This window comes from Cervus canadensis, chromosome 1, assembly GCF_019320065.1.
Source record: "Cervus canadensis isolate Bull #8, Minnesota chromosome 1, ASM1932006v1, whole genome shotgun sequence".
NCBI classification, from domain to species: domain Eukaryota; kingdom Metazoa; phylum Chordata; class Mammalia; order Artiodactyla; family Cervidae; genus Cervus; species Cervus canadensis.
Window position 1 is genome coordinate 87,292,345 of NC_057386.1, and position 64,134 is coordinate 87,356,478.

Here is a 64,134-nt window from a genome sequence, read left to right on the forward strand (position 1 = left end):
AAAACGCCGCAGTAATTGCTTCTTAAAACTAGGAGAATCAAAATAAGCACATAGTAAATAAGACCAAAAATATGCAAACGCATTTTTGTTTAAGTGACAAATGACTCACAGGCCAGGAAGGCTTTGCTTGAATGTAGTAACAAATCTCAAGAAAACAGATCCCTCAGGAGACTATGAAGTAGCAGCAAAGGTAAAAGAGCCTGAGAAAAGTCATCAAAGACCATTAAGCACTCTTCAAGGAGAGTCCTAGCTGGTTGTTCTAACCCTTAATAAAGAGAGATGCCTAAAACCTGTTAAATCCAAGAAGCTCAAAAGCCTTGAGGGAAAGACCAACAGATTTGAGCACAAACCAATTAAACTAAAGGATGCCTTGAAAAGGCGAATGAACCAAGAGGAGAAAATATTTGAACATATGTCAGAAAAAGGGTTAATATTACTACTACTATAAATATGCTCCATCCCCCTAAAATGATCAAAGACAAACAATCCAACAGAAAATATGAACCCGAGAGGAAATTGATAGACAAAGCATGGAACAGGAAATGCAAATATCTCAAAACATAGAGAAAAATTCTCAAATTCATCTATAGTCAGGAAACTTGCAAATCAAAACAAATGTCCACTGTTCCTACTATCCAAAGAGCCCCTCTGCCAAAAAAAAATCAAACCTAAAAATATCAGTATCATCAGAACTAGTAAGGAACAGACACTACTATCCCATGATTTTGGGGAATATAAAAATGCTACACAATCCCTGGAAAATAATTTGGCCATGTACTGATTTAAAAATAAGTATGACCTCTGACCTCAAATCCCACTTTGGAGAATTACATATTGAGGCATTTTAAGTGGCAAAAAACAGCCTCAACATTCATCAACAGAAGAATAATTGAAAAAATTCTGGGCCTCCATAATTATATAGTCACTGAAATGAACAAAAATAGCATTATTTGGAAGATAACAAAAAGCAGTGGACTTGAGAGCCACATTGCTCAAGTTCAAATTGCTGCTCCCATTATCTTTGCAACCTAGGGCAAATTAATTACATCTCATTTCCTTGTCTACCCATTGGGGATAACAGCACCTACCTTATATGGCAGTTGTGGCATAAATAAGATAAAGCATAGGGCCTGGCATTCAGCAAACACTGGATATCCTGTTGGCAGAGCAGGAGAGAACTATCCAAATTTTATAGCATAGATATATTTTAGTTGAAAGTATATATATTTCAAAGCACACTATGTATGTATGTGTGGTACTGAAAGAAAAAGTTTTTGTGCAAAGTCTTTCCTTGCACATCTCTGGGTTGTCTGTCTTATTGCAAAGAACATATATTGCTTTTACAGTTTGGAGGACTAATCCAACAACATTTTTTGAAAATGGTGTGAGTGACAGTGATAGCAGGAGACAGGCATACAAAAGCATAATTAAAGACTGGGAAGTGAGTCTGGAATCTGAGAAGTCTGGTGTGTCTGGATCACAGTGAGCAATGGAAGCAGCAGGCTGGGTAAACGAAGGATCATGTGTTCTCAGAAAAGGAGAGCAGACTTTCTCCAGATATTCATAGAAAGTTCTCTGGAAAAAAAAGGAATGCAAAGTATCAGCTGTACTTTGGCAGGGTTAAAGATGTACTCTACCCCTCCACCAAAACAAAAACTTTCTGTGGCTCCTTTTATAGGGATAAACTTCAGACCTACTTAGGTCTGTGCGGAGCTCCCCCCGTGGCTCAGCGGTAAAGGATCCACTTGCAAAGCAGGTGATGCAGGAGACACGGGTTTGACCCCTGGATGAGAACGATCCCCTGAAGAAGAAAATGGAAACCCACTCCAGTGTTCTTGCCTGGAGAATCCCATGGTCAGAGGAGCCTGGTGGGCTGCAGTCCATGGGATCACAAAGAGCACATAGGCACACACTTAGGTCTGTGAGTCTGAAAGCCAGGCTTCTCATCCCACCTCCCTGAACTACTTGTAATTCTTAGAAAGTTGTGCTCTCTCCAGCTTCCAGATCTTTGCTCAGGCTGGAGTTTCTGCCTGCAGGGCCCTTCCCCACATCCACCCCGGCCCCTCCTGCCTTGTTCTGCCTGACTGACTTCTCAGAGCTCAGTTCAAATAACCCTACCTCCTGAGAAGCTCCAAGGCTTGATCCCCCAAGGTTCAGTTTCCCTTCAAGGTCCTCCTATGTCACCCTGGCATTAACCTAAAAAGAGAAGTTTTGACATTGGTTTTTAATTGTCGGTTTGCTGTCTGCCTCTCCAACTAAACTGCAAATCCAAAAGGGCTGGTGCTTAATAGTATTCCTTGTTGATTCTTCAGTGAAGAGCGCAGAACACAAACTGAAGTCAGAATAGATAAATGCTTGTTAGATGAACATCTTGAAACACATAAGCCATCTTTCTCCTTTTTTGTATTCTATGTTTTCCCCAAAAGTTTCTCATTTAATGCCCTATCCTATGTATGTCAGTCCATAGCCAAGTCTTGGTCCAACTGACAGTTATACTGCTCACTGAAAACTAATAAATTGGCATATGGATTTTATATGTCAATCTTATACTTTGGGCTAACGTAAGTTCTGCCCTTGAGGAAAAAAACTCCATGTGCTGGCAAAAGCTGACATCTGAGCATTTAAAACAAAGGGCCACAACCCTGAACTATGGTAAATTACTAACGCAAAGGCCCCTTGGGAGGCCCCCTCGGGCTACATCTGGACTTGAGTCTTTCATTCATCCAGCAAATATTCAACAAACTTCCACTAAATGACAACCTTCATTGCAAGCTCTGAGAGTATAACAGGGAACAAGACAGATGAGCTCTACCCATCATGGAGTCACATTCTACTGGAAGTTAGCAGAGAGATAGATAAAAAAACATGTGAAAAACAAGATACTTTCAGGCAGAATCAAATACTGTGAAAACAACTAAGCAGAATAGGAAATGAAAGTTTGGGAGAAGGGGTGACAGGCTCTTTAGTGTGGTCAGGATAAGGCTTCTCTGAGAGATGGATATTTTGTGCTAAGTCGCTTCAGTCGTGTCCAACTCTGTGACCCCATGGACTATAGGCCACCAGGCTCCTCTGCCCATGTGATTCTCCAGGCAAGAATACTGGAGTGGGTTGACATTTCCTTCGTCAGGGGATGGACATTTTAGCTGAGCCCTAAGCAATGAGAATGAATCAGCCATGAGAAAATCTGGGAGCAGATAATTCCAGGCCTGAAAAATAGCAAATGCAAAATCTCAAAGATAGGAATGAGCTTGGAGCACTCAAAGACAGAAAACCAAATCTGACTGGAGAACAAAGAGCAAGGAATGTGACTCAAGAGCAATCAGAGGGTAGGTGTAGAACAGATCATAAAGGCTGTGATTATGAATTCGGATTTTATTTTAATTGCAATGTAAAAACATCAGTGAAGTATAGGTAAGGAAGTGACAATCTGATTTATATTGTTAAATGGCTAATGACTGAAAGTAAACTCTATGAAGGTAAGAGTTGCAACCCCGGAGCCAGACAAGAGGCTGCTGTCACGGTCTAAATGAGAGCTGCTGATTGCTTGTACCAAGATGGTAGCAGTAGACATGGTGAGAAGTGGTCAGTCAAAACTGGAATAATATTTTGGAGGTGGGATCAACAGGACTTGATCTTTGATCAGATGTTGCAGACAAGAGAAAAAAAAGAATCAAAGCAGTGATCTTTTGGTTCATCTCTTCAGAAATTCCTATACCTGCTTGCCAATGAAAATCTGTGTTCTGCTGGAGAACCTCCTTTCAGTAACCATAACAAAGTCAAAGCCAGTCAAAATTTCCACTAGCATATGACAATATTTGAATTATGCATGCCAATTTATGACAGAAGATTCAAGAACAGTTTATTCTGTATTAAACTAAAGCTTTAATCTCTTTTTTTTTCTATCTAAAAAGCAGCTCATTTTCTAAAGATGCAAGTTACTTACAAAGCAAAGACTGGGTCCCTTTAAAAAATGTTATTTCCCCTGAAATATTAGAGATCTATAGGCTTAGAGCTTCTATTATAGTTATCAGATATTTATTTTGTCTTATATTGTCTCATATGAGGGCCATCTTTTATATTATGACTTTATGAATATTAAAAGGCATAGCAGGCCAAGTAACTTACAGCACAGGAAGAATGGCAAGACTGTTCTCCTTAGAGTCAACCCCTTAAAGTATTCATTCACCTTCTATGAAACTCTGGCAATAGTGTGTCTTGAAAAAACAACTGTTTAAGGCTTTCGAGCAACTGTCTTTCTCCTGAACTTAACTCTTCTGATGTTTTATATACCGCCAATAACAGTCCTTTTGAAAACAAACTACACTCATTAGTATGTACAGACCCATGAACACATACAAAAGATTATTAGAAAAAAAAAGGCTGAATTGAACATAATTTCATGACTTTTTCTAGGAAAATTCACAGTAGTATTTGCTGTGTTAATATGAAAAGCTCTGATAAAGACTGAGAACCTTTAGGGGACTCTTCCTACCAAGTTGTGAGCCAACCGAAAAACAGGAAAAAGAGTAGACAGCTGAGAAACCACTCATACTGATAAAATTGATCTGGAGGCAAGATGGCACCAGTGGGCCTTCCAACACTGATCCCTAGGACAAGGCAGATTTACAGTGGAGTTGCTGACTGGTAGAGCAGAATGAGAGAAACTCTCCTCCCCACCTACTCCAAAGATCTGTCTTTATAAATTCTGCAGCAAAAAGGAACATACTAGAAGTCATGATTCCTGGTAGCCTGGCCCCAAGATTAAGACTAGCCAAAGGGCTGACCTTTCTCACCCAGTTCCTCACTAGCATCTTACTCAATAGGAAAGAGGAAGGGCTGGCCCAAGATGCCAGGATGTTAATAAAACCCACAACTTACACCACACTCCCCCATAATTTTATTCTCTTAACTTGCTGCTGCTAAGTCGCTTCAGTCGTGTCCGACTTTGTGCGACCCCATAGACGGCAGCCTATCAGGCTCCCCCATCCCTGGGATTCTCCAGGCAAGAACACTGAAGTGGGTTGCCATTTCCTTCTCCAATGCATGAAAGTGAAAAGTGAAAGTGAAGTCATTTAGTCGTGTCCAACTCTTCTTGACTCCATGGACTGCAGCCTACCAGGCTCCTTCATCCAGGCCATTTTCCAGGCAAGAGTACTGGAGTGGGTTGCCATTGCCTTCTCCATTCTCTTAACCTAGTAATCTACAAATTGGAATAAGTCTACCCTGGGATTCTACTTTCCAAGGGGAATACAAGCACAGATAATATTATCAACTTTCACCTACTCTTTCCTAAAATTGAGTTGTCTAAAACATTAGTGAGGTTGAGATGTCATTTCAATTCAGTTTTTCTAGTTCCATTTTAAAATCATTCTTTCCTCACTTATAAAAGACAGGCATCCTCTCACCCACCCCAGGTCCTACTATGACAAATTGCTCCCATGTGCAAAAAGCTTCAAAGGCACCAAACAAAGGAATAATTCTGAATACTGATGTCAATGTTTACTTTAATCAATGCATCATAAGCAGCAAGGAGATTTCTTGACTTTCTTTTCCTTATCTTAAATACATTTCTATTAAGAAAAAAGCATGGCACTAGAAACTGAATATTTTGGTCTGGGCTGGAATGTTCTGAGTTCAGATATATGAGTAGCAGAAGTTATGGTCATTTTTGTCTAATGCCATTTCCTCTTCCATTCCCTGATAGTGTTAAAGAAAACTGTTGAGATAACAAAAAGGAATACTGAAGGAGCCCTATGGGTAACAAACTCACAGTAAAGTTTCATGCTCCATATATCTCTCTCAGAATTCAAAAATGAAAGATATGTGGAAAACATTCTGGGATATATCAATCAGTTACAAGGGACATCTACTCAATAATGAGAGAGAACTCTGTGTCTTTCTCCTGTGTCTCAACTGCATATTTCAGATAATTTCAAGGAAAAGGATGTTAAAAAATTCCAAATTTCCTTCCAACAGATCAACATTACATATAAAAGGAACATATATCACAGATACATTAATGTTTTGCAGTGCTTTTTGAACAATTATTCAGACTCATGGGAGAAAATATTTTCACTAGTTTTCATCTGAAGATTATTGAATACAGTAAGTCTATACTCATTTTTTTACCCAAACACTGTTGTAAATAATGCACTGAACAACAATAATTTATTTATCTTTTGTAATAGTCCCCCAATATGTTTTCATATTCTGTGTCCTAGCAGAAAATCGGGTTTCCCAAGTGGCTCAGCAGTAAAGAATCTGCTTGCAATGCAGGAGACAAAAGTTCGATCTCTGGGTCTGGAAGATCGCCTGGAGGTGGAAATGGCAACCCACTCCAGTATTCCTGCCTGGAGAATCCCCATAGACAGAGGAGCCTGGCAGGCTACAATTCATAGGGTCACAAAGAGTCAGACACAACTGAGCACACAGCACATCAGAAAATTACATTCAGGAACTAACCGGAAAAGTGGAGCTACATCCATTTCATTGGGAGATATATTTCCAACAAAATTTTAGCTCTTTAATAATTATTTGGAAAAATCTGTAATGTAATTAAGTATTACTAATTACATATTACTGAAACATATTACAATTATGTATTACTAATAATTATAATAATAACTCAATCCAAAACAAATTTTAGAAACTTTTGAAACTTTTACAAAATTATAAACAACTTTGTAATCACCTAAAAAAATGACAGGGTAGGCAATAAAATACATTTGAGCATAAAATATATTTTTAAGACTTCTGTGGGGAAGTAAAATAAACATACAAATTAAAAGAGAAAAAAGAAAGGATAATGTAGGGACTTCTCTGGCAGTCCAGTACTTAAGACTCTGTACTCCCAATGCAGGGGGCACTGGTTCAATCCTTGGTGGGGAAATTAAGATCCCATAGCAAAGCACTACCCCCAAAAACAGAGAATGCAAAATTTCTGTAAAAATGGAGATGTGTGTATTCAATTTCTATTGGATTTAATTTCACTAAATGCATTTTTAAATAACATAAAGCTTTTTACTTTAAAATAGTCATATTTACATTATACCAGAAATTACATTTTTTGCCACTTAGGACAAAACTTACATGTTAAGCTAAAAATTATTTTGGGTGGTATGTTAGTATAAATGTACGAAGATCATTCACTTAACCCTTTCAGCTTACCCACTGAGATTACCTTGGGATATGGTTAGCTCCCTTGGGTAAGAAGTCAGCAGTCAGTTGGGGTAGTCCTGCTCCCATCTTCATAAGACCACTTCAGTACTAAATTTCACTTCTTTTGTGGAATCTCATGGGGCCACTGATAAAGTGTAGGTTTTGTTGTCAGAACGCCCTGACTGGGTCAGAACAATACACCAATTAAATGAGCTCCCATGTTATTCTGTACATGGGAGCTGTAATTCACAACCTGTTCTATTGCCACCTCAAATTATGTCCCACCATCTTGTTCAACATTGCTGGAACAAGATCAAACAGTAACATAAAAACAGTCTAAAAATTAAGAGCCAAAAAGATGCCTTCAATCTGATTATGATCTCCTCCCAATATGAATTTTCCAGCAAGAAATGAAAAGCTCAGAAATTACATTATCTTGTTCTGCTGAATTATAGCCCAAAGTAATCAGGACTGACTTCATGTTAAAGTCCAAAATTATTAATGTCCAACTTGTTAACTCTCTTGCTCTTGTGAACTAAAGTTCAAATAACAGATTTTATCACTTCTTGCCAGTGAACTTAGCTCCAGCCTGAAGTTTCCCTTCCCCCAGAGCACTTAAACTATTAAGCTTATCCCAAGCCTCCCTTGGCCTGGGCAGGCCACCCTCGGCATGGACAAACCACTGTAAAACTTGTGGTACGAAGCAGCAGGGTAGGAAGCATACTTTCTGTGGGCGGCCTGGCTCCCATGAGAAAAGAGACAGGAAGGTGCGCTGCACATGCCAAACTTACACATCAGGAAACTTGCTAGAAGTGCTGGAATAAAGTATCAAGTGTTATGTTAGTGGCACCCCCTCCATACTTCAAGAAACATCTGATGTGGGAAAGAAGTGTTTTCTCCTAAAATAGAGAAATAGAACAGAATTATAAGAAACAGTCTCTCTTATTTAAGAAATATTTATTCAGCTCAAATTTCTAAGCTACGTTTGCTGAGAGATTCCTTAGTGCATCAGAGCTGGATGCTGCCTAACAACCAACCACCAACATTTGTAACATATTCATATATGTCAATGCCATATATTTTAGGTTTTTGTAACAGCAGTGCTCTACATCCAGTACCAATTTTTGTATTAGATCAGTCTTCATTTGCTACCAAACAACCCCAAATATCTCAGTGACTTAGAATAGCAGAAACATATTTCTCACTCATACAACCATGTGTGTTAACTAAGGACTCTTTTCCACTTTGTTCTGACTCTCAGACCCTAGCTGACGAAAGCAGCCACCATGTGGAACACTGTTAGGGTGGTAGACTAAATAAGGCTACAAATTCTTTGTCACTCTTCTCCCAAGTCCCCATCAAGAAGTGGACTTTATTTCCCCTCCCCTTGAAACTAAGTTGGCCCTGTGACAACCTTAACCAACAGAATGAGTTATTTCCACACCTAAGTTTTAGAAATAGACTGGAAGAATCTGAAAGCTTTTGCAGTTTTGAAGAGCCTTGAGCCACCATGTAAGAAGTCTACTCTGCAGGAGAAGCCATGTGAAGTGAGGCCCTGGAATAACACTGGGAAAAGAAAGGCTCAGTCATTCGAGCATCCCTGTCACGCCTCCAAATTACTCCAGCCCAACAATACCTGGCTGGAACCACATGAGAGACCCCAAGCAAGATGAGACAACTGCCCATGAGCCCATTCAACCCACAAAACCAAGAGAGATTATGAAATGGTTATGGTTTTAAGTCACTAAGATTTGGGATGGTTTGTTATGCATCAATACATAACTAAAACATTCCATCACTATGCCAAAAGGAGACATGGGAAACTGTGCACAGGTTCCTATATTAATCACTTTTGCTTGCAAGTGACACAGATCACTTCAATCACGTTTCAGTGGCCATGCTGAGTTCAAAGGAGTAGGGAGATGCAAGTTGGCTATGTGTCTGAGAAAAGAAACAGAAACATTTGTTGGTTAGTACTAATACCTCACAGAGAGGGGTCAAGCTTAAAGAGATACATCTTCCATAGAGATGACAAGTTAATCAGTAAGCAGTGGATTATATCTGTAAGGGAAAGGCAGGGAAGCCATTTGTGGATTTACAGTGTGCCAACAGAATTTCTGAGTTAGGTTGAGCAGCACTGGAGATAAAGGAGTAAAGGAAAATCCGTATACATGACTAGTCCATGTAGGAATGGAGGGAAAGACAGAGCAGGCCTCCAGTCTGAAAGCTATTGCAGTATTCAAAACAAGAGTATCCTACTGGGAGAGATATTTTCCTGCGGGGGCGGGGTGGGGGGGAGACCTAAAAATGAAAAGAAAAAAGAGAAAGGTTTCAAGTGTAAAACTGAGGTATTTATCAAGAATATAAAAGAAAATGTTTAATTCTCATGGCAGACAATGTTACTTAGCTATTCAACATTCCCTCTCCCTGCCATTTCCTTGACAATGTAACTTCAATACCGTTTGACTCCTCTCTTCCCTCCAAACCAATCGAAAACAAACAAACAAAAAAAATCTATACACACATAACTCAGTTCCAAAATAAATTCCGATTGGTCTAAGCCAGTGGTTCTTAACCAGTATCATCTCTTGAGGGGGTGTGTGGGGGATGGAGGAAAAGAGTTTTTTGGTTTGGATTGGTTGCTTTTTTTTTTCGTGTCACAATGTCTGGGGTTGCTACTGACATTCAGTAGGAAGGAACCAGAGATGCTAAATGTCTACAGTTCTGTGTAAGAACAGTGAAAAGCCAAAAAAACACTAATAAATCATGGTAATCCTATGCTCCTTATCAGTAACTGGTATAGAAACTAGCTAATACCCTAATTTTGGAAAAATAAGATAATAAGGAATGACCTGCTATGAAGCCTCTGGGGAGATTTCTGTCCGGGCTGATGTTGTATGAACCATGTAATGTAACACCTGGGACTGCTACAGTCATCTTCCTCCAAAAACCAGTTTCTTCCCAAGTTCCCTGTTTCCATCATTGGCACCACATCCTTTTTACCAGGTTCTAAGGTGGCTTTGATTTCGCTTAACCTCTAACCTTATGATGACTACATGAGGACAGGTTTACTCCTATTCTCCCAGTGTGGTTAGTGAGAAGCTGCGACATAGTTTTAACCGCTTCGCGCCCCGAAAAGGGGTGTCTTTTCTCCCATGGGCGCCGTCACGCCTGTCCAGACGCCCGGAGCGTGGGCGCGCAGGCAAAGCTACGGCCCAGAAGTTTTGGCGACGAGCTGGAGTCGCCTGGCGCCGAGAGTGTGCACGGAACTCGCACTGGGATTGTTTGGCGAAAGGAATCTACCTGCTGTCTTCGAGGACACCGAGTAGCCACTCCCCAGTGGTTTTGGCCAAGGCTGCTCCTGTAGAATTTTCTTTCACATTTTCATTGGGGCAGTAGGGAAGTGCATAGGGTGAGGTGGACCTTCGGTTCGCTTGTTTAACTTAATCTACAGTTTCTTTTCATCTACCTAGGCCTTGTAGTCTTTTAACCTTTCGAGTCCTTAAAACTTCGGCGTAAATGTCACCTCTGAACCCTTACAGTGAGCGCCTCACCTCACGCTCTGAACTCCTTTGTTGTGCTCCCTCTCGCTCTAGCTTGTTTTGTGTCACTAGTTCCCCCACCCCTACCGCCTCGCTGTAAACTGCCCTCGTGGTGAATGAGGTGTGTCAAGGGAGTAACAGTTTTCATTTAATCTGGAGGAACTTGCGGAGTGGAGGAGAGATGCGGGCAAACTGGAGCGTATGGTATGCTAATTAGGGAAACAGCAAGTGGTCCATTTTGGCTTTAAGGACCGCAGAGGAGCGAAGCCTGGAAAACTAAGCTTGTAATCGTAGTATCATGGGATTGGCTTGGACTTTATAGGAGGAGTTTCAGCTGAAGGGAAAGTGACAGGATCAAAACTCTTCTGTAGAGCGATTATCTACTAGGATAGGTGTGAAGGGTTGGAGTGGGGAAAAGAGTGGGAAATCAGTTACTAGGCTAAGGTATTTGTGCAGGAAGTGGCAGGAAGTGCGGGAATGTAAAGGGCCAGTCATTAACATTTCAGGTGTTCGGTCGTAGGTACTCAATTTTGCCTCATAGCGACTTCACTTCCGAGTTATAAAAGCAGTCCATGGGCTGAACCCCTGCTTGAGAGGTATTTTCTTGAGGCAGAGTGAACAAGGGGGAGTAATCCTCCAATCTAGACTGTTTTTTAAAGCGAAAGTGGGCACTATTAACTACACTGGGAGAATGAAGACGTGAAGTCGCTTCAGTCTTGTCCGACTCTTTGCGACCCCATGGACTGTAGCCTGCCAGGCTCCTCTGTCCATGGGATTTTCCAGGCAAGAATACTGGGGTGGGTTGCCATTCTCCAGGGAATCTTCCTGACCCAGGGATAGAACCTGGTTCTCCCGCATTGCGGGCAGACTCTTTACCTTCTGAGCCGCCAGGGAATTAAAATTTACACCTCTGGAAGGTTTTAAGAAACAGTTTTTTACACTTTTAAGTGATTGAAAACTTATTTCATGGTATCTAAAATTGTATCAAATGAAAATTTCAGTGTCCATAAAGTTTCATTGTAATACAGCCAGTCATTCCTTTAAGAATTTTCTATGGCTGGTTTCCTCTACGAGGAAACTTCCCGGGTCAAGAAGATCTTTTTCCCCACTCCAACCCTTCACACCTATCCTAGTAGATAATCGCTCTACAGAAGAGTTTTGATCCTGTCACTTTCCCTTCAGCATCTGCTGAAACTCCTCCTATAAAGTCCAAGCCAATCCCATGATACTACGATTACAAGCTTAGTTTTCCAGACTTCGCTCCTCTGCGGTCCTTAAAGCCAAAATGGACCTCTTGCTGTTTCCCTAATTAGCATACCATACGCTCCAGTTTGCCCGCATCTCTCCTCCACTCCGCAAGTTCCTCCAGATTAAATGAAAACTGTTACTCCCTTGACACACCTCATTCACCACGAGGGCAGTTTACAGCGAGGCGGTAGGGGTGGGGGAACTAGTGACACAAAACAAGCTAGAGCGAGAGGGAGCACAACAAAGGAGTTCAGAGCGTGAGGTGAGGCGCTCACTGTAAGGGTTCAGAGGTGACATTTACGCCGAAGTTTTAAGGACTCGAAAGGTTAAAAGACTACAAGACCTAGGTAGATGAAAAGAAACTGTAGATTAAGTTAAACAAGCGAACCGAAGGCCCACCTCACCCTATGCACTTCCCTACTGCCCCAATGAAAATGTGAAAGAAAATTCTACAGGAGCAGCCTTGGCCAAAACCACTGGGGAGTGGCTACTCGGTGTCCTCGAAGACAGCAGGTAGATTCCTTTCGCCAAACAATCCCAGTGCGAGTTCCGTGCACACTCTCGGCGCCAGGCGACTCCAGCTCGTCGCCAAAACTTCTGGGCCGTAGCTTTGCCTGCGCGCCCACGCTCCGGGCGTCTGGACAGGCGTGACGGCGCCCATGGGAGAAAAGACACCCCTTTTCGGGGCGCGAAGCGGTTAAAACTATGTCGCAGCTTCTCTCTAACCACTAGTCCGCACCCTCGGAAAGGTGTCCGAGAGGCCGCCTCAGCAGCCGCCTCAGCGCACATGAGGCTCTGAAGCGCAGCGTGGGCGAAGAAGCGGGAGCGGGCGGACGCAAACCGATACCAGGGAAGGGGCGGGGTCCGTGAGCGCATGCGCACAGCCAGAGGACTGGGCAGGCCGTGCCTCCCAGAGGGTTTGCGGAGGAAAGTAGAGCTCGTGGCGCCCCGGAACCCGCGCACGCGCCGTAGCCTCGCCCCGCCTGTGCGCGCGCGCGGCCGGCGCAGCCTCTTCTCTTCAGACCCGCCCCCCTCTTGTACTTCAACTAGAGAAGGAGACAGGCGAGAGCAGGGAAGTGTGGGGCGAGGTGGGCGGGGCGTCGCACGCGAGCGCGGCCAGCAAAAGGACGGCTGAGGGAGAGATCCAAGAATACGTTACCGCGTAAACACCCAATCAGGAGCCGGCCTGACCCCGCCCCCTACCCTCACGTTATTGGCTAGGAAGCCCCATATGGGCGGGGCCGGCCGTGGGGTTGGGGAGGGCAGGGGGCGGGGAGGAGGAGGAAGGCGCTGGCGGGCAGTGATGGCGGCGGGTGATGGGGACGTGAATTTAGGCACCCTGGGGAGTGGCAGCGAGAGCAGCAGCGACGGTAGCAGCGAGAGCCCGGGAGGCGCGGGAGCGGCAGCAGAAGGGGGCGGTTGGTCGGCAACGGCGTTGGCGCTTCTGACGGTGGGCGGGGAGATGCTGCTGAACGTGGCGCTGGTGGCGCTGGTGCTGCTGGGGGCCTACCGGCTGTGGGTGCGCTGGGGGCGGCGGGGTCTGGGCGCCGGGGCCGGAGCGGGCGAAGAGAGCCCCGCTGCCTGTTTGCCTCGTATGAAGAAGCGGGACTTCAGCTTGGAGCAGCTGCGCCAGTACGACGGGTCTCGCAACCCGCGCATCCTGCTTGCGGTCAATGGGAAAGTCTTCGACGTGACCAAAGGCAGCAAGTTCTACGGCCCGGGTGAGGAGGAGTTGGAAGGGGAGGGGGAGGACCCCCTGCAGCTCAAGCACGACCCCCTTCTGATGGGGAGGCCCCTGGGCACCGGGTTAGTTTGCCAGCCTTCTCGACATCTGGACCCCCGAGCCGTATCTGCCGCACCTGAGATGGCCCGCCCCCCACACGCCCCAGCCGCGGGCCCCACCGGTGTTTACTCCTCGAATTCGGATCCCAGTGTCGCCCCAGCAATGAGCTCTGAATATTCATCTTTTTCCTATTCCATTTCTCTTCTCAGCCTTTTCTTGGGCTGAATTTTTCAAAATCCTTTTAGTTGTCGCCAGTCACGCTGGCCCTCAGCCTTTACTGAGCTTTCTGGTTTCTGGAATCGTTGGGGGCAGGAAAGAAGGAAGATTTCTGAAGTAGGGACCTAAAATTTTAGGCCCTGTAATTCACAACTTTCTTTACTTTTGTGTGTGTGTGTGTGCGCGCGCCACAGAGCGCTTATCTACTACTCCCCATAAGGCCACGTTTAAGTACACGTAGTTCCAAGTCCCAACCTTCTAGAATCCGGTCCCATATGCAGCACCGTGACTTTTTTTTAAAACCGGTTTTGATACAGAGATGTTTTCCAAGATTAACAGTCTATGTGGGATGAGGCTGATCATAATGCAGATCCTAATAAATACTGGCAAGGTTATTCGCCCTGAGTTTTGGAGGTGGAACTCATATACCCAGCAGGCGTGCTTGTACAGATTCTTCTTTTTTTTTTTTTTTTTTGTAGCAGGAAGGCAAGTATGAAAATACACGTTGATTATCACTTTGTTTTCACTGAGAAGAAAGAACTTTATAAACAGCTATAAATTCATATCACCATGCACCAGTTCTGCAAGTTAAATGTTTCTAAAGCTTTGCTTTCAGAGAACTATGTAAGGTGGTTGGTTTAGAAACCCTTCTTTAACAATGTAGTTATAGCAGACATTTCAGTTCAGACTCATGAAACCTGTTGGCATACCATAAAATGGAGCAACATTGTACATTCTGGTTGTGTAGTTATTCTGAGCTTTTAAGGAGTTACTACAATAAAAGTAAATAAAATTAGAGACCTATAGTGACCTGTTAATTTGGAAGAGGACATCCAAGTCTTAAGGGGTTGGCAAATCTAAAAACAAGTTGGTTTCCTCTTTAATCTGTTAGTTCATGATGTTTATTGACACCTGCAACTGTACACTTACGATTTCTGTGCTTAGTGTCTGGAAGATATTTTAGAAGTGTTTTTGGTTTGTTGTTTGTTAATTGGATTAAAGAAGAGAAATGGGAGATTCTACACCCGATAACAACGAGCATGTTGAACTATTTCTTAGTTGTTTGTGTTTTGTGTATATATTTACATTCAATCCAACCAAGTCACAGATAGCTTATAAAGTACTTGCTGCTTGTATAAAAATGAAAACCAGATGTCTACCCATTCATATCAGCTGACATAGTTAATACATTTTTGTTTACTTAGCGAATGTGGGTAGGGGCAAAGGACAATATTTAAACGAACAGACCAAATTAAATTTTTTTTTTAGTCAAGAATTTACACAGTATTATGTATTCAGTGATTAGAAATTGTGTACAGGTCTAGGTTTTTAATACAGAACTTACCCAAACTAAAAACTCTGCTTTTGTAGCCCCTATCTAAACGGACAGTGAAGCAACCAAGTGTTTAGTGCAAAGAAGCATATCAGTCCTCACACATTAATGCCTTGCCACTATCTGAAAATAGCTAAGAGAGACAGCCATGGACACAGTTTGGCAGCACCCAGTGGCAAATGTTCTGCAACAGAAATTTTTAAATTAAGATGACAGTCATCGTTATAATATAGATAGTCTTTGTGTGGCTCGAGCCAGTGAGGGGGTTCCCCTCAGATGACAACAGAGGACTCAGTTTTAGGTTAGCTTTCACTGATTTCCAGGTTCTTCATGATGAACAGGCAGAGTGACACTCCATTATTTCATTCTAAGTAGTTTTGAACAACCTAAACAGATACTTGGAATACTTTTTTATTGAAAGGAACCTTAAAGTTAGCCAGATCAGCTTATGGATTTGGAATATATTTCACATTAAGAGGAGATCTAACATTTCCCAGAAGTCTTGAAGCAAGATTTCGGGCTATAAAACAAATTCAGTTTTTATTTTAATTTTTTTATCCTCAAATCAATTAAGGGATTTTGTAGCAGAGTAATTCAGAAGTAAAAATCCTTCTATGAGACTTTGTAGCTTGAAAGAATGAGTTTAGGGAGTCTAGCCAATATCCACTCCCAGTTCTCAATAATGGTTTTAGAGTTAAAAGATTGTTTGTGAGGCTTTTCTGTGTTGAAGTTATTTTTATTTTTAGTCATAATTTTTAAAGTTTGAGTTCTTAAAAAATTAAATGTTGGCAGTTTAATTTAGTGGAGTAAACAGACATTGGGAAACAATTGGCATTAACTACATTTGTCAATATTAAGTTTAGTAACAGTTCAGGCACTTGGCCAGTTTGTGAGGAAAGTGATCATGTAAGAAACAAAAAATATGGGAGGAGAAAGGAAACAGATTTGTTAAGCAGCTACTACATCACATCTATTATTTTGTCATCTCCACAATGCTTCAGTGAGGTTAGTGAACATCCCTATCTTTAAGAGAGAGAGCTTGAGGTTTAGGAATTTGGAGTAAATTGGTTGGGTCACACAGACATGATATTCAAATCCGGATATATTTGACCACAAAGCCTGTCTACTCTATTTCAGATAAACTGCATTCTGAGATAAACTTACATAGAGAATCTGTTATTTTTATACCCTCTCCTGGTTCCCATAAGGATTTAAAGCCTCAGAGAAACATACTTCGATGGCTTTATGTTGTGATGTTCAATATGGTAGCCACAAGCCACATGAATTGAGTTTCTCAGTCACTTGAGCCATATTTCAAGTTCCCAAACAGTGCACTTTATAGAGCATTTCCATCTTCCCATCGAGTTCTGATTCTAGAGGTTAGGGTAGAAGGAGGAGGAAACTCCCATTTGGGGCTTATTATCTCGTTTAATTTCCAGACAGCTCTAGGAGATAGGTGATGTTCCCATTTTACAAATGTGGAAACTGAATTCAGAGATTTTGCCCAAAATTACATATCTGGTAAATGGCCAAGCTAGAAATCAAACACAGTCTAACTGGCTTCACAGGCTATGCTTACTACTATATTACAAATAATATAATTTCATGTTTCCAGCATCATAATAGATGAGGAAGACTCATCTATCATTTTAACTATTAATATTAATAATTTGGAGTAATATTTCTGCAGTGGGATTCTAGCAAAACTTTTTGCTTTTATTCTTTATAACGGCAGGAAATATACAGTTATACAACTGACCTTTCTAACAGTTTATTCACATTTCTGGTATTAAGATACATAGCTTCCCCTTTATTCCATGTAGAGTTTTTTTTGACATATAACAAAGCTGTAATTTCTCCAATATACCATTTAAATTCCACTGGAAAGAAAAAAGTTTCTAAGAAGTACCCCCATGACATGCCTAATATTTAGGAGATGGGGAAAAGGAGTTCATACACCTTTTATGTGTTCTTCCTCCTTTTTTAACTTGATATCCACATGTTAATTTTATTTGTAGTTTGCAAAATTGCAGCTGAAGCAAGAGTTGCAGCATATGGACAAACATATTCTTTCATGAATGTCCTATTGACACTATCCAGCTTTCATCCTAGACTTTTGTTTTGAAGCCAACTGGGTCTGTGTTAGGTCTAATGCCCATGCACATTCATTACCTACCAATCAGGTAAAAGGACCAGCTAAGTTTTCTGATGAATTTTGATACTCTGCTCAAATTTATACTAATTTCTTTTTTTTTTTTTTGGCTGTGCCATGTGGTTTATAGGATCTTAGTTCCTCAACCAGGGATCAGACCCACCCCTGTATTGGAAGTTCAAAGTCATAACCGCCGGCTTGGCAGGGAATTCCCTTTACTAGTAAATTTCTACAGTACCTAGTTGGTTGGCTCCTCTGAGTTCAACATCATTCCATTGTTTTTAGTCAAAGAGGGAATTGTGTTAAATACTAACACAAAGTATAAAAGGATAGCTTAAACCATGTATGAGACCAGAAGATGTTATTCAGGTTGAAGGAAAGGAGTAGATTAACATCTGGAGGTAGCCCTTTTTACGTTCTTTTCATAGTTCTTTCAACCATGTGGCATAGATCACTCAACCCCCGTATACTTGTGAGATACATCACTAAACAACTGCTGTGCAAGAGCCAGCATTTTGTTTCAAGAGCAACTCTGAGAAGGAATAACCTGGATTTCATCACACTGTTGCCTAGATAAATGTTTTGAGTAATTCTCTGAGTCTTCAAAACTTGTGCTTCCCAGCCCTCATGGAGTTTATGTTCTGTTAAGAAAGACAGATAATAAACTATTACTCAATATGTGATTATAATAAAGGACTTTATTTATTAGGAATAGATGGTAAAAAGAAGTACTTATTTATGTTGGTTTGTCAAGAAAGTGGGGATTGATAATTAAGCAAAAACCTGAAGGAACCAGCCTTACAAAGATTGGGTGTATCATTGTTTTAAAGCTATCTAAGCACCAGACCTAGGACTGATAACAACAGAGGAAGAAACATCCTTATCACCCTTACTGATTTTCAGATTTGACTTCAGGCTTCATTTGATAAGTATCACCTCAGCAGTTCTTTCTCCATCCTTTTAAGCAATGTGTTTTATTTTTTCTTTATAAACAACATAGCTGGATTTTTAAAAATTAAATTTAATGCCAGTACTGTCTTTTAACAACTTAATCAGTTTATATTTTTTGTCCCTACTAGCATATTTAGATTTATTTCTACTGTCCTATTTAGTAATTTCTCTGACCACTTTTCTTTGCCTTCTTTCCCACCATTTTTTCTTAGATGGATTTTTTTATTCCACTTTTTCTGCCCTACTGATTTGTTGTTTCATTTTAGTATTGTTGATTTACAGTTGTATTAATTTCTACTGTACAGCACGGTGTTCCAGTTATACACATACATACATTCTTTTTCATATTCTTTTCCTTTGTGATTTCTCACAGGGTATCAAATATAGTTCCCAGTGCTATATAGCAGTACCTTTTGTTTATCCATTCTCTATATACTAATTTGTATCTGCTCATCCCAAACTCCCGACCTTTGCCACCCCCATTCCACCCATCCCTTACAAGCCAGAAGTCTGTTGTCTATGTTTGGTAGTCTTGTTTCTATTTCATATCTACCTGCTAATTTGGATGCATTCTATTTGTATTCTTTTGGTGGCAAGAGTCTTTTCCTTAAATTTTTTCCATAGGCATTGTCACTCTGAACAATATATGAATGTTAACCAAACATTTTTGTACAAATTAGAAAGAACTGTCACTTTAAAACACTTTACTGCCATTGGACAGAGTATTTCTTAATATTAAATATACAAAACAATAGTGTAGACAGATGTGAATGGTGTCCCCTGGAGTTGTATGGTACACAGCCATATGTTGTGGTCTTGGGTTAGAAGGCTTTAACTCTAATCCCTCCCCACTCCATTTTCTATGTTATTTCTATTAGACTTACAGTTTTACTGTAGTTTTTTAAACACTACCCTCAAACTGAATAATAAACTTTTTTTAAATAGGCAATTTTCATTTACATTTACCAATAGAGTTACCATTTTCTTCTTTCACTGTCATTTCTTGCATCTCATACTTTTGTTCAGAGTTCAGTTTTCATTTTAGTGAGGTATGTCCTATAGTTTTGTCATTGATAGAAAAAAAATCACTTTCTGCCCTCATTCAGGAATTATAGTACAGATCCAGTTCCAGTTCAGTCGATAAGTCATGTCCGACTCTTTGTGACCCCATGAACTACAGCACGCCAGGCCTCCCTGTCCATCACCAACTCCCAGAGTCTACCCAAACCCATGTCCATTGAGTTGGTGATGCCATCCAGCCGTCATATCCTCTGTCGTTCCCTTCTCCTCCTGCCTTTCCCAGCATCAGGGTCTTTTCCAGTGAGTCAACTCTTCGCATCAGGTGGCCAAAGTATTGGAGTTTCAGCTTCAACATCAGTCCTTCCAATGAACACCCAGGACTGATCTCCTTTAGGATGGACTGATTGGATCTCGTTGCAGTCCAAGGGACTCTCGAGAGTCTTCTCCAACACCACAGTTCAAAAGCATCAATTCTTCGGTGCTCAGCTGTATAGTCCAACTCTCACATCCATACATGACCACTGTAAAAACCGTAGCCTTGACCAGACAGACCTTTGTTGACAAGGTAATGTCTATGCTTTTTAATATGCTGTCTAGGTTGGTCATAACTTTCCTTCCAAGGAGCAAACATCTATTATTTCATGGCTTCAGTGGCCATCTGCAGTGATTTTAGAGCCCAAAAAAATAGTCTGTCACTGTTTCCATTGTTTCCCCATCTATTTCCCATGAAGTGATAGGACTGGATGCCATGAACGTAGTTTTTAACAATGCAAACCTTTAACAATATTTTAATATATTGAGCGCCTTTTGTATCAGTTTAGAAAGAACTCTTTCAGTTTTTGGAATGTGTGTGTAATTCTGTTATGAATATATCATTTAATAGTCCACTTTTAATGAATATTTGTTTCCAGTCTCTTGTTATTGCATACATGCATGCATGCTCAGTTGCTTTAGTCATGTCCAGCTCTTTGTGATCCTATGGACTGTAGCCCACCAGGCCTCTCTGTCCATGGGATTCTCCAGGCAAGAATACTAGAGTGGGTTGCTATTTCCTCCTCCAGGGGAACTTTCCTACCCAGGGATCGAACCCATGTCTGCCAGTGCCTTCTGCATTACAGGCAGATTCTTTACCTACTGAGCCACCTGGGAAGCATGGTATCATGTACGTATCATTTCAAAATGTTACTAAAATCATCTATTAAATAAATTCCTAGAAGTAAAACTACTGAGTCTTAGGTTATGGACATTTTAAATTTGGATACTTCTTTCTAAATTGCCCTCCAGAGATGTTGGACCAATTTACACTCACATGAAAATGCCTATTTCTCACTCTCTTGCCAAAAATTGATATAAAATTTTTTTATCTTTGTCAATCTAAGAAGTTAAAATAGTATTTCAATATTATTTTAATTTACATTTCTCTTTTTCTCAGTGAATTTTGGTTAGTTACATTTGGAATTTATTTAAGATGTGAAGTAAGCATCAACTTTTGTTTTTGTTTTCTTACAGGGGGCTATTCAGTTATTGCAACACCATTTATAGAATAGTTTTTTTCCCTAATACTTGTAGTTAAGAGATTATCTAGTTTGACCTCTACAATTTTAGGCATGTAAAATTTGCCTCAAATGTAGGGTGTGGCCACAAACCCAAGTATCTTGGCTTGGAAGAGGTATTCTTCCAGTTTTACCATGCTGCCTTCCCTCTAAAAGTCCTGGGAGTTCCTAGAACCAAGCATAAAAAAGATGTATTAGTTGGATTTCATTTAATCACTTTTATATATGGTTTGATTTGTCCTAGGTCCATAAATAATAAGTTACTCAGTGTGCGTACGTGCTCAGTTGTGTCCGACTCTTTGCGACCCCACGGGATGTAGCCTTCAGCTCTTCTGTCTGTGGGATTTTCCAGGCAAGAATACTGGAGTGGTTTGCCATTCCCTTCTCCAAGGATCTTCCTGACCCTGGGATCAAACCTGCATCTCCTACATTGGCAGGTGGATACTTTACCACTGAGCCACCTGGGAAGCCCTATACCAAGTATTATTAGATTTTTTTTTTTAACTTGCTTTAATAATCACAGAAGACTATTGTCAAAATACGCCAGAAAACTAGGCTGTTTAACTTTTAGTGAATTAAAGTTTATCTCTCAGCGCTATGGTTTTTATACCATGAAAATAACTAAAATATTCATTCTGGAATTTTCTTCATAAATACTAATGTATTAATAGATACATAATCACCCTAGTAGAAAATTATTTATTACATATTTTAGATGTTTACTTTTTCCTGGAATTTTTTGCTCATTAAATTAGTGTTTTACAATAACCATATGTTGTTCCCTTATCAAAAATATGTCACTCCATTATATTTGACTGTATGATAGTAAGCAGTTTCAGGATGCAATAACTGGTAGATTTATTGATTTTTGAACTTCAAAAAAATCTGTATCGTAAGTTGTGTTAACTCTTAAAACTTAATGAAATCTGGATTCTAACTAGTATGTCATTTTGGTATATTTAACAGTATCATAGAAGTAAGATTTATCTATAAAATGATGTCCTAGAATATTTGTTTTATAAATACATTTTAAAGAATCTGTCTTGGCTAAATAATTGGGTTCATTTTTTGTAGCAAGAATATTCTTGAAATAGTAAACCTAGTTTTGTATCAGCATTATATTTTAGTTTTTTGGAAGGCAAGAGTATAATTCTCCTATTGTTACTGAAATGTTAATGTTTAAATGAACCTTAATAGTTAAAACAATCTGATTAGTTTATATGAGCTAGCCTTTTAAATTTTTTTTTATAAATTATACCATACCAAAAGACCTAAGAGCTTTTAAAATGTGCTTTCCTTGGGTAGCTCTCTGTTGTTATAGTATTATGGATAGCCAAGAGTAGTCACCAAAATATTAGAGTCATAACATATATGTCAGTTAAATAAGGGGGTAGTGGAAAGGGGAGGTATTACTGAACTCTCAGGTATGATTCTGATTGTGTTAGGGATGCAGAGGAATATACTTTAACTGGACCTCAAATCCTCCTTTCTCAGCAGGTCATCCTTTTCCATCTCTAGTTCTTAGTCTTAATATTACATTCTTTATGCTATTACAGGAAAAAGAAAACTATTTTCAAAAAGACCTTTTCAGAAGTTAAATGCTTCATGTGGGAAATTCGAAATATGTGGAGAGGTCATTCTTTTCAATAGTTAACAGAACATCATTTTGTTTAGGATTAGGCTTGCATTATTAACTGTTGCCTCTAGTTCACTCTTAAGTTATCCAAACCAAAAAACAGCATTCCCTCTTAGGGAAGTTGGCAGGAAATTTTACTAAAGAATACACTGGTATGTTATCCATATACTTAAAGATGGAGGTTCTTATGACTTCTGTTTTTATAGTGATCATCTTTTCGTCTCCTTTTTACCATTTGGATGTTTTTAAGGTTGGTGAAGTATCCTCAAGTAGATTGAATTTTGTAGACCAGGAAGGTAAATATTATATAACATAATGCTAAGAAAAGCTATTGATTTCTACAGCTTTTTTTGGTTAATGTTCTTCCATTTTAAGAGGTATTTTAAAATAGCCATTCCCCTGAAATTTTGTGATGAGTGAAATGCTCCAGTTTTCAGGGTTGTCATTTCATCTTTGGGTTTGTGGGTCCTCTGTGTTTTCTCAAGATGTACTGTGTTTGGTGTAGTTAGAAAAGTGGTTGGTTCTGTTAATAATTTTAGGCAAGTCATTGAATACCTCTACATCTTTTCATCTGCCAAGAAGGGAGGGCAAAACTATCCCTTCTACTTTGTGATACTATGAGAAGGAAGTGAGATTGCTAGGAAATTCTTCAAAAAGTTGAAATTCTCATTTTCTATTTGTAGTTTTTTATAGCCTTAATCAGTTTTATTTTTTCTTTTGTGTTTGACTCATCACTGTTTTAAGTTTGTAAGCATTGGTCCAGTCAGCATTAAGATTTTTTTGGTCATTATTGTTTCTTAAGAAAATATTAGTGTTTTATATGTATATATATATATATATTTTCCGTCTCTTGAAAACAGCCATTGCCACGTGGAGTTATACCACAGAAAAACTAAACTGCTTTAAGGTGGACCACTTTTCTTTCCCTCGGGGCTGTTCTTGCTTAATTTTAGTGTTGGGTTTTTTGTTGTTTTTTTTTAACTTGCTTAGTTTTAAAAGTTAATGTTGGGAATTCCCTGGCAGTCCAGTGGTTAGGACTCAGTACTCTCACTGCTGGCACTGGGGTTCAGTCCCTGGTTGGGGTCTTGCAAGCCACATGGCTTGGTCAAAAACAGCAATGTTTCTCATTTTAAAAAAGAAGAAGAAATAATGTCATTTGCAGCAACATGATTGGGCCTGGGGATTATCATAAATGAAGTAAGTCAGACAGAAATATCATATGATATCACTTATGTGTGAAATCTTTAAAAATGATACAGATGACTTACTTATGAAACAAATACAGACATAGAAAACAAATTTATGGTTACCCAAGGGGATGAGGGGAGAATAAATTAGGAGTTTGGGCTTAATGTATATACACTACTGTATAAAAGCTTTCCTGGTAGCTCACTGCCTGCAATAAGGAGACCTGGGTTCAATCCCTGGGTCCTGAAGATCCCTTGGAGAGGGAAATGGCAACCCACTCCAGGATTCTTGCCTGGAGAACCCCATGGACAGAGGAGCCTGGCGAGCTACGGTCCACGGGCTCGCAGAGAGTCGGACAGACTGAGCGACTAAGCGCAGCACGATATAGAGAAAGGACAGGGAAACAAGGACCCGGGGCGGGACTCGGCGTCTCGTGCTGGCCGTCATGGAAACGAGTCTAAAACACAGATACTTTTTAAAACCACATTTTTTTTAGAATTACTTTGCTGTACACTTGAAACTAACAGAGCATTGTAAATTAACTATAAATTTAAAAAAAGAAAAAAAGTTAATGTTTCTCCAAAACAATTAACTCCAATTAAAGAACTTCAGATTTTACTTTGTAAGTAGAAATTTACTACTATTTACTGTAACTAGTACTAAATTTCTTTATCTTAAACATTTAAATAAATACCGTTTTGAATGTCAGTTTAGATGATGGGCAATGTTTGAAAGTTACAAATATTGACCAGTTTTAAGTCAAATTTTTATATATAAAATGTATTTTGTAAATCTTATTTATTAGCGCATAGTTCTTAAAACATTTTAAACAGGAAAATTTACATGGCCTGCTCTACAAACTAAGATGAAGAAACACTTAACTCTTAAGAGATTTATATTATAAAAATTGTTTTTTAAATAGCCAGACTTGGGAATCCTCTGGCTGTCCAGTGGCTAGGACTCTTAACTGCTGAGGGCCCAGGTTCAATCCCTGCTCAGGGAACCTAAGTTTTAAGAAGTGTCCCATTTTCTTCTATAGAAGACATATTTAGAAATAGTTGTGATAGTCACCTAATATTAAGGAGCAAGGTAGAAAGTACTTAAGAATGGGAAAGCAGAATAAAAAAGTACTGGAAGTATTACCTTTATTTTTGTGTTAATATATTATTGTCTAATAATGGTCCTGAAATTTATTGCTAAGGCTCTTTTTTTGTTCCATGCAATAAACTTTTAGAGAATGAATTTTCCTAACTCATTTCTAAAACTCATTAGTTTTCCTAAGTAACCCAGTGAGCTTTATGGTGCAGTGCTTACTGTAGTTCAAACTAAGGTTCATAAATGTTTAGAAATTTTTGAATTTTCTTCTTAAAGGTATAGATGCTTTTCTGACATAACCATCAATTTCCTAAATGCTTTCAAATATGAATATGGGTATAATCATTATTTTACTCATTTAAAAATCAGGGAATTTCCTTTCTTTGTACTGTGTACTTCTCATTAGAAAATACTTCACTCTGTTAAATGGACAGTAAGCTTTTTCACTGCCCACTGATAATAGTTGCTGGTTCATAATAGTTAAGCCAGCAAATTTGATTTTTAAACTGTTTTCTCTAGATTTATTTTGTCATGTATTGATAACTTTTCAGACTCAGGAAAGAAATTTTTATATATAAAATCATGTATTTTGTAAATCTTATTTATTAGCGCATGGTTCTTAAAACGTTTTAAACAGGAAAATTTACATGGCCTGTTCTACAAACTAAGATGAAGAAAAACTTAACTCTTAAGAGATTTATATTATAAAAATTGTTTTTTAAATAGCCAGACTTGGGAATCCTCTGGCCGTCCAGTGGCTAGGACTCTTAACTGCTGAGGGCCCAGGTTCAATCCCTGCTCAGGGAACCTAAGATCCCACAAGCCGTGTGGCATGGCCAAAAATAAATAAGTAGGCAGGCTTAACCAATTAAATGAAGTAAAACTTTCCTCTCCATTCCCCAGAAACATTGCTACTGTTAAGTACTTGGTTTGTATTCTTCCTGGTGCTTTTTTCATGCATATACAAATACGGGTTAAATGTGCATATATGTGTATCTTTTTTAGTTCAGAGGAGGTCATACTATGGGCTTCTGTGATGGCCCAGTGGTTAAGACTATGCTGCAGAGGGCACGGATTGGATCTCTGGTCCAGGAACTTAAGTTCCCACATGCCATACAGTGCAGCCAAAAAAGAAAAAAAAATAAAAATAACTAAATGAATCATACTGTGTAATCTAATTGCTTTTTTCAGTTACTGTATCATGGACTTCTTTGTGCATCTGTACATACAGAGTTACCTCATTCTTTTTGATAGCTTTGTACTGTTTCCTTAAAGTAATGTACTATAATTTCTGTAAGCAAATTCTTGATATAGAAAATTCCGTGGTTTGGATTTTTGTCTGTTAGTATGTGTTTATTTTGTTCCTACTTTATGCCAGGCATGTGGTAAGCATTGACGATCCAGAGATGTGCAGGAGAGTTGCTGCTCTCAAGGACACACTTTGGGAATGACTTGCTTCTGGTAGCCATTCCTCCCTAGACAAAGTGGTTCCTGATTCTATACACTAATTATTTTGTGTCCTTATAGCCATATATATATCCAGCCAATGTTCTGTTGATTATTTTTAGATGCCACAACTAATTAACAGTAATCAATAAGGCATCATTTCCCCTCAAGAAAACTGGCTTCCAAACCTAACTCTTCTAAGCTTCCTCTTCTTTCTAATCTTTAATCACAGTCTTCATCTTTAAATTAAGTTTTTTTTAGTATCTAAAGTAATTGAAATCTAAATTTTCAGTGAAAAACTTTACTTTGGTCAAAAGGTGGATTTCTAAGAAATTTCTTCTTCTTATCCTGTTTAGTGTCTGAGCATGTTTTGAAATTTAAGACTGAGTACCAGATAAGAGTCATGAGGTTTCTTTTATTTGACATTTTCCTTTGAGACATTCTAAAATATTTTTAGATAATCTAAATAATTTCTTTTTTTTCCCCAGCGGGTCCATATGGAATATTTGCTGGTAGGGACGCCTCCAGAGGACTGGCAACATTTTGCCTAGATAAAGATGCACTTAAAGATGAATATGATGATCTCTCAGATTTGAATGCTGTACAAATGGAGAGTGTTCGAGAATGGGAAATGCAGTTTAAAGGTACCTTCATTTTATTGGGTTCTTTACAAATACTAAATTTATGGCCAAAGAAAGTACATGCCATTTTATTACTCTTTAAGAGCGTAAGGATGCTATCTGTTTTCATTGCCATCATTATTTGATGATAAGCATGGGTAACTATCAAAATGATTGTTACATGTGCTTAATGTTAATAAAATCCATATTTAAAAATTCACTTGTTACAAACTGTAAAATTTACAAAAGTTGTAACACCTTTAGTCTTATAAGGCTTGTTCATTAAGATAGAGTTTTTTAAACATAGGCTTATATTTAAAACTGAATTGATTACTGATACTGTAATTTTAGTTTATTTTTAAATGATTTAATTGATCTTACCTTCAAACCATAAAGGAAAAATGTCATTCTCCTTCATTATATGCTTGTGACATCAGTTTTTACTGCCTCAGTGAACACTCTGGACTGCTACCATGTGACTTATGGATCCCTTGAAATATCTCTTCTGGCTTCTTGGCACTTGTACTGGTTCTGCTGGACCAAGCAGTCCTCCTATTTCATCCTCTTGATTTGTCAGTTAATTCACTTAAACTCAGTTCAGAATCCTGACCAAGAAATGACTAAATATTACCATGAACATAACAGTGGACATAACAGTGTTCTAAATTAAACACATGGTAACATAAAAACAAGTGATGTCACATCTAAGAAGAGAGTTTAATAGGAGAAAGAAAAATAATTTACTGAGAGTCACATAGCAGGACCTCAGAGAACACAAGATAATAAGTAACAAGTGAATTTTCATCTGTTCGTTTGGTTTGTTTTCTTAGGGACTACTACATGTGTCACATTTTCTCCCCAAGAATATTTCCTGGTTGGATTTACTTTCCATGTGATTTTCCACCTCATATTTTTCTCCCTACTTTTTCAACCCCAGAAAAGTCACCATTAACTTTTTTAAGATCTTCTCACTGTTGGAAATGCCCTGTGTTGCTACCTTGTTTATTTAATTAAAATTACTTTGGGTTATTAAGTTTAAAGATCTGCTCTGAGACTCGGTGCACAGTAGACGTAAACCAGTTTCAAAGTACATGTCATCAGACCTATTCCAAGAGCCTGGCATGGGTCCTGGACTCACATATATTTTTAAAATGTCTCCAAGTGATTCTGAGACAGTGTCCTTGATTAAGAACTGGTTGTATGGAATACTCTCCTCCAAAGCACAAGTCCGAATCTTTATAAGTTCCCTGATCCTGTTTTCTTTTGTTCAAGCCTTACATGAGTATAAAAAGACTGGACAAGGTAAACGATAGGGAAAACATACCTTATTCTCTATGACTAAAAGAAGCATACACCTTCCCTGCTGTATAATGGAATCGTGAAATAAATTTGATTGCTACTGATTTTCTTTTGATGTATCTTTCAGAAAAATATGATTATGTAGGCAGACTCCTAAAACCAGGGGAAGAACCATCAGAATATACAGATGAAGAAGATACCAAGGATCACAATAAACAGGATTGAACTTTGTAAACAACCAAAGTCAGGGGCCTTCAGAACTGCAATTCTTACTCCCTTTCACAGAATGTCCAGCATCTTTGGGTTTGGTTCACCTGCTGCAAAAAACATTCAACAGATTGTACAAGCTACATGAGTCTCACTATGAAGATTCGAATACTAGACATTATGTATGCTGCCAGACTTGTTTGTTGCAGTTATTTGTAATGTCTGGTGGGGCTTCATCCTGAAAAGGAGGAGACAGGGATATTTTTAAAGAGCAAGAGAGTCACAAGATTACTTTCTCCTTTTTTTCCTTCCTTTTTTTTTTTTTAATCAAAGACAACCTGATATGTATTTGCTACTTGAGTGTACAAGAGATTTTTTTGAAATCTCTTCAAAAAAAAAAAAAAAACAACAGCAAGGAATTGCTGTTTCATGTGCTGTGTTTTGTTTTAGCAGTGAGGTAGAGAGGAGACCTGGGCAGGAGAGGTGAGGGTGCACACCAAATTCAAGTAGTTAAGGCTACTGACACATTAAAATGGTAAATGTGAGTCCCAAGCTTTTCTTTTTGGGTTTTGTCAGGGAAAAGAAGAAAACCTTTATTTCTAAGAAATCTTTGGAAATTAGAAGAATGAATTTCAGGTGGATTTAAGTCAAAGCTAATTCCCCAACAGCAAGATCATTTGAAACTAGTTTTTATCCCTTTCCTTCCCCTAGATCAATCAATATTAATTGTGCCTTATTTCACTTACATAGACTTGAATTATTTTTAGGGAAAGCCCCTATGTGAATTCCGAAGTCACTACAAGCAGCATTGAGACTGAAGTTGGAATATTCTGTTGACTGCAAAACCTTGATGTCATTCTGTGTATATAGAATGTAAAAGGAATATTCAGTGTTACTGCCATATATATGTTAATATACACAAACTTCATTAGCATTATAATGGCCAAATGCATTCCCCCATGCTTCTCTCTTTTCAAAAAAAAAAAAAATTGAAAAACAAATCAACAACTCTGTCCCCTAACAGCTGCCTAATTTCAGGAGTCTTGACTCTCACATCTCACTGGTGTGGGTGCATGGGGCTGTAGTGTGGGTGTCGCGTGGGTGTGTCTGAGTGCGTGTGAGAGCGCCTTGGAAGGGACTCTGCAGATACTGTAAATACCCGTACCATTTTAATAAAGCATGTACAATAAACCAAAATAAGCTTGAGTTGGACTTTATATACAAACTGTAAACCAGTGCATTATAATATGGTAGTCAAGATTGTGTATTTGATTCAAGATAAGGAAAAATCTTGGAATGAGAGGCAGGCACTGGTTAACCAAGTTGTACACATTGTACCACGTTCACTGTAACTTTAGGAAGAAATTCCACTTTGTGGAACATTCTCAAGAGATCTGAGATTATTCAGGTAAGAATTGATATATTAAAATGTACATATTTTTACTTTATATTTTGATGCCAGCTGATTATACTAGAGGTAATAGCACTTCCAATGGTAGTTACTGAACACAAAACAATAAAGGATATTATACTGTTAGGTTTTAAATTCTGTTCGAAAATGCTCTTACTAAAAAGCCCTATGTATGTCCATTATTTGATTTCATCATATCATGACTGTTTAGGTTCTTAATTGGAGACAAGTTATACCAAAAAAGACAATTTTATTTAATAAGTCACCAGTTAGAAGAATTCTCCTGCGGTATGAGTATAATATATGCGGAAGCCATCAAAGAAAAAGGAAGTTTTAATTGTAATAATAAGCTAAAGTATGTAAAATACTACATTCTATTGTATTCAGTCTTGGAATGTTTTGTAGAAAATGAGTTTCAGCCAAATCTTTGCTGAAGGCTGGTTGCAACAACTGAAGAATGTTGGTAAATGCTTTTTGTGTGTTTTTATGTAAAATATTTTCTAAACAGATTTGTTAAAGTACGTGTCCTCTGGAGTAAATTGATATTGAGAGAGAGAGATATATATATATAATGAATCATTTCAGCCTAAAGTAGTAAATCTACACTTGTGAATAGAGAAACCCTAAATATTCATGCAGTAAAAATTATGCAGTCTGTTAAGAAAAATGAGTAATTTTGTGTTTTGGACTTGAAATAAACAGTGTTCTATGGACAGTTCCTCAATTCCAGTTGAGTGTTCTCATTCTTAGGTAGTTTGATGGGCAGTCACTGAGTGTGGGGGTGGGAGCTGTGGTGACTGGCATTGCTGCTGTCCACCCCCTGCCCCACCCTTAACCACTGTTTCCCCAACCTTCCTGGTTATTAGAACCACTCGAGGTGCTTGAAATACAAATTCTTGGTCCCCAGTCCAAACCTGCCACCCAGTGAGCCAGAGTGGAAAAAGAGTGAGTCTCAGACTGTAAGGAGTCCCTTGGGTAATGCTTATGATCAGGCACAGTTGGGAAACACCACACTGGTCTTTTCAAGTTATACAATTGACCTTTGAACAAGGGTTTGAACTGTGTGAATCCACTTTTATGCAGTATTACTATATGCAATAAATACTACAGGACTTCATGGTCCACATTTGGTTGAATTTGTGGACGTGGAGCTGTAGATTTCAGAGGGCTGTAAGGGCACAGGTTAGTACCTTAAACCCCCACATAATGTTCAAAGTTCAGCTGAATTGTCTGTTTTTGTCTTCTACTTGAAATAGACTTAACCTTTGGACAGTTTTGGTCTGATGCCCTGTATTCGTTTTTTTGTTTCATTCCCTAAACGTCCATAGTGTTTCTGAGTAAAATGAGATTTCACATAAAAATGTAGTGTGTGATCTTTTTAAATAGTTTTATTCTCTTAACTTTTTAAAATTTTTTTGATAGCATCTTCAAGTTGGCATTATGTTTCCCAAATAAAGACTATACTGTGAGTACTAGCACAGTTTCTCTTCATTAGAAAGTGAACCCATTCAGATTACAGATCAAGTTTTTTAAAACTTTGACTATGGTGCTAATGGTTACTTAGGTTTTCCTGACAGTGATTCTACCTGCCTTCTTTGAAATCTGCAGAGTCTAACGCATTACTCCCACCTATGATCTAGAAAGCAAAAGTTAATATATTGAACTGGTACTGGGGGAAATTATTCTGTTGAAAACTTGAGGTAAATCAGACTCTCCTCACCCAAGTAGCCCATTTACATTTTGATAACTGAGAAGTGCAACACAGTGCTAGAAATAGATGTCACTGGCATGTTAGTGTATGCAAGGCTATATACACTGTGCATTTATGGATTAGAATAAGCTGGTAAGGAGGAAACTTTAATTTGCAAAGATACCTGTACCCCAGTACTCTCAGCAGCATTGTTTACGATAGCCAAGACATGGAAGCAAACTAAATGATTTATCAATAGATGAATGAATAAAGATGTGATATATATACATGGAATACTACTCAGCCATAAAAAGAATGAAATAATGCCGTTTGCAGCAACATGGATGGACCTAGAAATTATCCTATTAGGTAAATATGTGGAATCTGAAAAGATGATATAAATGAACTTATTTGCAAAACAGACCCACAGACATACAAAACAAACATGGTTACCAAAGGGGAAGGGAGGAGGGAATAAATTAGGTGTCTGGAATTAACATATATAGAAGAGAGAAATAACAAGGACCTGTAAAGCACCAGGAAGTATATTCAATAGGTTATAATAACCTATAATGGAAAATAATTTGAAAAATATATACATAATGTGTATATATAACTGAATCTATTGTACACTTGAAACTAACACAACATTGTAAATTATACTTCAATTTTCTTAATGGTTTAAAAAATAAAAAGCTGGTAATACTAAATATTAAATGTGTAAGTTGCTTTGAGCATAATGAAAATAAGTTACTGAAATGAGCATGGTTCTTTTCCTCTAATGAATTAAAAGTAGCAGATGTTCAATGATAGCTTTTGAGTATGTATGTTCCATTAAGGTCAGCTATCAATCTGCTAGATGATAGTAATCACAGGGTATGATCTATTTGTTGTGGCAAGGAAGTTCAAATGAAACCCACCCAACTTTTCCTGACTGTTTTTAGGCAAAATTCATCATTCCCAGGTAATGTCAGAAAGGCCTGAAACTTCTCAGACACACTTGTGAGTCACATTTCTGAGGAGACACTGGGCTAGATATTCAGGTTTGCATTTGTTCTACCATCAATTGTGACAACATTAGGAGGGCCTATGATTACTCCATTCAAGAGAGCACGTAACATGCTGTGAACACTTTATTCACAAGAAATTTTTCTGTCTTACTGTATCTAGAGAGAGTCCAACTAAACCAAATTGTAAAGTTTAGTGTAAGAAAACTGGTAAATTGTTGAATTTTTCTTTTGCAATCATTTTTAGTGGTGGCATAGTATATTAGTGAAAACGCAGGATATGTCATGGTATGCTGCCAGCTGGGTTAAAGAGCAAAGTTTGGAAGATAAATCAACAGACTTTATGCATTTTCCCATTTATAAAAGTAATATATGTTATAGTGTACAGAAAAAGATAAAATGATGATTAAACAAAATTAGTTTAAACAATCTCTTAAACTAATTTAAACTAATCTCTTAAACTAATCTTCCCACGTCTCTTTTTTTATTTTTATTTTTTGGCTGCAGTAAGTGGCTTTCAGGGTCTTAGTTCCCTGACCAGAGATTAAACCTGCACCCTCAGCAGTAAGAGCTTGGAGTCCTAACCACTTAGGCTTTTCCATTTAGATACCCATCTGATCATGCTGAACATCTGTACCTGGAACCTCAACGTGAATGCATCCTTTTCCTCACAGACTTGCCTCTGCACTCATGTTCTCTATCAGAGAGCTCCTGCTATTTACTCTCCTGGCTTGTCTTCCTACCTCTCTACTAGTTCTCATCAAGTTCATTGTCCCTATCGGCAGTCTGAAATAAATTTGACCTGTTTCCCTACCTCAAGGCCTTAAGTGATGACAACTTACTTCCAATTTCAAGACAGGGAGGGCTTAGGCCTCTTCATTAGTTCCCACTGAACTATTACATAAAATGACTAGTAGCTTCCAGAATATACCTCTAGCTACTTACCCACTCCATTCTTCAGTCTATATTATACTCTTGCCCACACCTTGCCAAGTTTAACTGCCCTTCTAGCTAATTGGCCCAGTCATAGAGACTCAGGCTCACACTCATTGCCCCCAGACTGAATTAGAGAGCCCCAGTTCCATGGCTCCAAGGATCACAGGTAATTCTGTATCACTGGATTCACTATTGTGCTGTAATCATCTGTCTTCCCTGATAAGCCAGGGACCAGAGCATACCCATATTTTAGGCCCAGTGTTTTCCCTAAGGGCTTCCCTGGTAGCTCAGCTGGTCAAGAATCCACCTGCAATGCAGGAGATCCTGGTTTGATTCCTGGGTTGGGGAAATCCCCTGGAGAATGGATAGATTACCCCCTCCAGTATTCTTGGGCTTCCCTAGTGGCAGAGACAGTAAAGAATTTGCCTGCAATGTGGGAGACCTGGGGTTGATCCCTAGGTTGGGAAGATCCCCTGGAGGAGGGCATGGCAACCCACTCCAGTATTCATGCCTGGACAGAGGAGCCTGGTGGGCTACAGTCCATAGGGTCACAAAGAGTCAGGACTGAGCAACTGAGCACACTTTTTCTAAACTTAGACACATAATATTTGTTCAGAATTTTTTGTTCATAAAATGAGAGGGTAGACTAAATCAATAAACTTTAAATGAGGGCTCCAAGGAAATATTAAGAACTGAGGGGAGGCACTCCTTACCTGCTCCCAGCTGAAGCTGTTGAGGTGCCTCAGTCCACCTATACATGATTTTCTACCATTTCTTGGCAAAAATGGCAACCAGTGATGCTATTGATTGTAGCAGAAAGGTGCAGAAGCAGATCAAATTATTGAATATCTTAAGCAGAAAATTGCTCTAACTAAGGAGAAAGCAATTTTGCAGACAACTTAGAAGAGAAGAAACTTCAAGTTGAAAATGCTAAATTGAAGAAAAATTGAAGGATTGAAATGAGCTAATTAAGGCAGAAATTAAAAACGGAGTAAAATATCATTTCCATCTGGTACTCCACTAAAAGCTGATTCTACAGTTTCTGAAAATGAGATACAATCCATACCAATAACAACCATATCTTTTGGTGCTAAAGAGCAAATAGAGGAAGAGGAGAAGAAGAAAAGATGAAAGAGAAAACTGAAAAGAAAGGAGAGAAAAAGGAGAAAAAACAGCAACCAGTAGCTGAATCTAAGCCTGTTGATGTTTCCCCGTCTGGATCTTTGAATTGGTTGTATCATCACTGCCAGAAATCACCCTTTGCAGATTCTTTGTATGTAGATGAAGTAGATGTTGGAGCCCCAAGAACAGTGGTCAGTGGCCTGGTGAATCATGTTTCTCTTAACAGATGCAAAATCAGATGGTGGTTTTACTTGTCTCAGGCAATGGTGATGTGTGAAAGTTCACCAGAGAAAGTTGAAATCTTGGCACCTCCTAATGGATCTGTTCCTGGAGACAGAATTACTTTTGTAAGAAGCTCAGCAAAGTAACTTTTTTCTTTTGAGCAGATGTATAGCACATTCTTGGGAAGACCATGCGGAAGGATGCTCTCCAGTCCAGTCAAATGATCCAATCCCACTAATATCTTGGTCCCCTCTGAGTTTTTTCCTACTTGTCACCCCTTGCTGTACAGAAAACAGCCAAGCACCATGCAGGTCAGTCATCAATGGTGGGCAACCAGAAGGCCGTGTTAGAACAAGCGCTGGCAAAGGTCATGAACTTGGGGTTGAACTGCAAACAGGTAATGGGGCCTGTGTATTTGCCATCCAATACAGCTACTTTTATACCACTCTCTCTATTCCAGCATGGATTTTACCATCCTCTGAACCAATCATAATAAACTGGGAGTCTGGGGTAAACTAGGCCTCCAATGTGACAGCCTTGCTGTTAGCATAACTCCCAAACATATGCATCACCACTCCCTTGAATGCATCAATCAGATGGATGAAGCTGCCATTGGTGGAGATGAGGATGAGCTTGCCATCATTGCTGAACTTAAGTCCTGTCCACTCACAAGTCCAATCATATTGTATCTTAAATGTTGCAAATGGCCGCTTATCAAAAGAGCGAAGATCATAAAGTTTGACCATTTCAGAATTGACACCTGCAGCAAAAATTAATCCTCTGGATCAAAAGGACAAACTGGCTTGCCCTGTAGATGCATGAGACCCTGGCAGTTAGGAGAGCGGAGATCCCAGAGCCAAATGGTCTTATCAAGAGACCCAGAAATGAAAGTGTCATCCACAGGTGACATGGACAAGGCCACCACCCTTTTGCTATGTCCAGGAAAGTACCTGATATATTTGTTGTCATGCAAGGACAGGTAATGAGTAGTATCGTCTCTTTTGTTAGAGCTGTAAACTACTGTTATTTGCTGCATGAGAGTATCTGATGAGATCCACGCTGTCTTACTGCACAGGGTTCTCTTTGGTTTGCCCTCCTGGCAGCCATAGAGCACGATGGAGTCATCGTTGCTGCTCGAGATGACAACCTCGCCATTGGGGCTGAAGTCGAAGCAGTTGATCTTGTCAGAATTTTCGCGGAACACCTTGGCAAGAGGAAGCACCACAGCACGCTGTCGACCAGCTTCATGGCGGCGATTGCCTACCATGACAAGGAGTTGAATCCTAAGAAGATGATTTCAGAGCAGATCCAGCCTGATCTTTACACTAATGATGAATGCGTGGCTACATACAAAGGCGCTCCCTTTGAGGTGAAAGGGAAGGGAGTGTGTAGGGCTCAAACTATGGCCAACAGTGGAATAAAATAAAAACACTTCAGTTTCTGAAATACATTAGAGAAAACAACAAAAAGAAATACATTTGTCACTCATACCTAAAATTAAAAAAAAAAGAGAACTGAGAAAAGAGCCTAAGAGCTACATCAGAGCAGCACCTCTTTGTTTTGTTTGTAGGCTTGCAAATAAGTTTGAAAAGGTATTTGTACTATTAAAAAAAAAAAAAAAGGTGAGAAAATCACTGGACTAGATAATCTCTAGTACCCTTTAGTTTATAAATACAATTCAAGGGAAGAATCATATAGTCTTATTCATATCCAGCAATGCTATATGACAGCAGAATACAGATTTGTCTTCATGACCCAACTAGATCAAGGCACAAGCACCATAGAGCAACTTTGATCTGAGTGCCTATTTAAACAAAATTTGCAGGAACAACAGCTTATAGGCTTCACTGAAGAGGTGATCAAAGGAAAACCAGAGGAAAGGAAAGGACACCCTTTCTCTTTTCCTTATAACTAAAAACACTCACCAATACCTTGAAACCCCACCCAGGGAGTTGTTCGCACCCTCCCACGATGCCCTCTGATCTCCACCCCCAACACTCCCATCACAGTGGCACTGATTGCAGCTCCTGGTCTCTTCCAGAGGTGATGCGGAAGGCAAGTGAGACGAGACACAAGTTTAAATCTGATCTAACAAAGACAAACTGCAAGGTAATAAAAGCATACTGAAAACAGTCCCACCTGCTGCACTCACGACTGAAAGCAAAGTCTTATTTGTGGGGAAAGAGCTTTACACTTAGTACTGTGCTAAAGGTGAGAAAGGAGACAAAGGCAAGATAAGATAGAAATAAATCACCTTTGTTATGTAAGAAACGCCAGAGCAAACATTTTAGTTCCTTCTGTGTTTCAGCTGGGTCTTAGAGGAAGTGTTTAGGCCTTGAAGGGAATCTGCTGCTTTCTGGTGACCTTGGGCAAGTTTCTCAATTCTATGAGCCTAATTTTCCTATTAAACATCACCAGATGGTCAATACATTGATTATATTCTTTGTAACTAAAGATGGAGGAGAAGCTCTACACAGTCAGCAAAAACAAGACTGGGAGCTGACTGTGGCTCAGATCATGAACTCCTTATTGGCAAATTCAGACTTAAATTGAAGAACACAGGGAAAGCCGCTAGGACATTCAGGTATGACCTAAATCAAATCTCTTGATTATACAGTGGAAGTGAGAAATAGATTCAAGGGATTAGATCTAATAGACGAGAGTGTCTGAAGAACTATGGATGGAGGTTCATAACATTGTTCAGGAGGTGGTGATCAAAACCATCCCCAAGAAAAAGGAATGCAAAAAGGCAAAATGGTTGTCTGAGAGGCCTTACAAGTACCTGAGTAAAGAAGAGAAGCAAAAGGCAAAGGAGAAAAGGAAAGATATACCCATTTGCATGTAGAGTTCCAGTGAATAGCAAGGAGAGATAAGAAAGGCTTTTTAAGTGATAGTGCAAAGAAATAGAGGAAAACAATAGAACGGGAAAGACTAGAGATCTCTTCAAGAAAATTAGAGATACCAAGGGAATATTTCATGCAAAGATAGGCACAATAAGGAACAGAAACAGTATGAACAGAAGCAGAAGATATTAAGAAGAGGTGGCAAGAATACACAGAAGAACTATACAAAAAAGATCTTAATGACCCAGATAACCATAATGGTATGATCACTCATGTAGAGCCAGACATCCTGGAGTGAGAATCAACTGGGCCTTAGGAAACATCACTACACACAAAGCTAGTGGAGGTGATGGAATTCCAGCTGAGTATTTCAAATACTTATGGTGTTAAAGTGCTGTACTCAATATGTCAGCAAATTTGGAAAACTCAGTAGTGGCCACACGACTGGAAAAGGTCAGTTTTCTTTCCAATCCCAAAGAAAGGCAATGCCAAAGAGTGTTCAAACTACTGCACAATTGCAGTCATTTCACACGCTAGCAAAATAATGCTCAAAATCCTTCAAGCTAGGCTCCAACAGTATATGAACCAAGAAATTCCAGATGTACAAGCTGGATTTAGAAAACGGAGAGGAACCAAAGATCAAATTGCCAACATCCATTGGATCTTAGAAAAAGCTAGAGAATTCCAGAAAAACTGCTTCATTGACTATGCTAAAGCCTTTGACTATGTGGATCACAACAAACTATGGAAAATCCTTAAAGAGATGGGAATACCAGACCACCTTACCTCCACCTTATCACCTTACCTCCTGAGAAACCTGTATGCAAATCAAGAAGCAACAGTTAGAGCTGGACATGAAACAGTGGACTGGTACCAAATTGGGAAAGGAGTACGTCAAGGCTGTATATTGTCAACCTACTTATTTAACTTATATGCAGAGTACATCATGTGAAATGCCCGGCTGAATGAATCACAAGCTGGAATCAAGATTGCTGGGAGAAATATCAATAACCTCAGATATGCAGATGACACCATCCTTATGGCAGAAAATGAAGAGGAACTAAAAAGCCTCTTGATGAAAGTAAAAGAGGAGAGTGAAAAAGTTGGCTTACAGCTCTACATTCAAAAAGTAAAGATCATGGCATCTGGTCCCATCACTTCATGGCAAATAGATGGAGAAACAATGGAAACAGTGACAGAATTTATTTTCTTGGGCTCCAAAATCACTGTGGACCGTGATGGCAGCCATGAAATTAAAAGATGCTTGCTCCTTGGAAGAAAAGTTATGACAAACCTAGATAGCATATTAAAAAGCAGAGATATTACTTTGCATACAAAGGTCCATCTAGTCAAAGCTATATGGATGTGAGAGCTGGGCAAATGTAGGTTTTTCCAGTAGTCATGTACGGATGTGAGGGCTGGGCAATGGAGAAGGCTGAGCCCCAAACTTCCAACTGTGATGCTGGAGAATACTCTCGAGAGTCCCTTGGACAGCAAGGAGATCAAACCTGTCAATCCTAAAGAAAATCAACCCTAAATCTCCCTTGAAAGGACTGAGGCTGAAACTGAAGCTCCAATACTTTGGCCACTGATAAAAAGAGCCAACTCGTTGGAAAAGACTCCTGATGCTGGGAAAGATTGAGGGCGGGAGGAGAAAGGAGCAGTAGCTGATGAGATGGTTGGATGGCATCCCCGACTTGATGGACATGAGTTTGAGCTTGAAGAGACAGTGACAGACAGGCAAGCCTGGTGTGCTGTGGTCCACAGGGTCGCAAAGAGTTGGACACAACTAAGCGACTGAACAGCAACAATGTTCCTGTTAGTCTCTTCAGAGAGGCTAATAACACCTATCTCACAGATAAGAAATAAGGTAAATGCCACCAACTCCGTGACATATACTACACACTATTCCTTCCTTTGCAGTGGTAGAAAGACATTTAAATGTCTTTTAGGTGGTATATAATTTTGTTCTTATCTGAAGGTAACAATCTTTTGTTAATTAAATTGATAATTCTAATGACACTAGTTTTTTCTCAGTTTACCAGTAACAAAGAATTGATGTGTTTACTAACAGAGCATCAGGGCAATACTAAACTTCAGCAATAATGCCAGGAGCGATAGATCCACATTTATTAATATTCTCAAATGCCCAACTCATAATTTATTTAGAATCTAGATTCAGGTTGAGGTTATCCTGAAATCACTTGCATAACTTAGTTAACCATTTGTGTAACTTGCAGATGAGATGTCAGAGACAACTGAGTGATTTTATTAAGTTGAAAACACCTCATTACTGACCAATTTCACTGTAAAGAAGTAGTCACATTATATCTAGGCTAACTAACTAAGAGCAAATGTGAAAATGCATGATTTATAGCAATGAGTTCAGTGTGTTTACTGTTAGCTTCACAGATTTGTGTGCATTGTTTTAGTTAACCTTGTTTCAACTGCCATGAAATAATTCAGAATTATCTCACAACCTAGTTTGTGTTAAGCAAAACTGGTGATTAGAATAGCTAAATATATTGCGAATGCACTATTCAAATGTTTTTTTCAAATGGCTGAATCTTTTAAAGCAAGTTAGAACTTCAGTCATCCTAAGTGAAAAAATTACTAGACTTTCTGTAAAACAATTATCCTTCAATTAAAAAATGAATAAATTTGAAAAAAGGAAACAACAAAAAAGCAGTATTGTAACAAATTCAATAAAGATGTTTTTAAATGGAAAAAAATCACTAGACTGGCCTATCTCTAACATATATTTTTGAGCAGTCAGAATTTAGTTCAAATTAGACTTTACTCATGATGATTAACTGTGTTAACTTGGCTGGGACTTCCCAGGTGGCATAGTGGTAAAGAATCTGCTACCAATGCTGGAGACACCAGAGACGAAGATTCAATCCTTGGGTTGGAAAGATTCCCCTGGAATAAGAAGTGACAACCCACTCCAGTATACTTGCCTGGAGAACTCCATGGACAGAGGAGCCTGGGGGGCTAGAGACCATGGGGTCCACAAAGAGCCAGATATGATTGAGCACGTACACGCATGCACACAACTTGGCTAGTCTATGATGCCCAGTTGTTTGGTCAAACAGTAGTCTAGATGTTGCTGTGAAGGTATTTGTGTTATGTGATTAACATTTGCAAGTCAGTTGACTTGAAGTAAAACAGATTACTCTTTATAAGGAGGGTAGGCCTCATCCACTAAGTTGAAGATGAGGTTTCTGCAAGAAAGAGGCAGTTCTGCTTCAAGACTCCAACATATCAGTATAAACCCTGCCTGAGTTTTCAACCTGCTGACCTGCCTTGTAGACTTCATACCCAAGAGTGCATCAACTTTTACCTGAGTTTCTAGCTGGTCAACCATGAAGACTTCAGGCTCACCAGTCCCCACAAATGTGTAAGCCAATTCTGAATCTCTCATTATCTATCTATCTGTCTAGAGAGAAGATATAGATATATAGATATCTATAATTCCCCAAAGATTTAGATCTGTATTCAAAGATTACACGTATCTCTGTCAGTATCTCCTATTGGTCTGTTTCTCTGGAGAACTCTAACACCCTACTATATTCTAATTATTAGTACATATGAGACTTTAAAAGTTCTACTTCACTTTTGTAATTAAATGACAAATCCCTTCTTTATTTAGTTCAATACTTAATACTTGATCTGATATGGCTACCTGGGCTTCAGTTTCTGAAGTCTGACAGATACTTCAGCCATGAAATATGATACTTTCACCAATATGCATCCCATTGTTCCAGACAAAACCTGAAATAGCTTTTTATCTAATCTCTGAAATAAGATTTCATCAGAGGTTATGAGATGGACAAAGAGGAAAGATTAACACAATTAATCCTTCTACTCCCAAAGATACCAGTCAATGTGAAATTTAAGAGAAGAGCATAACCTAGTGATTTTATGCAAAATCAATTTCACTGACCACAAGATTTTTTAAAATAATTTTTAAATTAATTTAATGGAAGCAATCTGAAGTCATTATCCTGGGGGAAATATCTTTGGGGAGAAACAAAACCTTCAAGCATTGTAGCTAATGGAATATTTGACCTGCCCAGTCTCCAATTCCTGATTTCTCTCCAAAGACAACCACAATTTTCAGTTTAGTGTATATCCTTCTGATCTTTTTTTCCTAAGCATTTACATTCATATAGCTGTTCATGTGGAAATATTGCAAAACTTAAGTTCCAGAATCTATAGGCAAACTGCCTGAGTTTAAATCCTAACTTTGTGACTTTAGGCAAGACACTCAACTTCTCCATGCTGTTTTCAAGTCTGTAATATGGGAATGATAATTATAGCACCCAAGTCATGGAGATGTTTTGAGTGTCAGTGAGTTCACCTATGTAAAGTGCTTGGAGAACAGTGTCTGGTATGGCACATAGTAAGTACTACAAAGTATCGTCTATGTGTTAGTCACTCAGTCACGTCCTGACTCTTTGCAACCCCATGGACTGTGCCTGCCAGGCTCCTCCGTCCAAGGAATTCTTCAGGCAAGAATACTGGAGTGGACAGCCATTCCCTTCTTCAGGGGATCTTCCTAACCCAGGGATCAAACCCAGGTTTCCTGCATTGCAGGGAGATTCTTTACTGTTGGAGCCACCAGAGAAGACCTAGCTATTATCTTTTCACCTCCTTTTTGAAAACCATATATGGCATCCTACTACTATACGTTACTTTGCAAATTTGTTTAGAACAGGGACTCTCTTGTGGCCCAGTGGCTAAGACTGTTCTCTCAACACTGGGGGCCAGGTTCAATGCCTGGTCAGGGAACTAGATCCCCCATGTCACAACTAAGAGTTCACATGCTGCAACTCAAGATCCCTCATTCCACAACTAAGGCCTGGCCCAGCTAAATAGAAAAATTTTTTTTAATTTGCTTAACCCACTCATGTATTTTGGAAATCTTTCTGTAATATTACAAATAAAATCTACCTCTTCTTTTTTCAACTATTTCAAGTCTCATTTTCCATATAGTGATTTCAATCTACTCCTCAGTACCTAAAAGAAATATCTACATTTATTTACCCAAATAGTTCACTTTTTCTGTATGGTTCAGTGAACTAATGTATCTGGGGCCTCAGGGTGGGGGAGGGAAGTGCTTGGTGAACTAAAAAGCATTATGGAAATATTTGTATAGATGTCTTCACTGGGTATCAAGTGGAGAAGGAGATAAGACTCCGCCTTATCTGGGTCATACCCATTACTACCCTAGGTAGCCTCCATTCATTTTTGAGGCTTGGTTTTCATTTACTAAAAGTGGTGACTCACTAAAGATGTAAGCAGTCTTTGGCAAAGCTACCATACTCTGACTGTTCTGTTTTTCCCTTCTTCCACTTGAGTTGCTGCCTCACCGCCTTGAATGAAGCAGCATGTATCTTTAAAGAAAAGCAAGGGAGGACAAATGATTGGCATGGTTGAAGGTGATGTTTACATTGCAGTTCTACTTCCTTTTGAAGTTCCCCTCTGAGGGCATCTCCTCTTTTGGACCCAAAAAGGGTTAGGAAGTGCTGCCACCTCATCTGGTGCTATTGGAGCCCGCTGCAGAGGGCCAGGTGAGAGAGCAAGGCAGGGCGCAAAGGGAGGCGAGGGAGGCTGCTGCTTTGATCTTCCTTATGTTACCCTCAGGCTGTTCTTTAAGTAGACACAGCCCCTGGTACAGTTCCTAGTGCAAAGCAGGCATTTGGTAAATGTTTGCTGATTAAATAAATGAATCAATTAAACCTTTACTTGCCATAGCAGAAGAAAGTATATTTTCACATCATAAAAAAGTGGGGGAAAGGGTTCTGTATTATCAGCATCTATTTTTATATCTCTCCCACTTCCCTCTCTTAGATCCTCATCCTAAGACATTAACTCTTAGGAACCAAAAAAAAAAAAAAAAAAACTCTTAGGAGCAGAAATTCGGTCTTATCTATCTTTGTGTCTCTAGCCCTAGGACAGTATCTGCTCATAAATGTTAATGAGCAAATGAATAAATAATTTTAGCTACATTAGGTTTGTGGTAAAGCAATACTTACTTTTTATTGATAGGTTAAATCCAGAAACACAGAAGCCCCTAAGAGTGCTCCAAAAGGCAGAAGACCTAAGGTGAGGCTCACTCTAGCTTCTTCCGGGAAAACTCACCTTTATGAGCCTGAGTCAGACTAGTCAGTCTGTGAATCCTCTAAGTATTGGGAAACAAGGCAGATGCTCCTGGGGCATTCTGTTCTTTTGCCATCCACCAAGCTGCGAAGTACTCCTCATTCTTAGCCAATCAAGTCTTTGAACTGGTATTTCTTCCCAGTCACAAGTCTGAACTGATGCAATGGTGTTCTAGAGGTTATAGGAGAAAAGTTGCTGGCAATCATATCTGAAAAACCCAATCCTTACTTCTGTTTATGTGGCAAAGGTTTTTCACAAAAATCAGCCTTCTCAAGAAGTATACCCACAGCTTGCCTGACCAGGCCTCAGTGAGAGTCAGAGGGTGAAGCCATGGTCAGGCAGAAAACACTGTTTGCTCTCTTGAGAGAATAACATCACTGTCAGCACACTTGCCAGGGTGCTCAGAGGATGAAAAACGTATACCGTGCCTTAGAAGAAAGAAGAACAGAAGTCTGAGTCCTGGTGAGAGTTTTCAAGTGGATCCCAAGGCTAAATAAATGAATGGTGTGTCTCTTCATACAAATATAGCTAGCAAAGGAAGAGGATGGGACACTCAAGTGGGCCCAGCAAAGACACTGAATTTTCACTTTTATAAATGGCACTGTGAATGTGAGAGCTGAAAGTCGGGAGGAAAGTTAAAATGGTGCGGTAGCAAACAATCACTTCCTTTGCTTCCCACACCTTGCAGTGCTCACATTTGTCTAACTTGGCAGAAAGGAGGTCAGCAGCAGAATACAGGATCCAAATCCATTTCATACACCAGATGTGAGTTCCCAGAGAATCCTGTGGGAGATAGGACTGATCTGATGTGTTGGGGCAGAAGGAAAGGCAACTCAAAGAGAGGAAAAGAGCCAAAATAGCATTCTTCAAATAAGGAATTCTTCCCCTGCCTTCATTCCTAGGAGCAGAAGCTTTTATTTTCGTGAGGAGATCACAGGAAAGTTTCCTGGTGTAAACTACAAGCTCTTCCACATTGATTCTTCAGAGGATGTTCTAAACTCCAACTCTGCCCTGCCCTATGTCGTTTTGGATGTAGTATTTGAGATAAGAGTATTTAACATTTCCCTCTGTACTGGCTTTGTGCCTGTACATTAACTTGGCAGTCACCAGGACTTCCATTGCATTTACCTTCAGCCAGGCCTTAACCTTGCTAAAACAAATCACATATTGTGAACTTCACATAAAGAAAAGATAATTTCACAAAAGTTTTACCCTTTTAGAACTTAGATAATTATGGCCCTAGGCTATTCAAAAGTCATACTCTTTATGTGGTGGTAGTGGTTTAGTTGTTAAGTTGTGTCCAAGACTCTTTGAGACCCTAAGGACTGTAGCCCACCAGGCTCCTCTATCCATGGGATTTCCCAGGCAAGAATACTGAAGTGGGTTGCCATTTCCTTCTCCAGGGGATGTTCCTGACTCTGGGTTCATCCTGCATGTAGGCTGATTCTTTACAGACTGAGCCACCAGGGAAGCCCCATACTCTTTGCATATCCCCTCAAAACAGGGCCTAAGCTTATGGGGCTCTAAAGATGGGTTTCTTACCTGGGCATCTACCAAGAGCTGAGGGAGCCAAGAAATAACTCCCTGCAGAGTTAGGAAGACACCCTCTCTGCAAGCTCTCAATCCTGTCAAAACATAGCTCACAAAGACGTGAACACTCTTGTTCAACACAGCCTCTTCGAGACCAAATGGAGCAGTTACATATTCAAACCATATAATCAAGAATATAATATATAGAAATTCTTTTTTTTCCAATAAACCTGCAACCCAATTAAATCTCTATTTTGAACTTGCATTTCCCTTCATAATGGATGTAAAGTGGCCCCAAATTCTTTGTAGCTAATCACACTGAGGTGAAATCCATTTCTGCACTCCCTGAATATGGAAGGGTCCTCGGACTTGCTTTGACCAAGAGAATGTAGTAGAAGGACCAAGTGACTTCTGCTCTTCACCTCAAGAGGCCTCACAGCTTCTGCTTTTATCTTTTTGGAAAGTTTCCACCATTCTGTGAAAAAGACTGTGGAGGTCAAGTTCAAGTTCAGTCACTCAGTCGTGTCCGACTCTTTGTGACCCCATGAATCACAGCACGCCAGGCCTCCCTGTCCATCAACAACTCCTGGAGTTCACTCAAACTCATGTCCATCGAGTCGGTGATGCCATCCAGCCATCTCATTCTCTGTCATCCCCTTCTCCTCCTGCCCCCAATCCCTCCCAGCATCAGGGGTTTTTCCAATGAGTCAACTCTTTGCATGAGGTGGACAAAGTATTGGAGTTTCAGCTTCAGCATCAGTGCTTCCAAGGAACACCTAGGACTGATCTCTCCTAGGATGGACTGGTTGGATCTCCTTGCAGTCTAAGGGACTCTCAAGAGTCTTCGCCAACACCACAGTTCAAAAGCATCAATTCTTTGGCACTCAGCTTTCTTCACAGTCCAACTCTCACATCCATACATGACCACTGGAAAAACCATAGCCTTGACTAGAGCGACCTTTATTGGCAAAGTAATGTCTCTGCTTTTTAATATGCTATCTAGGTTGGTCATAACTTTCCTTCCAAGGAGTAAGTGTCTTTTAATTTCATGGCTGCAATCACCATCTGCAGTGATTTTGGAGCCCCCAAAAATAAAGTCTGACACTGTTTCCACTGTCTCCCCATCTATTTGCCATGAAGTGATAGGACCAGATGCCATGATCTTAGTTTTCTGAATGTTGAGCTTTAAGCCAACTTTTTATGAATGTTGAGCTTTAAGCCAACTTTTTCACTCTCCTCTTTCACTTTCATCAAGAGACTTTTTAGTTCCTCCTCACTTTCTGCCATAAGGGTGGTGTCATCTGCATATCTGAGGTTATTGATGTTTCTCCTGGCAATCTTGATTCCAGCTTGTGCTTCTTCCAGCCCAGCGTTTCTAAGTGAGTTTGATTTAAATTCAATCAATTTAAAATTTCCTCATCCATAGCCTTCTCTCAAAGTGGCATATAAAGTCTACACAACTCCTATATATAAGATCTGAACAATGCATTTGATATACTAAAGCTATTACATAAAACGCTACATTCAACAGAGAGTATACTTCAAAGGGACCCTGGCAATCCAGTGGTTAAGATTCTGTCCTTCCAATGCAGAGGGCACAGGTTCAATCCCTGGTCAAGGGAATTAAGGTCCTACATGCTGAGTGGTGAGGCCAACACACACACACACACACACACACACAAACAGAATACAAAGTGAATCTCATAGATTTGGGGCATATACATAGTGTTTCCACCACAGGGCTTACAGTCCATGGGGCTGCAAAGAGTCGGACATGACGGGCAGCATGGCAGCAGGGGCGGCTGAGGTGGTGGCAGCCGTGGCAGAGGTCAGCTCAGCCCGGCAGTGTGAGGAGCTGCTGCGCCTCAGAGCCAAGTCCTTTCTTGTGGTCCGTGTCTGGGCACCACGGGCTCTGTAGTGCACTCAGATGAACGACGTGATGGCAGAGCTCGCCAAAGCGCACCCACAAGTTTCATTCATGAAATTGGAAGCAGAAGCTGTTCCTGAAGTATCTGAAAAATATGAAATTAGTTATGTTCCCACCTCTGTTTTTCAAGAATTCTCAGAAAATGGACTGATTAGATGGTGCCTATGGCCCCAGAGTTGAGCAAAAATGTTCAGCAACATGCATCTAGTGGCTCCTTCTTACCCAGTGGTAGTGAGCACCTGAAGGAAGACCTCAGCCTGCCCCTGAAGAAGTTATTTCTCACTTCCCGCTGCATGCTATTCATGAAAGAAACACCTCAGGAGCCATGCTGCGGTTTCAGCAAGTAGATGGTGGATATTCTTAACAAACAAAATATTCAGTTTAGCAGTTTCCACATCTTCTCAGATGAAGTTCGTCAGGCCCTCAAAACCTATTCCAATTGGCCCACCTATCCCCAGCTCTATGTTTCTGGAGAGCTCGTAGGAGGACTTGATATAATTAAGGAGCTAGAAGCATCTAAAGAACTAGATACGATTTGCCCCAAAGCCCCCAAGTTAGAGGAGAGGCTCGAAGTAATGACAAATAAAGCTTCTCTGATGCTCTTTATGACAGGAAACAAACAGGAAGCTAAGTGTGGCTTCAGCAGACAGATTCTGGAAATATTAAATAGTACTGGGGTTGAATATGAGACATTTGATATATTGGAGGATGAAGAAGTTCAGCAAGGATTAAAAGCTTACTCCAATTGGCCAACGTACTCTCAGCTGTATGTGAAGCGGGAGCTTGTCGGAGGACTGGATAGCGTTAAGGAACTGAAAGAAAATGGGGAGTTGCTGCCCATACTGAAAGGAGAAAATTAATGAACGTTAGACTTGATGCCCACCCACTGCAGCAAGGCTTCCTCCAGCGGAGCAGTTCATGATTCTGTCCTCAGAAATGGACTAGGAGGAGAAAATGCTCATGCCCAGTATCATGTGTATTTCACAAGGCTGTGCTAAATAATGTCTGTGACCTTTTTTCCACCAAAAATAGAACCCAATAAACATCTTCAAGTTCAATTAAAAAAAAAAATTGGACATGACTTAGTGATTAAAACAACAACTAAGTCTTTAGGGTAAGTCTTTAAGCTTCGGTATCCTGGAAGTTGAAATCAAAATTATGCCCATGACAACAGGCCCTCTGTTTTTGTAAAGGTTGCCATCCTTCCATCTGTGGTTGATTCTGAAAGTCTTCTCTTAGACAACTACAGAGAATATCTGAATGTCAGGCTATGCGAGATTTTGTGTATTTAATTTTCTCCTGCTCAACTTAAAAAATTTAGGCTTTATTGAGGTACTTGTTGTTCAGTTGCTAAATTGTATCCAATCCTTTTGAAACCCCATGGACTGTCACCCACCAGTTTCTTCTGTCCATGGGATTTCCCAGGCAAGAATACTAGAGTGGGTTGCCATTTCTTTCTCCAGGGGATCTTTCTGACCCAGGGATCAAACCCATGTCTCCTGCATTGGCAGGAAGATTCTCTACCACTAGCCACCAGGGAAGCCCTTTATTGAGGTACAGTTGACATATAAAATTGTAAGACATTTAAAATGGTCATTGTAGTGAAAGGATCCCCCAACCCCCCCATCTTAATGCATCTACCAGATTCCTGCTCAACCTTTATCAAGAGTCCAGTTGAAGGAAATATGCAAGGTACGCATCTTAAAGAACATAGGCCATTTCCCTACATGGCTCACTATATTCCCTGGATTATCATGGAGTTGCATAAGAAATCCACTGTCTTCCTTCAGTCTGAGCATTCTTTGGCATTGCCTTTCTTTGGGATTGGAATGAAAACTGACCTTTTCCAGTCCTGTGGCCACTGCTGAGTTTTCCAAATTTGCTGGCATATTGAGTGCAGCACTTTCACAGCATCATCTTTCAGGATTTGAAATAGCTCAACTGGAATTCCATCACCTCCACTAGCTTTGTTCGTAACAATGCTTCCTAAGGCCCACTTGACTTCACATTCCAGGATGTCTGGCTCTAGGTGAGTGATCACACCATCGTGATTATCTGTGTCGTGAAGATCTTTTTTGTACAGTTCTTCTGTGTATTCTTGCCACCTCTTCTTAATATCTTCTGCTTCTGTTAGGTCCATCCCATTTCTGTCCTTTATTGAGCCCATCTTTGCATGAAGTGTTCCCTTGGTATCTTTAATTTTCTTGAAAAGATCTCTAGTCTTTCCCATCCTGTTGTTTTCCTCTATTTCTTTGCACTGATCACTGAGGAAGGCTTTCTTATCTCTCCTGGCTATTCTTTGGAACTCTGCATTCAAATGGGAATATCTTTCCTTTTCTCCTTTGCTTTTCTCTTCTTTTCACAGCTATTTGTAAGGCCTCCTCAGACAGCCATTTTGCTTTTTTGCATTTCTTTTCCATGGGGATGGTCTTGATCCCTGTCTCCTGTACAATGTCATGAACCTCCATCCACAGTTCATCAGGCACTCTGTCTATCAGATCTTAATCCCTTAAATCTATTTCTCACTTCCACTGTATAATCATAAGGGATTTGATTTATACCTGAAATGGCCTAGTGGTTTCCCCTACTTTCTTCAATTTAAGTCTAAATTTGGCAATAAGGAGTTCATGATTTGAGCTACAGTCAGCTCCCAGTCTTGTTTTTGTTGACTGTATAGAGCTTCTCCATCTTTGGCTGCAAAGAATATAATCAATCTGATTTTGGTGTTGACCATCTGATGATGTCCATGTATAGCATGTAAAGTAATGCTAACAAAGTAATGCTCAAAATTCTCCAAGCCAGGTTTCAACAATACATGAACCATGAACTTCCAGATGTTCAAGCTGGTTTTAGAAAAGGCAAAGGAAATAAATTGCCAACATCCGGTGGATCATCAAAAAAGCAAGAGAGTTCCAGAAAAACATCTATTTCTGTTTTATTGACTAAGCCAAAGCCTGTGACTGTGTGGATCACAACAAACTGTGGAAAATTCTGAAAGAGATGGGAATACCAGACCACCTGACCTGCCTCTGGAGAAATCTGTATGCAGGTCAGGAAGCAACAGTTAGAACTGGACATGGAACAACAGACTGGTTCCAAATAGGAAAAGGAGTATGTCAGGATGTATATTGTCACTCTGCTTATTTAATTTATATGCAGAATACATCATGAGAAACACTGGGCTGGATGAAGCACAAGCTGGAATCAAGATTGCCGGGAGAAATATCAATAACCTCAGATATGCAGATGACACCATCCTTATGGCAGAAAGTGAAGAGGAACTAAAAAGCCTCTTGATGAAAGTGAAAGAGGAGAGTGAAAAAGTTGGCTTAAAACTCAACATTCAGAAAACTAAGATCATCGCATTTGGTCCCATCACTTCATGGTAAATAGATGGAGAAACAGTGGAAACAGTGTCAGACTTTATTTTTTTGGGCTCCAAAATCACTGCAGATGGTGATTGCAGCCATGAAATTAAAAGATGCTCACTCCTTGGAAGAAAAGCTATGACCAACCTAGACAGCATATTAAAAAGCAGAGACATTACTTTGCCAACAAAGGCCTGCGTGTTCAAAGCTATGGTTTTTATAGTAGTCATGTATGGATGTGAGAGTTCAACCATAAAGAAAGCTGAGCGCCAAAGAATTGATGCTTTTGAACTGTGGTGTTGGAGAAGACTCTTAAAAGTCCCTTGGACTGCAAGGAGATCCAACCAGCCCATCCTAAAGGAAATCAGTCCTGAATGTTCATTGGAAGGACTGATGTTGAAGCTGAAACTCCAATACTTTGGCCACCTGATGCGATGAAGTGACTCATTTGAAAAGACCCTGATGCTGGGAAAGATTGAAGGCGGGAGGAAAAGAGGACAACAGAGGATGAGATGGTTGAATAGCATCACCGACTCAATGGACATGAGTTTGAGTAAACTCCAGGAGTTGGTGATGGACAGAGAGGCTTGTCCTGTAGTATGGGGTCACAAAGAGTCGGACACAACTGAATGACTGAAGTGAACTGAACTGCTTTCCTTCAGATCACCTTTTTGAATGATGTATACTGTTATGTCTTTGGTTTACATAGAGGAATGGTAGAGGAAACTACTGACAGAATCCACTATCATGTTTATCGAGGAACATTAAAGATGTCCATGTGGCACTTGATGTCCACACATGAAAACCCATACAGATGTCTTACAGATCTAAGAAACAATAAAAGTTTCCTTTCTCCTAAAAAAACTGAATTGTCATTGCTTTAATTGAATGTGAAGTTTTAACCTATCATGTTTCTCTTTTTACCTTAGCTATTAAGCGGCTCAAAAAGATATTTGCATCCCAATTGTAAGAACAATAAACTACTTTAATCTATAAATCTGCATGCTATCAAAGCTTTAAACCTCTAGTTTTTTAAATTTCCACTGATCATAAGGTTAAAATTCTTGTAAATTGCCTCAATTCCTTTACAGAATGAAGTAGGCAAACATAAATTTTAAAAATATTTCCCCAAAATTGATATTTTGGGGAGTCCTTGAATTGGAATGTAATCTTCATATAATGCAACCATATGGTCTTCCAAGCTGGTGAGTTATATCTGGCAAATAATTTTCACTCTATTTAGTGCTTTTCAGTTTTCAGGACAAGAATGTTACCCACAAAAGTGGCTTATCTGACCAGTCACAGACTCTCTGGAGGCTACCAACTGAGTAAACAACAGGCATCCTAACATCAGATGTTTCTTGGAACCTTTGTTAACCCAGTCCTTTCAGTCAGTTCAGTTCAGTCGCTCAGTCATGTCCAACTCTTTACAATCCCATGGACTGCAGCACGCCAGGCTTCCCTGTGTATCACCAACACGCAGAGCTTGCTCAAATTCAAGTCCATTGAGTCGGTGATACCATGCAACCATCTCATCCTCTGTTGTCCCCTTCTTTTTTGCCTTCAATCTTTCCCAGCATCAGGGTCTTTTCCAATGAATCAGTTCTTCACATCAGGTGACCAAAGTATTGCAGTTTCAGTTTCAGCATCAGTCCTTCCAATGAATATTCAGGACTGATTTCCTTTAGGATTGACTGATTTGATCTCCTTGCAGTCCAAGGGACTCTCAAGAGTCTTCTCCAACACCACAGTTCAAAAGCATCAATTCGTTGGAATTCATTCCTTTAGAGGCAACCTAGGAAATGGTAACCCACTCCAGTACTCGTGCCTGGAAAATCCCATGGACAGAGGAGCCTGATAGGCTACAGTCCATGGGGTCGCAAAGAGTCGGACACGACTGAGTGGCTTGACTTTGAAGGGGCATCTGGGAAGGAAGACAGCTGTTCTCCAAGGGGCCCATGCCCTCCCACACCTTCATTAGTCTGCTCTTTTGTGAGTAGTAATCCTGCTTCTCAGGGTGCCAGAATGTTCTTAATCTTATTACAGATCTGATCATTCCATAGATGTTCCTCTCAATAGAAAAGAGATTCAGCAAATGTGGTCAGATAAGTATAACTGCAATTACTCCTTCTAGACAAACACTTTAAGGTATTAGAATGACCAAATGCAAAACACTGACAGCACCAAATGCATGTGAGGATCTGGAGCAATAAGAACATTCATTCCTTGGTGGTAGGAATGCAAAATGATACAGCCACCTTACCTTGGAAGACAGTTTGAAAGTTACTTGCAAAACTAAACATGTTTTTATTATATAATCTAGTAGTCTCCCTCTTTGGTATTTAACCAAAGGAGCTGAAAACTTATATCCACACAAAAACCTACACACAGATGTTTGTGCCAGTTTTATTCATAATTGCCAAAACTTGTAAGCAACCAAGATATCTTCCAGTAGGTGAGTAGATAAACTGTGCTATACTTAGTGGAATATTGTACAGCACTAAAAAATAAGTGAACTTTCAAGCCATGAAAAGACATTAAGGAACCTTGTTAATGAAGTGTTAGTTGCTGTCATGTCTGACTCTGTGACTCCTTGGACTGTAGTCCAGAAGGCTCCCCTGTCCATAGAATTCTCCTGGAGAATTCTGGAGTAGGTAGCCATTCCCTTCTCCAAGGGATCTTCCCAACCCAGGAATCAAACCTGGGTCTCCAACATTGCAGGCAAATTCTTTACTGTCTGAACCACCAGAGAAGCCCTGAGAAGGAACTTTAAATGCATATTATTAAGTGAAATAATCCAATCTGAAAAGGCTATATATTGCATGAGTCCAACTATACAACATTCTGGAAAAGGAAAAATTATGAAGATAGGAAAAGGATCAGTGGTTTCCAGGGTTGTGGGAGGGATGAATAGGTAGAGCACAGAGGATCTACAGGACAGGCAGTGAAAATACTCTATATGATACTATAATGATGGATACATATTATTATACATTTCTTCAAACCCATACTATGTACAACACCAAAAGTGAACTCTAAACTATGGACTTTAGATAATTATGATATATCAATATAACATATCATACTTTATATGATATGATATATATATATATATATATATATATTTTTTTTTTTCTTTTACCAAGGGTTTTTTTTACAAGCATCCTTGGTTAAAAAAAAAAAGTACCATTCTGGTGAGTGATGTTGACAGTGGGAGAGGCCATTCATGTGTATGGGGATACAGGAAATCTCTGTACCTTCCTCTCAATTTTATTGTAAACCTAAAACTGTTCTAGGAAAAACAGTCTTTTATTTTTTAAAAAGCATGTTTAGAAACCCTCTGGGAAGAAAAAAAAAAAAAACCAGAAACCCTCTGGGAAATACTCTGGAAAGGTATTCAGGAAATGAATGGAGAAACAGGGACAAACAAGAAGGAAGAAAGACTTTTGTCCATATACTGATGTGAATTTTGAACTGCGTGAATGTAATGTCTATTCTAAAAGGAAATAATTTTTAAAATATATTAAGATCCAAGTTTGGAAGGCCTAAATACTACAGAATTTCTTTTCAGCAACACTGAGTGACATGACTAAAGTGGCATTTATGAAAGGAGGGTCTCGCATTAGAGGACAGGATAGAGAAAGGTGGGAGGGATTAGACGAGGCTTTTCTAGACACTTTGAAAGCAAGGGCTTAAACTTTTCTTTGTTGCCCTGGCCAGTAAGCTTGCCCCTAGTAGGCTCTGGTACCATGTCCATCGCTCCTGGGGTTGTTATTGCTGTGTTATAAATGTTGACGGTGGTGACAGCAATGAGGGTGATGATGACACTTGGTATGGTAGGGATTCAGGAAGCTTTCAGAGCAATTCACACCTGCTGTTTGATTCTCACTTCTCTAAATCCCCTCTTCTGTTCTGACAGCCACTGCTCTAGTTAAAATCTGACCCAAAACAATGAATAAGATAGTATCTTTGCTATTGAGAAATTCACAAATGGTGGAAGAGTACAAAAACAATCCACTAAGTGAAACGTATTCTATGGTAGCGAGTGCTTTAGAAGTCTCAGCCTCCAACGGTAGCAGAAAGGATAGAGCAAGCAAAAAACAATGTAAAATCCTTAGGTATATTCAGAATTTTCCAACTCAAAAAATTCTTATTTAATAATCACAATAAGCCCGTGGGGTGGATACTGTTGTTCCAGTTCTTAGCCAGAAAAGTTGAGATCAGCAAAATAAGAGCAGGGGTTCTGAAGGTGATAGACTGGGTTTTAAATTCTGGCTCTGCCACTAATTAAGTAAATTCTTGAGCAAGTTATTAACCTAAAATTATATTTCCTCACACAAAACATTAGGTTCATAACAGTATCTACCACACAGAATTGCTGTGAGGATGGAACAAAAAAAGTATATGAAAGGTTTCTCATGGAGTCTGCTAACTAGTAGTACTCGATACTTTTTGCTCTTTTCCTTCTTTATTCTTCAGCCTTCTCCACAAAGCTATCTCCAACTCACTCATCTTGGTTTCAGTCACTCAAGGCCTGTTTCCCTCTTTCCAACTAACTTTTTGTTTTCTGAGAAATTACAAGTTCCTACTTCTGTATCTCTACAAAGCACCTAACTCATAATTTATTTTGTTTTATATCCAAATCTTTCTTATAGTGGTAAAATATACATACCATTAAAATTAAAAATTGTATCATTTAGCATTTTTAAGTGTATGATTCAGTGGCATTAAGTACCTTCATAATATTTGGCAACTGTGTATTTTCAAAACTTTTTCATCAAGACTTCCCTGGAAGCCCAGTGGCTAGGACTCGGCGCTCCCAATGCAGGGGCCCCAGGTTGGATCCCTGGTCATAGAACTATATCCCACATGCTGCAACTGGAGATTCTGCGTGACACGACTTAAGATCCTGCATGCTGCAATGAAGATTAAAGATCCTGCGTGCTATAACTAAGACCCAGTGCAGTCAAATAAATACATAAACTTAAAAAAAAAAAAAAAAACTTTTTCATCAAACCAAACACAAACCTTATACCCATTAAGCAGTGACTCCTCCTTTCTCCAGTCCCTGGTAACCTCTGCTTTCCTTTGTTTGTATGAATTTGCCTGTTGTACCTGCTTCATCAGAGTGGAATCACATGTTATTTGTCCTTTTGTGTCGGCTTCCTTTCACTAAGCAGAACGTTTTCAAGGTTCACCCATGCTGTAGCACAGGCTTTTTTATGACTGATTAATATTTCACTGCATGGATAAACTGCATTTTGTTTGTCCATTCATCTGTCAATGGACATTTGGGTTATTCTACATTTCAGTTACTGTGAAAAATGCTGCTACGAACATTGGTGTACAATTATCTGTTTGCTTCCCTGTTTTCAGTTATTTTAGGTATATACCCAGAAGTAGAATAACTGGTTCTTACGGTAATTCAATGTTTAACATTTTGAGAAACTGCCAAATTGTTTTCCACAGCAGTTGCACCATCTCTATCAGCAGTGCACAAAGGTTCTAATTTCTCCACATCTTTGCTAATACTTACTTTTCATTTCTTAATTTTTTAATTTATTTTTTATTGAAGTATAGTTGAATTACAATGTTGTGCTATTAATTTTTGTTTTTATAATAGGTATCCTAATGGGTATGAGTGGTAACGCATTGTGATTTTGATTTGTATCCCCCTAATGACTAACAATCCTTTAGGTTACTACATTGATGCACTCGAAACTAAGTTAATATTTTGAAAACAAGGTGACTAGTTCTGATGGCTTAATGAACACTTTACTGTTACTCTTTAGCACTGAACTTTGCATATTTCTGGGAAGAGGTGAATTTGTCCAAGGAAAATATATTCCACAGTTCATGGGAAAAATAGTTGTATGTAGTACTGATATAATGTTACTTTCTCATATGATCATGGTTTAAAGGATTATCTTGGTTCAGTATGTATTGGTTAGATGTGTAAACGCTCATATTGCTAGCACACATATTTTTTTTTTTTTAATTTTTTTATTAGTTGGAGGCTAATTACTTCACAACATTTCAGTGGGTTTTGTCATACATTGATATGAATCAGCCATAGATTTACACTTATTCCCCATCCCGATCCCCCCTCCCATCTCCCTCTCCACCCGATTCCTCTGGGTCTTCCCAGTGCACCAGGCCCGAGCACTTGTCTCATGCATCCCACCTGGGCTGGTGATCTGTTTCACCATAGATAGTATACATGCTGTTCTTTTGAAACATCCCACCCTCACCTTCTCCCACAGAGTTCAAAAGTCTGTTCTGTATTTCTGTGTCTCTTTTTCTGTTTTGCATATAGGGTTATCGTTACCATCTTTCTAAATTCCATATATATGTGTTAGTATGCTGTAATGTTCTTTATCTTTCTGGCCTACTTCACTCTGTATAAGGGGCTCCAGTTTCATCCATCTCATTAGGACTGGTTCAAATGAATTCTTTTTGACGGCTGAGTAAAATTCCATGGTGTATATGTACCACAGCTTCCTTATCCATTCATCTGCTGATGGGCATCTAGGTTGCTTCCATGTCCTGGCTATTATAAACAGTAGCACACATATTTTATACATAGTTTCCAGGGGTGGGTTAAGAGTGGCTTGTGAAGCAACAGGAAGCAAATGGTGGCACAGAGACTATCCAGGGAAGACTTTGTGATAAGGGTCTCTCATAAAGAGAGCAAGGGAGAGAGACTGTATAATAGTTACTGTTATAGATTCACTGCATGGAAAAATATTTTCCAGAATTATGAATTAACAGCCTAGAATTTTTTTTTCATACTTATGAACTATATAATGAAGGATTGCAAGGCATTTTGCATAGCTTTCATTTCTTTAAAATTGCTGCTTTCTAAAATTCTCTTGTTTTCACACTTTGTTGGGAAACCCAACTACTGATCAGTAGAGTTTCACCCAAGAAATAGCAATAGTTGGACATTTCTGAATTTTTCCATATTGCTCTTTTTCTTGTTATATTTATACTTGATTTTGAAGGATTGCTTATGCTTGTGTCACTGCAAGCAATCAGTACCCGGTCATTGTGTAACACATAATGATACTTATTGTACAACAAAGCCTGAGTTTTTACCAACTGTAAACCCTTAGAGTTAGGTGTCTCCCTCCTAATCCATTCATCTATACAGTGGCCTTTTCTCTTCACACTCAGCAGATTCATAAGGTTATTTGCCTTTAGTGATTTCACTTTCTTACAGTATGAAATGATGAAGGTTGATAAAAGGAGAGATTATATTTTTTAAAAAATAAATAAATAATAAAGAACAGGAAAGGAAAAAAAAGTGAAGTCGCTCAGTCATGTCCGACTCTTTGCGACCCCATGGACTGTAGCTTACCAGGCTCCTCCGTCCATGGGATTTTCCAGGCAAGAGTACTGGAGTCGGTTGCCATTTCCTTCTCCAGGGGATCTTCCTGACCCAGGGATTGAACTCCTGCATTGTAGGCAGACGCTTTACCCTCTGAGTCACCAGGGGAAGTAAAGAACAGGAAAGCAAAGCTAAAAGAAACAGCAGCTCTAGTTTATTTCTCTGTGAGAGTCTCAGGTCTCCTTAAGTGTTTTCCTGTTTTGGCTCTTCAAATCCAGCCTAAGCTAAAATGAAGAGGTATGGTAGATGTTGTTACACATATGCGCAGTTCCCAAAGACCCAGTAAGGGTAAAAACCAAAAGGAAGCAAAACTAAAAGAAAATAAAACAGGAGAGCTGGGTTCGAACCTGGTTTGGGACGATCCGCTGGAGAAGCAAATGGCAACCCACTCCAGTGTTCTTGCCTGGAGAATCCCATGGACAGAGGAGAGCCTGGTGGGCTACAACTATGGGGTCACAAAGAGTTGGACACAACTGAGTGACTTTCACTCACTCACTCACACTCAATGAGTAATGATGTTCGTCATCGTCTCACATGTTTACTGGCTATTTGTTTATCTTCTTTGGTGAAATGTCTATTCAAGTCTTTTACTCATTTTTGAATTGGGCTGTTTTTGTTGTTGAGTATAGAGGTTCTTCACATATTCTGCATGTTAATCTCTTATCAAACATATGATTTGAAAATATCTTCTATCCTGTAAGCTATGTTTTCATTCTTTTCACAGTATCATTTGATGCATAAAAGTTCTTTATTTTGATAATGTGCAATTTATATATTTTTTTGTTGCCTATGCTTTTGGTGTTATATTCAAACCATCAACAAATCCAAAGCCATGAGGATTTTCTCCTATATTTTAAGAGTTTTATAGCTTTAGCTCTTAAATTTAGGTCTTTGACTTATTCTGAGTTAATTTTTGTATGCAGTATAAAAGAAAGGTCTAACTTCATTCTTCTGCATGTTGGATATCCAGTTTTCCCAGCACTATTTCTTGAAAAGATGGTCCTTTCTCCATAGAATGATTTTGGTACCCCTGTTGCAGATTAATAGACTATATATCTGAGGATCATTTCTAGGCTCTGTTATCTATTCCTTTGGTCTGTATGTACATCTGCATGCCAGTATCACATGTTTTGATAACAACTTTGTAGGAAAATTTGAAATTGGTAAACATGAGTCTTCCAACTTTGTTCTTTTTCAAGGTTCCTTCGATGGCTCATAATTTGTATGCAGATAGATTTGAATATGTAGCAGATGCATTCAAGACAAGAAAGGAAAAACTCAAACTCATGCCCTCACAGTTCGCCACCTGTGGCAAGGTCCTAGTGAATGCCTTTTCAGTCACACAGGTCTATTCTGCACGCCTAGAGGTTTAGTGCAGTGTTGGGGAGGAAGAAATTTTCCTCTCCCCTTCTAGGTTCTCTGGGATGGTCTTAATTAATTCTTTAATTCTTAATTGACATGAGAGAGATTAACAGGGAAAAAAAATCAAAGTTTCACAACATGTGTACCTGGGAGAAGCCCAGGAAAGCTGATTAACTTGCCCAAATGGCCAAAGCCCTCACCTTAAATACCATCCTCAGCTAAAGAGAATGTTGAGGGTGGGGAGAGTAAGTTAAGTGAGTACAGGGAACATGGGTAAGACTTTATTTGGATTTAAGTCCTTGCCTTCTCCAATGATAAGGGTTCTTAAAGATTTGGTCATTCTCCTCTTCCAGGTAGAGGGAGACACCCTTACAAATGCTGATTTCCCTTACAAATGTAAATGTTTCCTACAAAAAGCCAATTCCTACTTGGTTTTCAGAGTCCTTCCCATATCTGTTTATGTTTATCAGAAAATAACTAGCTTAAAACAATTAATATGCTGAAGAGATATATTTTAGGGTGGCAAATTCTGCTCCTCTACTGTAGCTTGTGGTCACATTACAAATAAATGGTCATGATGCTACAGAACTGTAATTAAGTGGTATATGGAGAATGTTTTGTAAGGAGACCAGAAGGGAAACTGAGGAGGACCCTGTGGGCTTCTGGGCATGGAAGTGTTTTTGTCCCCCATTCCCTGTAGGCGGGACTCCAGCCTCCATGACTTTCTCTGAGTTCCATCAAACAGTTACTAATCAAAGAAGGAGCAGCCAAGAAACCACCTGAGGCAAGATTAAAGGGACCAGAGAAGCTCATTAAGATTAGGAGACCTGAGACTAATCTTGTCAGCAACACTATCCTTGAACTACTGCTATAAAACAACTCATCAAATTCTTCTGACATAGCTTTTTAAGCATGTCCCCCTTTGCCTGGCATAGCAATAAATCTATCCTTTTCTACTTTGCCCAAAATTGTGTCTCTGAGGTTCAATTCAGCACTAGAATATAGAGATGCTGAGCTTTCCACATCAGAATCAGGATTCTAGTTCCAACTCTGCACTTACAAGCACTAACTTTAACAAATATCTCACCTCTCAAAGGCTCAATTTGCTGATTTTTTATTGATCTATAAAATGGAGATTATGTACCTCCCCTGTGTACCTCACGGGGACATACAGAGGTTCAAGTGACAGAAATGTGTGGCAGTCATGGTAGACATAGGAGATCCACCCATGTCCTTTGCCTGCCTCTTGTTTTAGAAAAGTTGCAGTCTCCTAGGCTCCTAAGTCACAAAAGCCTAGCTCAATGACTGAAAGGATATGAACAAGTAGCAATAAAAATAGCAGTTGAGCCAGGAGAATTGGTAAGAATTCAAATGGTAAATCAGCCATATGGCAGTCGCAGAATCTTTAGTTCCTTTCTGAAGTACCTAGATAACAGTATCTGATGCACCAAATGGAAGAAGTTAGCTACTTGATGACCATGAGCATACAGCCCCCAGACCTACTGGAGCCTGAGGAATGATAATGCTAACCCTTGTGACACCACCCTATTACCTCACCATTAACCAATCAGAATTGTGCATGAGCTGATCACATATCCTGAAACTCCCCTCCTTCATCTTGATTTTAAAAATGATTCCCTGAAATTCATCAGAGTTCAGGTTTTTTGAGCATTAGCTGCCCCAGAGTCCTTGTCTGGTGCTTTACAATAAACACTGCACTTTCCTTCACCACAACACAGTGTCAGTCGATTGGTTTGACTGCCCAAGGACAGCAGAACCAAGTTTTGTTTGAAAACGAACAGAAACTGACTGATGCAGAGAACAAATTAATGGTCACCAAAGACAAGTAGGTTGGGGGAGGGGCAAAATAGACGAAGAGGATTAAGAGGTACAATCTATTGGGTATAAAATAAATTATAAGGATATAATGTACCACACAGGGAATATAGCTAATATTTTATAATAATTTGCATGGAGTTATTATCTATAAAATATTGAATTACTATGTTGTGCACCTTAAATTAATACTATAAGTCAACTATACTACAATAAAAAATGAATAAAAGAGTTTACTGTTTCAGTTGGCATCTTTTTAACCCATCACATTTCATGTCAACAACCAAGAACCTATAGATTCCATAATAGGCTGTGAAGGGGAGCAGATTTTGATGCCCCAAATATACTTATTTTAAGCTATTTTTTGTTTTCTCTTTTTTTTTTCCGCTGTGCCATGTGGCATGTGGGATCTTAGTTTCTAGACCAGGGAATCTAACCCAGGCCCCTCTACAGTGAAAGTGCAGTGTCTTAACCACAGGACTGCGAGGGAAGTCCTTACACCAGCTATTTTTTTCATTTATTTATTTTTTAAATAGCAGAAATGAGAGAAGTTCTGAAAACTGAGTAGAAGTTAGCCTTTTGTAAGAAACATTTATATATGTTAGAAGAGTTTCTATTTGTAAGGGTGTCTCCCTCTCTATATCTGGAAAAGGAGGATCACCAAATCTCTGGGAACTTATCACTGGAGAAAGGCAAGGACTTCAATTTGCATAACAAATATCCTTGTTTACTGTACTTTTCCTGATAACCTCCCATAACTGACTCCTCACCCTAAACATTTTATATTTAGCTAAAGATAGCATTTAAGGTGAGGTCTTCTGACATTTCGGTGAGTTAAGTTTTTCTGGGCATCTTCCATGTATATATGTATACATGGAGGTATTACATGTTATTACACTTTTGTTTTTCTCTTTTACATTAATTTATTAGGACATCAAAGAACCTAGAAGAGGGAAGTGTTTTTTCTGCCCTTATAACTGCTTTAGTCTATCAATGTCATATAGATAAGTGAGGACCCTGTGAGAAAAGCGGAAGACTGTGGAAGATAAAACTCACAAGCATCTGGGAAAAGCCCTTATTCTATCTCCTGAACCTGAAAGGAAACATACAATTGCATACTCATTTATGAGAATCTTTGGCTGGTGAAATAGCAAGGGCTAGTCACAACAAGCCTTTTCAAAAAGACAAAACAAGTGAAAACAACAAAAGCCCTTCCCATTAGCTGTTGGTTTCACTTATAAGCAATTACCAGGACTCACAGCAAGTCATTTGGGGCCCTCTTGACAAGATTCAGACACGATCTGCAGAAAGTAGGGAGAAATCTCCTCATCTCTGCATATTAATTAAGGAAGACAGATGGCCTTGTGATTATTCAACCATATGTAGGTCAAGACTAAATGAATTAATAAGCAACTTAATTCTCAGCCGCCTCCAAGAGCTTATGGGGCATCTATGAACAAACAATTGCCACAGTATCCTGGGAAACAGGAGATGGGAGTGGGAAGAGAGATTAAATTTCTCCCCATTGCACACTAAGTTCCACAGCCTGGGGGGTACAGCTCAGTCCCTCCACCACACATTATCTTCTATATTGTATTTGCAATGTTAAATGAGTCACGTTATAAATCTTAGTTTCCCACATATAAAACATAGTTCACAGGGTCGCTCTTTTTTTTTTTTTTTTTCCTTGAAGTTAAGCTTTCCTTAATTGATCACTTTAGGACTGAAAAAAGCACAGGAACTAGAGCCTAGAGCCATGAGGAGAAATGTAACAAGACAGGCAACACATGCTGAAGGCAAAAGGTTGGGTATGGTGTGTGTGTGTGTGTGTGTGTGTGTGTGTGTGTGAGAGAGAGAGAGAGAGACAAGTTTGAAAGGGCTCAGAGACCAAGGGCTGTGGAAGTAGAGCTTGATCGGACCTGAAAGGCAAATGGACATCAGTGGGGTGGGGTGGGAGACCAGGGTGTGTGTGTGTGTGTGTGTGTGTGTGTGTGTGTGTGCATGTGTGTGTGGTGTGTGTGTGTGACCTGGTGTGTGTGTGTGTGTGTGTGTTTGTTGTGTGTGTGTGTGTGTGGTGTGTGTGTGTCTGAAAAGGCAAATGGACATCAGTGGGTGGGGGTGGGAGAACCAGGGTGTGTGTGTGTGTGTGCTGTGGTGCTGTGGGTGTGTGTGTGTCCTGAAAAGGCAAATGGACATCAGTGGGTGGGGGTGGGAGACCAGGGTGTGTGGTGTGTATGCTGTGTGTCTGTGTGTGTGTCTGAAAAGGCAAATGGACATCAGTGGGGTGGAGGTGGAGACCAGGGGTGTGTGTGTGTGTGTGTGTGTGTGTGTGTCTGAAAAGGCAAATGGACATCAGTGGGGTGGGAGACCAGGGGTGTGTGTGTGTGTGTGTGTGTGTGTCTGAAAAGGCAAATGGACATCAGTGGGGTGGGGGTGGGAGACCAGGGGTGTGTGTGTGTGTGTGTGTGTGTGTGTGTCTGAAAAGGCAAATGGACATCAGTGGGGTGGGGGTGGGAGACCAGGGAAACTGTGTGCAAAATGCAGGAAGCTGTGCAAGGCATGCCAGGGACGGTGATCAAACCAGTATGACAGGATGACGCAGGAGAATCAGGAGAGAGGTCAGTTGGTAAAGGTGTTTAACAGCTAATAGAGCCCTGGATGCCAGCAGTGCTGGGTGTTTATAGGAGAAATCAGCCTCTATCCTCTTCCCAGCACTGCTGCCAGACTCCCCAGGACAGAAACTAAAAACCCTCCAGGAGTTTGTACTGGGAAGAGTTATTTCTGTGCTTCTCTCAGCTCTCAGTCTTCCTGTGCGAGTGACTGGCGAGACTGGCAAAAGAACTGAGTTGCCCCACTCAGCTCCTCTCTCCCTTCCTCT

At 39.6% G+C, this 64,134-nt stretch overlaps 1 protein-coding gene and 3 pseudogenes across 1 annotated transcript; 3 read left to right on the plus strand and 1 right to left on the minus strand.

The window, feature by feature from the left end:
* Positions 1-13,179: 13,179 nt before the first annotated feature.
* Positions 13,180-30,582, plus strand: PGRMC2 (progesterone receptor membrane component 2). Its single transcript, XM_043486442.1, has 3 exons — positions 13,180-13,669; positions 26,810-26,965; positions 28,368-30,582. The coding sequence occupies exons 1-3, from the start codon at positions 13,180-13,182 to the stop codon at positions 28,463-28,465; spliced, it is 744 nt and encodes a 247-aa protein (XP_043342377.1). The 3' UTR covers positions 28,466-30,582.
* Positions 30,583-34,113: 3,531 nt separating this feature from the next.
* LOC122452809 lies at positions 34,114-35,005 on the plus strand (annotated as a pseudogene).
* LOC122452807 lies at positions 34,589-36,083 on the minus strand (annotated as a pseudogene).
* Positions 36,084-47,159: 11,076 nt separating this feature from the next.
* On the plus strand, positions 47,160-48,160 carry LOC122452813 (annotated as a pseudogene).
* The last annotated feature ends 15,974 nt before the right edge of the window (positions 48,161-64,134 follow it).

Excerpts from the sequence above, each read along its gene's own strand:
- PGRMC2 (XM_043486442.1), top strand. The coding sequence starts at position 13,180 with ATGGGCGGGGCCGGCCGTGGGGTTGGGGAGGGCAGGGGGCGGGGAGGA. Across the intron at positions 13,670-26,809 it reads CAGCAAGTTCTACGGCCCGG|CGGGTCCATATGGAATATTT; the intron begins GTGAGGAGGAGT and ends TTTTTTCCCCAG. Across the intron at positions 26,966-28,367 it reads ATGGGAAATGCAGTTTAAAG|AAAAATATGATTATGTAGGC; the intron begins GTACCTTCATTT and ends TGTATCTTTCAG.